General features: G+C 37.1%; 5 protein-coding genes and 1 pseudogene across 9 annotated transcripts; 2 read left to right on the forward strand and 4 right to left on the reverse strand.

Annotated features, from left to right (window-relative positions):
• Positions 1 to 17,569: 17,569 nt before the first annotated feature.
• Positions 17,570 to 18,242, forward strand: LOC115982437 (annotated as a pseudogene).
• A 6,721-nt stretch (positions 18,243 to 24,963) lies between these two features.
• Positions 24,964 to 27,903, reverse strand: LOC115979436. Of its 2 annotated transcripts, none has more exons than XM_031101481.1 (7): positions 27,409 to 27,903; positions 27,000 to 27,077; positions 26,752 to 26,894; positions 26,538 to 26,608; positions 26,064 to 26,159; positions 25,425 to 25,457; positions 24,964 to 25,237 (listed from the first exon to the last, which is right to left on the reverse strand). In XM_031101481.1, the coding sequence occupies exons 1-7, from the start codon at positions 27,895 to 27,897 to the stop codon at positions 25,155 to 25,157; spliced, it is 993 nt and encodes a 330-aa protein (XP_030957341.1). In that variant the 5' UTR covers positions 27,898 to 27,903; the 3' UTR covers positions 24,964 to 25,154. The 2 variants fall into 2 exon arrangements, with proteins under 2 accessions (XP_030957341.1, XP_030957340.1); XM_031101480.1 differs by having other exon boundaries at positions 24,969 to 25,237; positions 25,365 to 25,457; positions 27,409 to 27,902.
• Positions 27,904 to 32,852: 4,949 nt separating this feature from the next.
• Positions 32,853 to 40,981, reverse strand: LOC115981578 (ATP-dependent Clp protease proteolytic subunit-related protein 3, chloroplastic-like). Of its 4 annotated transcripts, none has more exons than XR_004089382.1 (11): positions 40,597 to 40,981; positions 39,101 to 39,199; positions 36,996 to 37,118; positions 35,993 to 36,052; positions 35,350 to 35,446; positions 35,174 to 35,247; positions 34,211 to 34,264; positions 34,036 to 34,119; positions 33,819 to 33,944; positions 33,422 to 33,505; positions 32,853 to 33,288 (listed from the first exon to the last, which is right to left on the reverse strand). XR_004089382.1 is itself a non-coding variant. In XM_031103846.1 (10 exons), exons 1-9 carry the CDS (start codon positions 40,909 to 40,911, stop codon positions 33,849 to 33,851), a joined length of 1,002 nt encoding a protein of 333 aa, XP_030959706.1. In that variant the 5' UTR covers positions 40,912 to 40,981; the 3' UTR covers positions 32,853 to 33,288; positions 33,819 to 33,848. The 4 variants fall into 4 exon arrangements, 2 of the variants coding, with proteins under 2 accessions (XP_030959706.1, XP_030959704.1); XR_004089381.1 differs by having other exon boundaries at positions 32,853 to 33,295; XM_031103846.1 differs by lacking the exon at positions 33,422 to 33,505.
• A 3,107-nt stretch (positions 40,982 to 44,088) lies between these two features.
• On the forward strand, positions 44,089 to 44,949 carry LOC115980533. The gene is made up of 2 exons (XM_031102766.1): positions 44,089 to 44,361; positions 44,470 to 44,949. Exons 1-2 carry the CDS (start codon positions 44,089 to 44,091, stop codon positions 44,947 to 44,949), a joined length of 753 nt encoding a protein of 250 aa, XP_030958626.1.
• A 10,109-nt stretch (positions 44,950 to 55,058) lies between these two features.
• LOC115978844 (REF/SRPP-like protein At3g05500) lies at positions 55,059 to 57,940 on the reverse strand. The gene is made up of 3 exons (XM_031100717.1): positions 57,609 to 57,940; positions 56,406 to 56,627; positions 55,059 to 55,856 (listed from the first exon to the last, which is right to left on the reverse strand). The coding sequence occupies exons 1-3, from the start codon at positions 57,645 to 57,647 to the stop codon at positions 55,224 to 55,226; spliced, it is 894 nt and encodes a 297-aa protein (XP_030956577.1). The 5' UTR covers positions 57,648 to 57,940; the 3' UTR covers positions 55,059 to 55,223.
• Positions 57,941 to 65,761: 7,821 nt separating this feature from the next.
• Positions 65,762 to 67,561, reverse strand: LOC115980534. The gene is made up of 3 exons (XM_031102768.1): positions 66,849 to 67,561; positions 66,375 to 66,775; positions 65,762 to 66,298 (listed from the first exon to the last, which is right to left on the reverse strand). Exons 2-3 carry the CDS (start codon positions 66,771 to 66,773, stop codon positions 65,762 to 65,764), a joined length of 936 nt encoding a protein of 311 aa, XP_030958628.1. The 5' UTR covers positions 66,774 to 66,775; positions 66,849 to 67,561.
• Positions 67,562 to 72,089: the final 4,528 nt, after the last annotated feature.

Below are 72,089 nucleotides of genomic sequence, written 5' to 3' on the forward strand. Positions count from 1 at the left end.
TCCATAATATATTTTTCTAACATATATATCTTCTCCATATTGTTAGATAATTTAGGTGAAAAATAATAAAAAAAATGAATTTAAGTTTGACGTTAGTAACGCTTACAAACAAAGAAAATGCGAGTAAAAAGTTCCCACGTTCAATGGTTGGCGTAGTCTGTAAATTGTTATTGATTTTTAAAGAAATAAAAGAAAGAGGTAAGCAGTGACAAATGCTTCAGTGAAGGTGTGTTAACTCTTTATTATAAAAGGGGATCAATGTGATCATTTCTATCTTCAAGCGGGCGTGAAAAAGAAGTCTAATGTCTTCTTCAAGCGGCAATGGTGCTGAATCTTCTAATAATCTGACTAAAAGTCTCCTAGGTAATAGAGATATTAATAATCGCGGGGGAGGCACAAACTCCGGAGGGAATTGGGCTTCTAATCTCCTAGGTCCTAGAGATATTTCTAAATCTTCAAATGATCGGGCTGCAAATCTTACAAAGTCTTCTGCCCATACGCCTTCAGGGTCAAGTGATCAGACCGGAAATGGTGCTGCAGCATCCAATAATTCCAGGAGAGACACAAACTCCCCAGGGAAAAAGTCTGCAAGTCCCCAAGTCCAAGATAATACAAAATTTTCAGACCGTCCTCCTTCAGTGTCAATTGATCAGACTGGCCATCGTAATACAGCATTCAATATTCCCGGTGAGGCACAAACTCCCGAGGGCCTAGATAATACAAAATTTTCAAACCGTCTTCCTTCAGATGAGGAAAAAATCTAGCGGAAAAAATAAACGTGATGAGTGATGACTCACATGCACGCAGTCTTCGCTCCTCGATCAACTCGCATGACGACTTGATTTGGGTTCTTATCTTTCCTACGTATGTTGTTGTAGCTGTTGTTGGTCCTCTTAGCCTTATCTTATTTTTCCTTGTTTCTGTGTCAATAATCCTACTTCTACGATTATGAATGACTTCGGGGATGAATAAGTAGGTGGAATGCTAGTTGTGTATTTTTATTTCCTATTATGTTATGAATGAAACTATATTTCCACCAAGAAAAACTATAATTTAACCCACCCAATACAAGTATCTAAGCTGCAATCTTGTTATCCTTGGCATTATGAGATATATTAATTTGATGAAGATATGGAACCAAAGGGATGAGCTATCCTTGGTTCCTGAATCGTAATCCTCTGCCACCAAGCGCTCATTGCTGTGTTGCACGCCTTTGTTAGGTGAAATACAAGAAGGAGCGAAAAGATATTTTCAGAAAATGAGGATGAATACATCAAAAGTGTATGATGTTGCAAGCATAACTCGATGACTAATACATCATTGTAGGTATAAGGGTTTAGTTTGGCATAAGGGCTAACTTAGTTTTGGAAAAGTAGTAAGGGTCGAAGTTGAAATGATGAGATACGATTATTAATAATATTCTGCTACCTTTCTCATTATTAGAAAATTAGTCCATCCCCCTTCCTTCCCCTTGTTAACCCTCTTGAGCCTGAGTAAAATTTTCTTCATAATTGGCCGAAAGATTATGTCCCCTACACTAAAGGCAAATTTTGTAATTGACAAACAAAGTGCTATTAACTTGAAAGGATTAAACTGAATTGTATCACTTGTAGATAACCAACAACCAAATAAGCCCAAAAATAGATGATCCTTTTCTACTGGCAGCTCGGCTTATAGTCACAGTATAAATCATCCATTAGTCATTACTTTCATCTCAAACATTCTCAATTCTTACTAAGAACTACCATAGTACCTACACAATACAAGTAACTAAGCTGCAATCTTGTTATCCTTGAAATTATTATGAGATAGTTTAGTAATGCTACAACTACAAATATTTTTATGACATTTTTGTAAACTCTTAATATAAAAAATTCTTACTAGTCTTCATTTAGACCAATCATTATCATCACTTTATTATTTACTAATAACTATCATCATATTAATAGTTTGTATACAGCTTTAAAATTTTGTTGGTAACTTTATCATTTTCCTTCTACAAGATTTTCTTAAAGTTATTGTAATGCTCTATTGATGTATATGCTGTTTATTATGTATGCTCCCCCGCCCCCATATCAAACTGATTATATATTTTCTGGGTTACTTTTTCGTTTGATTCTTGAGAAATATGAAGTAAAATTATTAGCAGTTTATAATGATGGAAGGAGTTGAGTTTTTGTTTTTATTTTTATTTTTTATTATTGTGTCTTCTCTTTGAATTTTAAATATCCAAAAGTAGGAATTTTTCCTATTCTATGTCTTCAGTTTCTTAGCTTCTAAACAGGTTTCATACCAAAGATTTGATCACTGAATTCTCAAAAAAATAAAAACTTGATCAATTTCAAGTAGTTACTAATATAGGCTAAAATAATTTCCCTTCTTAAAGTTTTCGTGAATTTCGTTTTCCTTCATTAAATTTAGTAAATGTTTGTTTTTTTTTTTATCTCTATACTTTTAAAAAATGAAAATTAAATTCATACAAATGGCATGTACGGAAATAATATTTTAATCTATTTTATACTCTTTCATTTGGAAGATTTTATTTTAGAGCTTCAAATGAAAATTAAATTCATACAAATGGTATATACAGCAATAATATTTTAGTCTATTTTATACTATTTCATTTGGAAGATTTTATTTTAGATCTCCTAAGAAAAATATATGCGCGAGAAACTGCATAATAGTTGATTTATAAAAAATTATTATTTTAAAAACTAAATAAGCATATAAATTCTCCTTCTTTTTTTTAGAATCAGCATATAAATTCTCCTGAAGCATATATTTTATAGCTTCTCATTCTTAACTTTTCTTTTTTAGATAACTTGATGCAATTAATGAAGACCAGAACGCTATAAAAACGAATCAAGTTTATTTGTTTTAGTTTGAAACAAACATATAAAATTATAATTTTATGCAAAAATTTTCATTGCATCACACATATTTGCGACTAATTTGATGAAGATTTGGAACCAAGGGCATGACCTAGACTTGATTCCTAAATCGTAATCCTTGCCATCAAGCCCTCCTTGCGTCAGTTTGGACGATATATTAGTTTTAGAAAGGCTAAACGACGAAGTTGAAATGATGAAAGATCATTATTAATATATATAGCTCTTCCTAAGACTATCTTCCAAACCCCAGGGCACGGTATCTGTGGGCCCCATAAGAAAATTTATCCTACAGTACTAGGGGTGGATTTTTTATGGAAAGGGTTGCTCTAACACCAAAGGCAAATTTTGTAATTGAGAAACTACAGGTTATCAGTTTGAAAGGATTAAACTGTATTGTATAACATGTTGAAAACCAGCAATAACCAGATAAGCTCAAAAATGGCAGTCCCTCTCTACAGGAAAATTTTGTAAACAACAAACAAAGGGCTGTTAGTTTGAAAAGATTATTTTGTATTGTATAACATGTTCATAGCCAGCAATAACCAGATAAGCTCAAAAATAGAAGTCCCTCTCTACAGGAAAATGTTGTAAACAACAGACAAAGAGTTGTTAGTTTGAAAAGATTATTTTGTATTGAATCACACGTAGACGTAGATAATCATTAACCAACCACCAGAAAAGCTCAAAATTAGCCGTCCCAATAATTTTGTAAACAACAAACAAAGGCGGCTCGTCAACCCAATAATTGCTTTCTCTAATAACGCCTTAACCTAGTGAAACTAACGTGTAAACTACTAAACTTAACCGTAGTGGCTCTAGGATTTTTTTTAAGGGGGTTAGTAGTGGCAAAGCTAAGCATTTGTCATGACTGCTATTAAAAAGTAAAATGATTAAAAAAATTTTGTATATACAACTTCTATATTATATACAATAATCTAAAATAAATACAATTTAGCACACAATACAACTACATTGTGTAATAGTTTAAAAATTTATTAATAATTTAAAGATTAGTAAGACAACAACCATTGAATGCATAATAACTTACTATATTTATATGTAATATTAATTACATAAAAATATTTGATAAAGAAGAATAATAACAGACCTAGGAGTGGGACTAAGAGTAAATGTGAACTAAGAAAAATAAATAAACTGTTATAAATTTTTGCTTTTGAAGTTTATGGTTTTTTAATCATACACATGGTCACTCTCTAGAATTGGAGCAAACAGAAATAAGAGCTATGAAAACTACTTGATCAAACAAAGATAAAAGCTAAAAAAACATTGATGGGAGAAAGAGAGATAGAAAGCACGAAGAAAGAAATCACAAATATAAATATAAATCAGTTAGTTGGAATGGTAGTATAATTTTTTGTTGATGAAGAAGAAAAGTGCAAGGAAAAACAATTTTATTTTGTTGTCAATGGAACAATAAGCCAAAGTCCCAAATAGAAAGTTTATTTATTTATTTATTTTTAATGAATGAGCAAAAATTTGAAACTTTTTTTTATTATAAATTTAAATATTTTAAGAGTAATGTTATTGACACAACACTTGCACAAAAATTTCACAACAAAATATAGGTGGCAAGTTGTTAAAGGTAGGTTAAAAAAAAAAGTGATATATTAGCAAAAAAGAAAGGTAAAAAAAGTGTGTCAATTGTATGTCAAAATAAAAATTAGTTACAACTTGTTACATACCCTCTATTATGAAATTATTGTGAAAATAGCATTAAAATGCTCATATTCAAGTTTATTTTAGCTAGATTTAAACAAAATTTATGATCATGGTGCTCAAATATTTATGATAGGAGAGCCAAAACAATTTCTGTAAGAGAATTTATATATATAAAAAATAAAATAAAAAAATTCTACGTCAGGGGGTTTCATTTGAACCCCCTGGCCAGCACATAACGCAGCCCCTGAAACTTAAAAGAACTAATCGATTGGTACATGAAATATACAGTGCATCACAACACAGCCGTAGGTGATACTCGAAGCTTGATCGCTACTAATGGTGATACTATCTCTTCTAAACCTTTAGTTCTTAGAATACTATGTTTGCCTTCCCTTTGCATTCTCATTTCGCTTGGCCCTTTCTCTTCCTCTCTTTTCTTTCTATCTTCGTGTAATACGTACAGTTTTCTATTATAGGGCGGCGCTACTTTATATTGAAGGGGTTCAATTTGATTTCATAATATTTTTTTCATTAGTTTAGTTTACTTTTAAATATATTTCCACATACCCTGGTTTAAATCTTACACACCCTAATCATGCATCAGCCCAACTCAAAACTAATCAACAACACAAATCAACTCATTCCAAATAGCACAAATCACATCTCTCTTTCACTCTCTTTGATATGATCTCTGACCTCATTTTCATGAATCTCATCTCATCTTTCTTCTATATTTGATTATCTAGGCATCTTTGATTCTAGGAGTAAAAAAGTTTGTAAGTTGTGAGTATCTCTCTCTTTATTATAAATTTATATTGTATGCATGTGAGTGTATATCTGATATAGATTGATTTGGAGACTTGGACAAGGGGGTGGCTCCCCCTAATTTTTTTTTTTTTTTTAATATTAATATATACATAGGTACCAATTTTAGCAATTTTGTTCTATAAAATTACACTTTGCCCCCCTTAACAATATTATTAATTCTTTTAAAAGTATTACTATAGTCACAAACTTTTCTACAACATTTTTACAAACTGCTGAGATAGTAAATTCTTATTGATTTGCATATAGGCCCATTACTTACATCATATTTTTAATTACTAATAATCACTCACTACAGTAATAATTTGTAAAAAAAAATGTATAACTTTAGCATTTACCTCCTTTTAAAGTCAAATCTAAAATCTAAAACAAAATAAACAAGCCTTAAAAAATTACCCAACAACAAAAATTACCAATAGTAAAGTTAAAATAAAATAAGCCCAATCAACTAATTTTACCCAAAACAAACAACCTGGCCCTTTAAAAAAATTTAAACAAAATAATTTTGTTCATACCTAGATGCACGCATAAAAAACACAAATAAATAAATAAATAATCATTAGCTATTAAGCAACAGAGCCGGAGACCAGAGCTGCCTTACACAACTAACAGCAAAGCTGCCCCTCTTAATTTCAAGTCATGGTGCCATCCTTGCCTTAGATAGGTAATTTTTTAAAAGAAACACCCTAAGTAATTGGTAATGCAAAATAAAGGACTACCAAACATATATACAATGACCCAATATTAAAAATATGTGGTGATCGATCACTAATAAAACTCAAACCCATCCCATTAGAGGGTACTTATTACAAAACATATATACAATAATAAAATCCATATTATTAATTATAAGGTGTGTTAGGGTCATATTTTCTATGTAATTGGCCAATCCTTCAATAAAACGAACTTTACTTGTAATTTGGTAGATCTAAGTTGGGTTCAATGTATCAAGAAGTATGTTGTTCAAACATATCAAGTGAAATCATTAAAGACATGAAGTTTGATTCAAGAAACAAGTGAAAGAAAAGTTGTTTCATTAAAACTTAACACAAGCTCAACTCAAGCTACAATCAAGGATTAATGGAGAAGTTTGACACAAGCTTGACTCAAGCTCAATCTGTCGAGAACTACTAAATTCAGAATTCTCAGATCTGAATTTCGACCCATAATGACTTGAATGATTAGGGTTTCTCTCTCTACAATTCTAGTCATTTATAAGGCTTATTTTAAAAGTCATTAAGTATGAAAACAAAGACCTAAAACTCATATACTCTGTGTGAAGCTACTGCATCTGTATGCCTTAGGGTTTTGTAACCAACTACTTCCTGATCTTCATCGTTTATGAAGTGAAGAAATTTGCAGCTAACAACAATTAATCAAGTTGCTGGAGTTAGTTACATACTAGGATCCATGCAAAGGAGTTAGTCATAAATTGGAGATTTGTGCAAAGCAAAGAAGTACACTACAAGATCAAGTTCAATTGGGTATTCAAGCGAATGTTCAATTGTAGGTTGGTATTTTGAGATAGTCTAGGGTAATGGTAAAATTCCTTATACTTGTAACTGCTTGATTATTGATTAGTGGATTTTTGAGAGTGGTAACCTTAAATTCACCGGTAGGTTTTTTCCCTTGGGATAGGTTTTCCCCATTCATCAACAAATCACCGAGATATCTATTTTCCGCTGCATATTAGTTATTTGGTGATTTGTTGGTGTCTCCACAATTTGCATGTACTTTGACCTAATTAATCAACTTGGGTAACTAAATTAATTTACCGGGGTCAATCTATTTTAACCCAACAAGTGGTATCAGAGCAAGCACACTCTGATTAGATTTTAATCTATGTTGTGTGATCCATTGTCCCCTGTTGTCATGGACACAAATTACATGAAAAAATATTTTTCTAATAATATCACTTGTGATTCTAACAATGATGTTCTTCAGTTTCTCAAGACATGTTAGTATGACAATTATTTGAAATTGATGTTTTTGTTGGTTGAAAAAGATTTGTATATGGATGATTTGATTAATTCAATTCAGGTGAAAGAACATTTGATTCTCAAAAAATGCAAAAAAAGACTAGATTGTCTCAAAAGGTGCATACACAAGGCTGTCAGTAAAAGAGAGATAAAAGCTCGATTAAAATTATCCAACAAAGGTTACAAAGAAAGAACCATACCATATGACTTGGCTAATAAACATGAAGCGTATTTCATGATGCATACTACCCTTAAAGTAATGGACACGTGTCTATGGTTCTCTCTTCAAAACATTTGAGCCAAAAAAAGGTGGTAATGTTACATTTGGTCATGGAAGCAAATCCTAGATAAAAGGAAAATAAATTATCTCCTTGCTAGGATTACCTAACATTGCAAATGTTTTATATGTAGAAGGGCTGAGGGTGAATCTATTAAGCATAAGTCAAATTTGTGATCAAGACTATATGATGTTGTTCTCCAAAGGAAAGTGTCTAGTACTTAATGAACTAGGTGAGCAACTCATTGGTAGGATTTGTACTTTGGATAATTGCTACGGTCTGGTTCTAGATGCTGAAATAGTCAATAATAGTATTCGCATGCCCAATGAAGATCTATGGCACCAAAGGATGGGACAAGTTGATAATTTTGTTTGTGGATCATGTCAACTTAGAAAATAGACAAGAGCTCATTATTATGCTACTTTGACCTACCACAGCAAGACCAATTAAGCTACTTCATATTGATTTCATGGGTCTTGCTAGAACAGAATCTCTTGGAGGTAAGAGACATTTCATAGTCGTGCTAGATGACTTTACCAAATTCACATGGGCAATTTTGCTAAGATCTAAGTCTAAAGCTCCCCAAAAAATAGAGATCTTGTGTAAAAGATTGCTGAACAAGAAAGGAGTGACTGTAAACTTCAAAGTGACCATGGAAGGGAGTTTGAAAAATCTTAACTAGAGCATTTTTGCTCTGAAGTTGGCATAGCTCAAGAATTTTTGGCTCCTATTACTCCTCAACAAAATGGAGTAGTTGAGAGGAAGAATAAAGTCATTCAGGAGAAGGCTAGAAATATGATGCATAACAAGGATATTGCTAAGAACTTGTGGGGTGAAGCTATGAACACTGTGTGTCACATTGTGAATAAAGTGTACTTCAGACTAGGAACAAAGAAAACTCCGTATGAGTTGTGGAAAGGAAGAAAACCAAATGTGAAGTATTTCAAAATATTTGGCAGCATCTGTTTTATCTTGAAAGATAGATAAAATGTGAGAAAGTTTGACACACGAAGTGATGAAGGAATTTTTCTCGGTTACTCTTCCTCTACCAAGGCTTACAGAGTATTTAACAAAAGGACAAGAAAAGTTATGGAGATTGTGAATTTTGTAATTGATGAAACATCAACTTCTATCACACAAAATGAGGTTGATCAATTGCCAAAATCTACTCTTCCTTTAACACTTGAGAGTGACTTAGTTGAAGAAGATTTCTTCTACGCCAAGTGCTACACAAACATTTGACAACTCTCCTAATGAAGAGAATATAGAACCAACCACTCGTCCTCCACCTATTGGTCACATGGAAAGAGAACCTTCATCAAGAGTTAAATTGAATCATCCTCTAGATGTGATTGTGGGGAATATGAATGAATTAAAATTGAGAAAGCAAACAGTTAACAAAATATGTGGCTAACTTTGTGTCTTATTCATGCTACTTGTCTCAAGGTGAACCTACCAAGGTCGAAGAAACACTTTAAGATAAGAGCTGGATGGAAGCCATGCATGATGAACTTCATTAGTTTTAGAGAAATGATGTTTGGACTCTTAATCCAAGACTAGAAGGTATTAACATCACCGACACAAAATAGATATTCCATAATAAAACTAATGAGGAAGGAAATGTCATTTGCAATAAAGCTAGACTTGTTGCTCAAGGTTATACTCAAGTCGAAGGGGTTGATTGATGAGACTTTTGCACCTATGGCTCGTATTGAATCCATATGGATCTTACTTGCTCTAGCTTGTCATCTTAAATTCAAGATATATCAAATGGACGTCAAGAGTGCCTTTCTGAATAGGTTTCTCAAGGAAGAAGTCTATGTATTGTTGTGAGTGCAACAGCTTTTCTCCCTCTTTGCCTTTTTACAGGAAATGAGAGGGGGGGAGTATGCCTCAGCCAAGTGAATCAGGGCGGATAAAAGATTTGGAGTTGCCACCTAGTTTTATGGCCTAGGAACCATGTATATGGTGCCCTTATGTGGAAGGACTGATTTTACTACCAGAGTATGGTTTTGGAGTTTAGATACGGTTTTGGGAAGGTGTTAGGCACCTGAAACCACCCAACCCATGGGTTAGCTTCCAGTCATTTTGTCTTATGTCTTAACCTCGTTAAAGGAATATTCAACATTGTATTCTATACACACACTAACATGCATCTAACAATTAATATGGCATCAAACGTCCCAAACCCCTAACATACATCTATCATTGCATCTCATCACATCATAAACCATAGCATACTTTAATCATACATATCATCTTATGTCATCCAAGGCAGCAAACAAATCATGGCAACGAGTATACATGGCAAAAACACAAACATGGCAAGATCCAAATAAACATGTGATTGCATCTACACATCAAGAACAACTCATCCAAACAAACATGTTCATATTCATCATTAAACATATATCTCATGCATGTTCATGTGAATGTATGACTTACCTTACTACATCACAACACCTATGCATCAATGGATGGACAAGTGAATGCATGTTCATGGTATCAAAGCAAGAAATGAAAATAAAAAACCCTAATCTAGCATGTTAAAGACAAACAAAACACTAAACAGAGGAACAAGGACTCAAAAACATAAGAAATGATCAAAACAAAGGCATATTAAATGGAAGAAACAAAGAAAAGGAAGCACAAAACTCAGATTAGGGTTTTGGGCTTGAGTATTCGTGTGCAAACATAGGCCTGCATACGTAGGCCAATTGCATGCGTACATATACTTCAACCTCCGTGCGCATACGAGAAGCATGCGTACGCAAGCTTGCTCAAAAACCTAGCCCAGAACTGAAAATAGAAAAACAGAGCAGAAACTTAAAACAAAGAAACTAACAACCTAACATGCTTTAAAACATAAAGACTAACTAAAACTAAGCTAAACAAACATATTTAAACATAAACAAAGCAAGGAAACAAGATTAAAAACAAGATTAAAATAGAAATGAAAGAAAAGAGTTTAGAACTCAATACCTCAAAACAAAAGCTCTTAGGCTTGATTTTGACCATTTCCCTCAGTTAAATCTATTCACAATCAATAAAGAAGTAATTAGCAAAATTAAAACTTAAAACTCAAAGATCAAGGCCAAAAAAAGGCCCCAATCAAAAAATATTGACTTAAGGATGTTTTGTGAAAAACTCCATCTTTGATTCACTATTTCTAGAGAATCTTATGTTTTTCCATAGGATTTTTTGTGTGTTTTTGAAATATAGCATGTAAGGCTTTATATAGTTGAAAAATGGGGGTTTGGAACAGCTCCCAGATGATGCGGAATTCACTCTAAACCTCAGTTTTAATGCAGAAAACTTGCATTTCATAACTTCTGGAACCCTAGCTGCATACACAGGTCTGTGCTTGCGTATGCATGCATCAGACTTGCGTACGCAAGTCCTTTCCCACATGCGCAGGCCGGGGGTTTCCTTGGCCTTTATTTTCCAAAAATAGATTTATTTACTCATAAAAAGTTATATTTTCCATTTTTAACATTTCTCAAGTCAATTTAGATTCTAATTGGGCCCTATACCAACCTTAGGCCTTAGAATTTCAGCATCATTGGAGAACGGGGGCCCGAGTTGTGAGGGGTACAAAAGGCAGTGTCTACAATTGCAACCCAAGGGATTTGTTGGTCCAAACTATCCCAATCATGTTCTTTATCTAAAGAAGCCACTATATGGCATGAAGCAAACACCAAGAGCATGGTATGATCGACTCACAGAATATTTGGTGGTTAATGGATTTTCAAAGAGACAAGCAGACAGAACCTTGTTCATCAAGAAGGTAGAAGGAGAGTTGGTTGTAGCTCAAGATATGTCGACGACATCATCTTTGGTTCTACAAAAGATGATCTTGCACATTCCTTCTCTAGCATAATGCAAACTGAATTCAAGATAAGCATGATCGGAGAATTGAATTACTTACTCAAATTTCAAATTTGACAAAATAACTCAAGTATCTTAATCTCTCAAACTAAATATGTTAATAATCTTGTGAAGAAATTTGGTTTAGAGTCTGCTAGCTTGGTTAGAACTCCCATGAGTCCAAATGTTAAACTCACTATTGACTTGTTAGGCAAAAGTGTAGATCCTACTCTATATATAAGCATAATAGGTAGTCTTATTTACCTTACTGCTAATAGACCTAACATTAGTTATAGTGTTGGAGTATGTGCTCAATATCAAGCCAACCCTAAAAAGTCTCATGTTACTGATGTTAAGCATATCATCAAATACGCTAAATCAACTAGTAACATTGGTGTTTGGTATGATAAGGACACTAATGATGAGTTGGCTGGGTATTCTAATGCTGACTATGTTAGTAATGTTGATGATCATAAAAGCACTTCAAGTGGGTGTTTTTATTTGGGGAATAATCTTGTCTCATGGATGATTAAGAAGCAAAATTCCATATCTCTCTCCATTGCTAAGGCAGAATACATTGCCACTGGTAGTTGTTGTACTCAACTTTTTTGGATGTAGAAACTTCTTCTTGATTATGGTTGTAGACACTTGATTTTGCACCCATGATTTAATCAAGGAAGATAACTGGAATGACCATCCATGTATTCCAAAAATCATGATTGCATTACATGCATCAATTTCTTCTTGCATTACATGCGTCAATTTGTTCTTGCATTGCACGCATCAATTTAGTCATTGCATATTGTAGGGGAGCAGTTTGGTTCCTAAGCCCAAGAGTTAAAAGGATCTAGGCCCAAAGAGCCCAATACAATGAACTTGTAGAGAGTGGGTCAGAAAACTAGGCTCTAATGAGTTGGATAACAATTATAGTGAGTCCAAATGACCAGAAAGCAAAGATAAACTAGTTTTATCCAAAGAAAATCGTCATCGGCACAATCCGAGGAGGTTAGTTCTTGTATATATTTCTTTTGAATTTGATTACAGGTTCAATTCTTGTTGCTACAGTGTTTTTCTACCAATTTTTCTGATCCCCTCAACAATGGGATTTTCCTTCTTTATATTGCCCTTCTATTCTCCATCTCAGTCATCCACGTGTTAATCAAATGGATTCCTCATTCCTCTCATCCTTGTCCCATCAGTACCTTCTTGAAATTTTCAGAGATAGCTATAAGACTGAGTATCACCATTCAGATATCACCTCCACATTAATGCGGCCAGAGAATTAGCTATAGAATATTAAAGGCGATCGTATCTGCTTTCCCTTGGATATTTCTCACTTTCTTGTCACTTTACCCCTTCCTAATGATTATCCTTGCCAATTGAACTGCCCAGAATACTGCTCTTGATGGCAAGCCAACCCTTTCGACCTCCGCTCTGACAAGCTGAGGTGTTATTTGACCTCAGACCTCCTTCCTAAACCCTCATGGTCAGACCTGTCTTTATTCACTAATATGGACTTCTGCGATGACATCTACCTGTCCTCGGACTATTAGATGTCCTCGGACAGGGCCCACGGCCCAACATACACCATTAGGCCTATCATCCCTACACATATCACAAAAATGATCTTGAGATTCTAGTGATCGCAATGGTGTGTCCGGTTTTTAAATCGAACCATCGAATTGAAAGATATTGCATGATCAAATTTGCACGATCAACATGCATTATGTCTAGGAAGAGTCAACCACGCACGATTAATTTAAATTAATTATAATTGGTTAAACAATTAAAATTAATTAAATAATGTTGTAATTGGTCGATAATTAGTGTCTAAAATCGGATTGCATACATAGGAATAAAAGGGATGATTGGATAACAATAAAATTGTGGACAATCTAGATTTTATCAAGATTTATTTTAAGGAATTTATCTACAAGATAATTGTTCCTAAAAAGTCTGAACTATCCAGAAAAGAGATAAAAAATAATTAAAAAAATCATAGATTAAGGATGAAAACACGTCTAGGTACAAGGACCGGATCAAAAAACCCTAGAAAGAGAGTCCAAAACGCACCCGAACACGAAAGTGTGTTTGGTGTCCAAAAGCACCATTCGACACTTTTGGAGTGCCGAATTAGCCTCTTTTGGGCTTTGGCCCAACGCCCTTCGGGTGACGATAAGACACCCTTTTCGATCTTTTCGCAAAAGGATGAGTCCCGTTCGCATTCTACACATTAGAGCTATTTTTTTGAGTTTTCTGGCCTCTATAAATAGGGACTGGATCTCATAATTCAGGAACTTTATTTTTTTTTTTTTTTTTTGGGTGCTCTGAGAGGCATACGTTTTTAGACTCTCCAAGTGCTTATTTGCTGATCCTCTCTGATATTTGCTGCCAAAATTAGGATTTTTAGGTTTCAAAGATAATTGAATAAATTTCTTTGAATCCTAAAACATCCTTTCAAGAACAAGAAGTGCTCCATGCAAGAGGTTGTTTTCAATCACCCTTTCCTTTTCTTTATGTTTTTCTCTTTTATGATAATGCATGTTTTTCTTCATCCATAACATGAATTGTTAATTATTGTCTTGTTTAAAGCATGATCTTGATTATTTATATATAATTGTTATGATCTCTTTCTGAATTTAAATAATTTGCATATAACCAATTATTTTTCTTCATCAAAAACAGATCTGCATCTTTCTTAGATGTAAATCTGAATTTTTTTAAATCAAAAACGGATTTGCATCTTTCTTAGATGTAGATTTGGATTTGGATTTTTCTCAATTAAAAATAGATTTGCATTTTTCTTAGATGTAGATCTGGATTTTCTTTAAACAAAAATGGATATGCATCTTTCTTAGATATAGATCTAAATTTTTCTTAATCAAAAATGGATCTGCATCTTTCTTAGATGTAGATCTAGATTTTCTTTAAACAAAAATAGATCTGCATCTTTATTAGATGCAGATCTGAATTTTTCTCAAATTAAAAATTGATTTGTATCTTTCTTAGATACAGATCTGATTTTTTAACATATACAAATTTTGAAACAAAGAAAAAGATTATGCATGATTATGTTTATGTTTGTTTTGTTTTGTTCATATAACATAAATTTATGTTATGAATGAAATTCTCTTCAAAAAATCTTTTTCTTTTTTTTTTTTTTTGGAACATATAAAAAACAGATCTGATTTTTCTGTTATCAAAAGCCATTTTTTTAATCATCACAAAACAGATTTGATCTTTTACAAAGTTAAAACCATTTTTTATTATTCTCAAAAACAAATCTAGTTTTTTTTAAACCAAAAACCAAATTTTTTATCACCAAAACAGATCTGAATTTTCTCTCCAAAAACCTTTTTTTTTTTATGACAAAACAGATCTGGCCTTTTTTTTGACAAACTAAAAACCATTTTTTTTATCAAAAACATATTTGAATTTTTAACAAAGAAGAGGATGCATTCATAAATAAACTTATGTGATTTAGTTTTTCATGTGTATACACAACATGTCATACATAACATGCATAAATGGTACATTGGTCACAAGAGTCTAGAAGACCAAACTCTGTCTGGGCAGAATGAGTGCCTAACACCTTCCCATTTTGTAACCTAATCTCCGAATTTAGGTCTTTGGATAGGTAGATCTAAGCCTTGTCTTTATTTTATTTTGGGTAGAATGAAATTAGGACAAAAAGCCATGTAATTGTTTGGTAGTTTGTAACTAGAACCCAAAGCCATGTAATTTTCAATTTTTCAAATATGTACTCTTTTTTATTCAATCAATGAGAAGAACAATTCAGTCATGTATTTTGTATTTCTTTTTTCTTTTCTTTTTTTGTATAAAAAATAAGTGACGACTCCACACCACTTACCCAAAAAGAGAGGTGCCCTAAAAAGCATTTCAAAAATCTCTCTTTTTTTTAGAGGCACTTTTGGCGAGGTCTCTCACAATGGTATTCGCCAAAAACATTTTACCATATATTGTGACAATACCAGTGCCATTAATATCTCTAAAAATCATGTTCAACATTCTCAAATTAAACATGTTGAGATCTGACATCACTTCATTCGTGAGTTAGTTAGTTAAAGATGGCATTCTCACTGAGTTCATTAACACTGATGATCAAAAGGCTAATCTTTTCACAAAACCTTTGAATGATCATCGGTTTGAATTCTTACACCAAAACCTTAATGTAATCTCTTTGACGTAATTCTCCTCTTTCTCCTTCATGCATTTGCATTGTCTAGTTTTTACTGCTTTTTAATACATTTGTTTGGTTGCTTTGTTTATTGCTTTCAATAAATAAATATATAAAAAAAAAATGTGAAAAATTGGAAATATACAAAAACAGTGTGTGTTTGTGGATACTAGTACTTGTGTACCTTTGGATGGCCTTTAAAACAAGGTTTCTTAACTTTGAATCTCTTGTAGCTTAGATGAGCATCTTCATGCATAACTAAGAAATTTAAGCTTTGTGGCTCGTTATGTGATTTGTATAATTTGATTAATCTTTTATCTTTCATATCTATATCACTCTTTTTGACAGGAAGGACCAAAAAAATCCAAAGAAAAAGTGCATAAATAACCATCTCACCACGAAAACTCATCAATCATAAAACATTGTGTGCATTCATAAAAGCCGTGCTCAGTAAAGAGTAGCACTTGCATAGCAAGAAAATGATATTTGGCTAACATAAACGGGTATCTCTTTTCTCTCTCTTATATGTCCATGCATGATATGCCTTTTTATTCTTATAAGAAAAATATACAAAGGACATAAAAAACAAAAAGAATCAAAATACTTTTACATATGGTTACAAGCGTGTTTCTAGGAGATATGAGAGTTATATGATGTACCTCAAAGATGATGGTCCTCATCAAATAGTTATGACTGTGTGTGAATAAATCTTAATTCTATTATATCATTATTCTCACATGATGAAAAAATTGTGCTTTCTTGCAAAAGTTTCACACACAACACGCAATTCTTTGTAACTCTTGATACTATTGTATAGGTACAATGTGATTTGGCCATCACAAAAAATACATGTGAAAGTATAAGATTATTAAACTGTCTTAACTTGTTTTTGAAAATAAAATTAGTTAGACTTGTTTAGTGTTTTGGATCTAGGAATACTTCACATCTAGAGTTGTTGTATTTGACTGCTTAACATGCTTCTTTGATGTTTGGTATGAGGTTTATCTTGCTTGCATTCATATCATATCTTTTCTCCCTTGAAAACTCATATTTCTGTGCTACTCAATACTAGCTCAACACAAGCTTCTTTTATCGAGTTGCAATTTCTTCTAACCCAATTGAAGAGGGGAATCAATTGTTACGAAATATCAAGTCTTATGAGTTTAATTGAAATTGACTTCTTAATAAGACTTGGTATTTCGTAATAATATTTGTTAGACAGATTAAAGCTAACAACATATTTCGTAATAATTGAAATTGACTTCTTAAGTTAAAAATAAGTAAATAAATATATCATCTAACAAATAACCAATTTTAAAATTTCTAACGACACTTTCATCTTAATATAGCAGGTCCATATTTAAAACTTAAATAATTATTAAAACAAATTAATTATGTCTTATAAATAGAAATCACAAACTACCGACATGTGTTTTAGTTCCATCACAATTTAATCCAAATTAAATTGGTAAAAAGTGTAGCTATTAAAATCTTGGAGAAATTACACTTTACCTACCTCGGGTTTGCCTAAAAAATACTTTATTTACCTGTAGTTTAAAAATTGACACCTTATTTACTTGAGGTAAACACTTTTTGTCTCCAGTTATCTACATTTGTTAAAAAATATGGGTAAATTTGTATTTTTATTACCCTTTTATGTCTCTCTTCTCTTAAAACATAAAAAAAAAAAATCAAAAATCAAAAGAAAAAAAAGATCTAAAAGCTAAATTTTGTAAAAATTAAAAACATTCAACCAAAACAATCATTTCTGATTTTTGTATTCCAATTTTTTTTTTTTTTTTGGTCTTTCTTTTATTCTTTCTGCTCTTTTCTATTATATTCTTGTATTCAATGGTGCAATTTACTGAGGCTCCTCCACAACCCTTTCACCAAATGACTTCATTTTCCAATCCCACCATGAATAAAAATCAAACTCATAGGACTCGGCCGTGGCCTGTTTTTCCTACCTCAAAGTCCTTGGCAAGTTTTGGTGATGCCAATTGCGTGGAGCAACTACTGGTCCATTGTGCCAACGCAATTGATGCCACTCTAGCCCAACAAATCCTATGGGTCTTAAACAACATTGCACTCCCAGACGGCGACTCAAATCAATGACTTACTTGCGGGTTTCTCCGAGCTCTTATTGCACGCGCAGCCAACAGTGGAAGTTGCAAAATGCTAGCAGCTATGGCAAATGCTCAAAGCAATCTTGCTATGGACGTATACAATTCTCAATTATTGAGCTTGCTAGCTGTGTGGACTTACTCCTTGGCATCGGTTTGGATTCACAGCAGCCAATGCAGCAATTCTAGATGTTTTTGAAGGGTACACAGCCATTCACATTGTTGATTTAAGCATGACACATTGCATGCAGATTCCTACACTTGTTGATGCTATAGCTAATCGTCACGAGGTCCCTCTTCTACTCAAGCTCACCGTAGTCACTTCCATAGAAGACGTCCAGCCCATCCTTGACCTTTCCTACGACAATTTGGGTTTAAATTTTTACAAAAACTAACTTTTAGATTTTCTTTTCTCTTGATTTTTTAATTTTTTATGTTTTGAGATGAGAGAAATATAAAAAAGTAACAAAAATACAAATTTATTTCTGTTTTTAACTGAGATGGGTAATTAGAGACAAACAAAACTTACCTTAAGTGGGTAAAATATCAATTTTTAAACTACGAGTAGGCAAAGTGTTTTTCGGACAAACTACATGTGAGAAAAATGTATTTTCCTTAAAATCTTTATGAGACTAATTTGTGAGTCTAAAATTTTGATCATATGTAATAATTAAAAGTATGTGAATTTAATTTTGATAACACAAAATCACATTGGCTGAATTGTAAATTCGATTATCAAAAATAAATACTCCCATTATTACTTGTGAAAAAGGTAAAAACAATTAATATCATTTTGCTGCTCTTTTCACTTCTAATAAAATGGAAGTATCGTTTTGTGCATAAATTTCAATGTAGGGCCCATGTTGTAGGGAATGGTGCAGCGTGCAGTGAAGTGGATAATGCAAAGTTTGAGAACGGCCATCTCTTTTATAAATAGTCCGATAAAAATAAATTTTTTTTTTTTGAAACATTGCTTTCTTATTTATTTATCTACAATTCTATGCTATTAATAAGAGGATTTTTTTGTTTCGTTTTTAATTTTTAGTGTACCAAAATATTTTCATGCAAATTCTGACATAACATACCCTTTAGATTAATTTTTTTCCCTACAAAAAAGTAAAAAAAAAAATTGTTAAAACAGGAATACTATCTCAATTACAAAAAATAAAATAAAATAAAAAATAAATAGTTATCCTCACCACCTATTTATATTTAAATTTCTAATTCCTATATATATTTATTATCTATTTGAATTCAAATACTTTAATTATCTTTATAAAAAAAATACAAAATTACTTCTTCCCAAAAAAAAACTCACTACCTCATGTAAAAACTACTCATTCTTATCCCGAAATTTTTATAATTTTTTTTTTAATTCTTTAAAACATTCCAAAATTTTTGTTATCCAAATTCTAAAAAATTATTACAAATCTCCATCTATCCAGAGTATTCCACACTAATGTAGATCATCTTTCTTTTGTTCAAATCTCAAATTTTTTTACTTATCACAATTCTTATCCTAATCAATAATTTCAAATGTCTCATTGGGTTTCAACTTCTTACGGTCCTCTATTTCATTTTTTAAAAATATTATTCCACGTTACCTTACCTCCTTCTTTAAAAAAAAATAAATACACACCATTATTTATATACTTATCACATTTAAGCATTATAACATTAAACTAAAAAAAACAAATAAATAAGAAAGAGTATTATTGCACTCGCAAATCGCGTGTGATGAGTCTAGTTTATCTATAAGAGGATTCCCCTCCTTGGTCTGGACTTTTATATGGTTCAAAAATACTCCTAGACCCGTGGTTTAATAAGGACAACACTTGAGGACAACCTAATGAAAATATATCTCTAACTCCACATAAAATGCCTACAAAATAGGACACTCTCCTACTAATTCATGTCTTCAAAACAAAAACTTCTCAATCCACTTTATATTCCCCTCAACACCACGTTCCTTTTTCTTTTCTTTTTTTTTTGACTTTATCACAACTCACCAGTTTCTAGGAAAAAAAAAAAAAAAAGCCTCATCGCATGCGCAAAGCGCATGTAATGAGACTAGCATATAATAAAGATTTTTTATTATCAATATATATACATATACATACATATATATATATATATATATATGTATAATAACATTTTTAAAACTTCTAAAGTTTACAAATATTGTGCATTTGAATAAGCATTGTAAATTAGGAATGACAATGCTTGACATGACCGGCAAACACAACACAAATACAACAAGAATTTTTACAATTAATGTTTACCGTAAATAGATTTATGTCAAAATAAGGTGATACACTTTAACACAATTAATAAATAAGTCAATTAAAAAACTATTTTCTTTTTATTTTTCTTAGATTATTTCTTGTTTTCTCTTTCTTAATAATTCAACATCAACAATGGAGGAGAAGGAGTTTTGAATCCTAGAGGGCTTAGACCTTTTTATCAAAAATATCAGAAGATGTCAGTTGAACTACAAAACTCTTGACCCTTTAATTATGTATATATTAAAAGCATTATAATTGATTGTGTTGGGATATAGTTCCTTAACCTCGAGGTTTTCCAATTAAATTCAAAGATATAAACACATTGTTGCACTGAATTCAATTATTCTTGAGATTGAGAATGATAATAATGTTTGTGTTGTATTAGTCAAAGGAAACATGTATCTGAATGTAATAAATTGGAAAATTAAGAAAATATATCTTACTTTTGCATACGATAGTTAACCATACCACTTTTCACCTTTCACCTTTTATAAAAAGACTAGTTAGGGCAGCACGTGTAAGGCACGTGCTTGTCATGGAATAAGAGTAATAATTAAGGTCAATTCTAGATTTTATTTGTATCACAAAACAAATGTATAAATCATTTGATTTTTAAAGTACATAGAGATTTACATTAATCAAAAGAGACATTAATTTTAAGAATTTTGATAATGATTTCATAAAAATTAATCATATTTGTTTAAGAATTTTGATCAAACCACAAAGTTAGGATAGCTATTTAACATATCAAAATACATTTTACTATAATATTTTTTTAGTACCTATTTGCTAAAAGCAATATATTCACTTACTAAAAACTTCTAAGAATGATAATGAATATCATCATATTCCAACAATAAACAACTGAGTTTTGCTAAGAAAATAAAAAAGATATTAAAAAATAACAAAAGACATGTGTCATCTAATTTTCCATTAGATAAATTATAAGTTTCGAAAATTTAAACTTAGAAAATCAATGTTCTTTAGATAACAAATAAAACACCCAATGGCGGCTCCAGGATTTTTATTTAGGGGGGTCAATAATGGCGGAGTCATGAATTTATTGGCGGGGGAGGCGTAAGTAAAAAATAAAAAATAAATAAAAATTTCTGTATATATAACTTTCACATTATATACAACACAACTATATTGTACAATAATCTTAAAAAATATTAACATTCAAAAGATCGTTAAGACAACAATCATTGGATGCGTAAACAAATAGAATTAAATAACTAATTATACAGTTTTATCTAATTAATAATAACTTATTATATAATTTATATTTATAAGTTATATCAATTGAATAAAAATTATTAAATAAATAAGAATAGTAACACACTTAGGAGTAGGGCTGGGGCCTGGGAGTAAGTGTGAAACTAAGAAAAATAATGTTTCAGTAATAAAATTTTGCTTTTGAAGTGTATGGTTTTTTAAAATATGCACGCTGTCACTCTCTTGGAATTAGAGTAAACAATAAAAGATTTCTTGGACTTGGAAATGTGTAAAGCACTTATCAAAATACTTGATAAGACATAGAGAAAAACTAAGAAAACATAAATTCAAATTAAACATAGAGAAAAACTAAGGATCATGTTCAAACTTATTTCAATTGGGTTTAACAAAAAAATTAAAATTAGGGTGTTTAGATTTTTATTGTGGCGTCAAAAAAAAATTATATATAAATTTTTTTTTTAGGACCAAGTCAGGGGGTTCATTTCCCTAGGTTTGTCTTGGAGCTGCCCCTGAAAACACCTTATGTCATATTTTAACTTTTCAAGAATTACTACCATCTAAAACTCAAAATACATGAAGAAAATTTTTGGGATGTTAAAATTTAGTGAGAGTATTTTAAACATTACACAAAAAAATATTTCAAGAATCATAATCTTTCGTTAGGGTTTAACTAAGAGAATAACAATATGACATATTTGCTATTTTCCAAAATATTAAAGGAAAAATTCCTTAATTTTAAAGTTTAAGGAGAAATTGTAAACTATCCCAAACATTAAGGATGGAAAGTGTTTTTATCCTAAATTTTTGTTTTTGTTTTTGTGTAAAACTATGTGTTTTTGGTGTGCAAAGAAAAAAAATACAAAAGTCAACCCAAGAAAATTATATGTGAAACAGTGAATTTTAGCTCAACAAAGCTAACTAAACCAACAAAAGATTTCTAAAAACACAACAAAATGACACAAAATTTTCATAATATCTTTATAATTTTGTTATATTTTAGTTTTAAACTTGTAAATAATTGACAGCCCAACAATTTTGAAAATATTGTGATGATAACAAGATATCTTAACATTTTCACAACAAATTATAAGCAATAACTTGTTACTAGTTATTATTGATGGGCAAAAAAATAATTTCATTGGTAAGTTTAAATTAAAACCAATAACAATTTACCACAGATAATTTATTATGAAAGTGTTGTGAGAAATGTTGTGGATATAACATTTCTTTTTTTCACAGTATCTTTATTTTTAGTTGTGGTTAGTTCCAATATGATATTTTATTTTAACCTATAAGAAATTAACGCCTCAACAATTGTGAAAATACAAATGTGAAAATATTGTGACAACTTAATATATATATATATATAATTTGAAAAAAAATAAAAAAAGTTGACCCAACAATATTACCGGAAAAACAGAAACAAAAAACAAAAAAACAAAAGGTAATGTAGCTTTTACACATTCACTCTTTTTATATATATATATATATATATATATATGTATGTATATATTTACACATTCACTCTTTTTATATATATATATATATATATATATATATATATATATATATATATATGTATGTATATATAATGAAGAGGAGATGGAAGTGCAAGGCCCATAAAGGAAAATACATGGGGGACAAGTTTGTGTCAGCTAACAACAATTTTGCTACTTCCAGAACTTAAGGACGTGACAAGTTATGAATAGGCGCAGCAATAAGATTTACATGGGTCTACCCTTACGTAACTTATAATTTCAAGCACATCAAAGAGTTCTAAACAAAAATGTGATAAAATGGTGTATCCACACCAAAGACATTGACTGAGAAGATGGTTTATGCTGAGACTGCTGGGTGCTGAGAATAGAGTGTGATCTTCAGTTTAATACAACCCATCCAAATATTACTTACCTAAAAGTTTAAAGGGGGTGTTAAGAAAAAGGACAAAGGAAAAACACAAGGGTAAATTATGATTGTTTGAAAAGAAACTTTACAACTTCAAAAAGAAAGCTGTCATATATAAATATATATATATATATATATGAAATTGAATATATAAACATAAATCAGTATTTAAAATAAGTAAATAGTAAGTAGAAGTGAATAAATTGTTGCTCTAGACTTCTAGTGACAAATGACAATCAATTGAAGACTTACATGTCTATGCCATCCATTCCCACAATACTGATTTTGGGTATGCACAATAACATTTTTAAAACTTTAGAAGTTTTAAAAATATTGTGCGTTTGAATGAGCATTGCAAATTAAGAGTGACAATATTTGATATAACCTACAAACACGTCATGAATATGACAAAAATTTTTACAATTAATGTTTAATGTAATTGGATTTGTATCAAAGCAGGATGATACACTCTAACACAATTAACTAATAGGTCAATTAGAAAACTATTTTCTTTTTCTTTTTCTTTTTCTTTTTCTTTTTCTTAGATTATTTCTTTTTATTTTTCTCTCTTAATTATTCAACAACAACAATGCAGGACAGGAGGAGTTTTGAATCCTAGAGGGCCTAGACATTTTTATCGAAAACACCAGAAGATGTCAGTTGAACTATAAAACTCTTGGTCCTTAGATTATGTATATATTAAAAGCATTATAATTGATTGGGTTGGGATATAGTTCCTTAACCTCAAGTATTATACTTGAGGTTTCTCAATTAAATTCAAAGATTTAAACACATTGTTGCATTGAATTCAATTATTCTTGAGAATTAAATTATTCTTGAGATTGAGAATGATAATAATGTTTGCGTTGTATTAGTCAAAGGAAACATGTATTTGAATGTAATAAACTGGAAAACTAAGAATATATATCTAACTTTTGCATAAGTTAGTTAACCATACCACTTTTCACCTTTCATCTAACTAAGAAGATAATGAAGAGGAGATGGGGGACAAGTTTGTGTCAGCTAACAACAATTTTGCTACTTCCAGAACTTAAGAACGTGACAAGTTATGAATAGGCGCAGCAATAAGATTTACATGGGTCTACTCTTACATAACTTTTAATTTCAAGCACATCAAAGAGTTCTAAACAAAAATGTGATAAAATGGTGTATCCACACCAAAGATTCATTGGCTGAGAAGATGGTTATGCTGAGACTGCTGGGTGCTGAGAATAGAGTGTGATCTTCAGTTTAAGACAACCCATCAAAATATTTTTGATAGATAACAACCCATCAAAATATTACTTACCTAAAAGTCTAAAGGAGGTGTTAAGAAAAAGGACAAAGGAAAAACACAAGGGTAAATTATGATTGGTTGAAAAGAAACTTTATAACTTCCAAAAGAAGTTATATAACATAAATCAGTATTTAAAATAAGTAAATAGTAACTAAAAGTGAAAGAAATGTTGTTCTAGACTTCTAGCGACAAATGACAATTAATTGAAGAGATACATGTCCAATTCTGACACCTATGCCATCCATTCCCACAATACTGAATTTGGAGAGGGGGTGGGGGATTTAGTACAGCCATAGTTTGAATCACAGTTTCTTTTGTTTGCATGAATTGCCAAAGCCCAGACAATGAATTGCCAAAGCCCAGACAATAAGTACAGAAAAAACAAGGCATCCCAATGTTGAGAGAAATTTCAGAGATTTTATTTTCATTTCTTTTAATTGGTAAGTTTACAGATTTTTATCAACAGAAAATAATAAATATATAAAAAAGGGTAAGTTTACACTTTACACATGGCAGATCACAAGGCGGTTGGTGGTTTTGTATAAAATCATGCCAAGGCAAACCAAACGCTATATACCTTGAGAAGAGCATCAGCAAATGAAAATTTGATAATCTGGAATTGCATCTCCTACATCCAAGTAGTTCACATCAACTGCAACATCTCCAAGATCATCTGGCAAACATCAACCAAACTTGCGTTCATTTATTCCTTCCAAACCAAACATAATCAACAAATATAGTAAAAATGTCTAAATTTTCAAAACCATTGTGGTATAGAAAAGATGAGCAGAAACTCAAACCTTCATATATGGTCCTTGCAAAATTTACATATTCAGGAATGAGATCTCTATATATGATACCTTCTGGGCGGGCATCCAGCACCACCAGGACACCTGTAAAATCAATACCAAAGCCAAATTAACTATCTTGGTGACAAAAGCAATGATCTTTGAATTCACTTGAGTTCCATGGAACATAGAAAAGGAGATCATGGTTCCTTTGAAATCTAAGAAACTGAGGATACATCTTCCTGACCCCCCACCTCCAGGAATAAAAAAAATGTATGCATATAAACTCAACGATACCTATTTATATAATCCGTGAGGACGTTTAAAAAATGAGGCTTAAACAAAAATATTACATATGGCAGTGCAGCATAAAGAACCAAGTCAACTATTCAATGATTTTGGACCAAAATAATCTATGAAATGCACATAACTACCAGAGTAACAGAGAATGAACATTTCTGTGCACATAAACATCTTGCTAATAAGCATTGGAAAAATTCATAATCTGGACATTGTTTTACTAGCATAGTTTTGGCTTCTTGGGGCTTGGATCCCTCTTGGTGGTACTTCAAACAATTGGAAAAATACATGATAAAGTTTTTATGTTTATAAGCTACAAAAGTTGTGGTTATCAAGGACTGGAAATGCATTTGTTGATCAAATGCAGACATGACAAACTTTTTTCAGCTTTGGTTAAGTTGGGAAATGTACCTGGTGCGACCCAAGCTTTAGTGGAATTGCTTGGCAATGGAGCCAGCCATAGAATATTTCGCAAGTTCATTGAGTCATCATATTTCACATTAGAACCTGAAAGATTACACTGATATTAGCACAACCTCACAAAAAGGCGGCAATTTCCAAAGTCTTATGTTTTAAAGTTTAAATATTAAAAGTTAGCAATTATTCATCTTTTGCTAGTGACATGGTCTACAAAAGTACAAATTGATTTGACTGATTGTAATTGTTTTAACATTTGAAGAAATGTTCATAAAAAGTACCAACGGAAGAATTATGATAGCTTTGTTTTAAAATTGTATTTTTAAACCTCCCTTTGCAAGAGAGAAAATTTAATGATTCTAACATTTTATACTGAGCCAATATAATAAAGTAGCAGATTTGAAAATGATGCATGTAATGAGACTCTAATAAGAACATTGATCAAATGTGTTATCCAGCAACTCTAACCTTTTTGACAAAAACCCATATTGTATGGAAACACTTCTTTATCATATGCTGGGTATTCTTTGGCATGAAACCTGACAAACATAAAGTTCTGATATTATAAGGTGTATCATCGTTTATGAAGTTTGTTTATACAAAAATTACATCTTATTTAAGCTCAACCATTTTTGGCATTAAAGTGGTAAAAGAATGGCGTGTAAGAACAATGACAACTTACAATATACCAAGTCGTCCTGTGTCTATGGCAAGAAAGAGGTGGCCATGAAAGAAATCGTAGCGGTTTAGGGATATGTTCAGCCCAATGGTAGGACCCCGGGCAGCAATCGCTTCAAATAAAAATTCAAGATACAGATTCAACTCCTGCCATTTAACAAAAAAAATTCCAGATTAAATAAAAAATTAGGGGACATTTTTTGTGCCTATGATCCTGTAAAGCAATTGAAATATTATTAATGCAATACAAACCTCACTTATGAAGCGTCTCCCATACGGTGTTCTGGTCAACTCACATCGGTTCTCTTTTGATCCTTCAACATCAGGAACCTATTACATCTAAAGGAAGTAAGGTTTACTCATCAATCTTCTACAGATTCTTTCAATTTTAGCAATAACCAAGACGAACAAAAAGAAAATGACTTTAAAAAAAAAAAAAAAAAAAAAAAAAAAAAAAAAAAAAAAAAAAAAATCCTTTACCAGTTTCTTAGATTACCATCATACACACATACACAAATTTATACATTTGACACTGACCCAATTGAGAATAAGCCGAAAACTTTATAAAACAATATCCACATTACCAAGCAGAGTCAAATTCAAAGCTACAAACAAGGTCATTCGTGTAAATAACAAACAGAACCCATGAAAAAGAACTCACAGCAATCACGGTGGGATCAAGAGCTCGTTGAATAGCAGCAGGGTCACCACCAGAATCAACAGCAAGGCGAGCAAGCTCGAGAACCGGCTCTGGGGGCCACCAAATGAGCTCATCTACCTCTCTTTTTTGATCTGATGCACCAATTCTTGCCAAACCCAAATCTTTTTTAGTTGTCAAACACTTTCTGGACCGTAGTTTGGGGATTGTAGGAGTGAAGGGAACAAGGAATTTGAGACAGGAATTGAGTTCGTGGGCAACGAGGGGTTTGATTTTGGAGGACTGGGATTTGGGTCCAAGGATTGAGAGCAAGTCTGAAGGAGTGGCTTTGGGTGTGGAAGTTGGAGGCGAAGATGGCTTGTGAAAGAATGGAAATGATGAAGCTGAGAGAGAGAGAGAAAGAAGGATGGTCAGTCTCAGAGAGAGAGAGGCCTTGCCCATCCCCTCCCTCTCTATCCCTCTGTCTGTGTGTACGTTGGGATATATATCCATATATGTTAGTAACTGAATTGCAGGGGTTACGGCTTGAAGTTTGGCACTTTTTTTTCTTTCTTTTTTTGCGTCCGAATTAGGTCACACATGGTGACACGTGTTTACCCCCAAAAAAAAAAAGTTTGGAACTTTCTTTTTTTTTTGGTCAAAAAAAGTTTGGAACTTTCTCTTTCTATTTGTTTTCTTTAAATAATAATAATAATAATAAATTTTAATTTGGAAAGCATACTTGGGAACATTTGATAATAATAACAATTTTTTAAGAAGAAAATAACAATAATAACATTAACATACAAACAACATGAATTTATCCAAGTCTAAAATGTAAGGTGTGCATTCACTAATAAACAACCAAGCATCCATCTAAAATGGTTCAAAGATTAACAAATAGCAAAAGCAAAATACAATGAAGTGCATTTCTCTATCGGCATTCAACTTTTTTCTTTCTTTTTTTTTTTTTTTTTTTTTTTGAGAAACATCTTCATTCAGCTTTGAAAGTGATTCAAAAAGCCAATAATGACTCGCATGACCATTAAAGACAATGATGACAATAAAGATCAAAAGAATCAATGAGACAATCAATAAAGAGTAAAGAGAAAATTCCAAGAAATAAAATTTTATAAGAAGTGCATTTTCCCAAAAAAATAAGATATCACAGTATTTCCTACTTACATGTCTTGTAAGCTCTATTCTTTCATTCTCACATTTCTTCTTATAACCATAAATTCTCAATCCTTCAATTCCTACTTACATCAAGCTTTATTGAAAGTGTTCCAAATTTCAATAATAATATTTACAATTCCAAATTCATTATTGTGGTTGTGGGTATGTTTTAAGATTTGACTTGCTTAAAATGTTTTATAACTCTATTTAAATTATTAACTAACCATGATTATGGACTACTTTACTTGAGGGTGACCATAATAACTCTTCTATCTACTAAGAAACCAATGCCCCCCAAAAAAATGTTCTCACTCCACAAAAATTCAACTTTCAACTTTTACGGGTTTAGTAGAGGTGATTGACAACAGTATTACACAATAATATTGAATTATATCTACATAAGGGAAGATCAAATAAAAGAAAATTAGATAACCTTCAATTATGTTTACTAAAATTTTTTGCTTTGTTGAAACGTAATGCTTGCGTTTATTACTTGTTTTGAAAACAATGGATCCCACAGTTTCAAAAAACAATGGATCCCACAGATTTGACCAAACTCTTTTATCTCTTAAATTAAGGAGTTTATCTTTATCACAAAAAGAATTCTCACCCTTCAAATTTAAAACTTATCATTATAAAAAAAAGGTACATGATGAACTCTATTCCCTTATCATTATTCCACAAAAAAAAAAGTAATCTACAAATTCTATGCGTTACTTTTTATAAAAATATATTTTTTTTAAATCTCAAAAATAATAATAATTTCTCACTCCACAAAACTTCAACTTTTACGGGTTAATAGATGTGATTGACAACAGTCTTATACAGTGATATCGAATTGTATCTACATGGGAAGATCAAATAAAAGAAAATTAGATAACCTTCAATTATGTTTACTAAAATTTTCTGCTTTGGTAAAACGTAATGCTTGCGTTTATAGTCTGTCTCAATTCAGATTGTTGTATTACTTGTTTTGAAAATAGTGAACCTTACATATTTTTCTAAACTCTTTTATCTCTTAAATTAAGGAGCTTATTTTTATCACAAAAAAAAATTCCCACCCTTCAAATTTAAAACTTATCATTATAAAATAAAATAAAATAAAATAAAAAGAGTACATAATAAACTCTATTCCCTTATTATTATCCACAAAAAAAGAGTGACCTACAGATTCTACACGTTAATTTTTGTAAATATATATATATATATATATTAAATCTCAAAAATAGAAATGGTTTCCCAAACAATTATTTTTTTGTTTTGAAGCCAAACATGTAAAATATAAAAATTATTATCTAAAATCTAGTTTCAAGTTCAATTTTTTGAAAATCGTTTTATACTGTTTTGAAAATAAAAACAAAAATCCTCCTACCAATCAAGCCCTAACAAACCAAGTGTTTGAATAATCATTAGTAGAAAACAATTCAATAAAATTATCACACTTCTTAAGAGCAGCTGTACAGATTATGAGAAAAGCAGTATTAAACTAAGCTAAGATTGCTTTGCATTCAACGTGATTAATAGTGCTACTTTTCTTGATGTTAAAACATTTTACTACCAATTCTATACAAATGTGATTATTAATAGATTTAATCCCAAGTTTGAAAAAGATGGGGGGAGGAGATTAGCCATACCCGTATGCCCCCAAAAAAATAAAAATAAAAATTTCTCACTCCACAAACTTTGACTTTCAACTTTTACGGGTTTAGTAGAGGTGATTGACAACAGTCTTACATAATGATATCGAATTATATCTACAAAGGGGAAGATCAAATAAAAGAAAATTAGATAACCTTCAACTTTGTTTACTAAAATTTTCTGCTTTGCTAAAACGTAATGCTTGCATTTATAGTCCGCTCAATTTAGATAGTTGTATTACTTGTTTTGAAAACAGTGGGCCTCATATATTTGTTCAAACTCTTTTATCTCTTAAATTAAGGAGCTTATCTTTATTACAAAAAGAATTTCCACCCTTCAAATTTTAAACTTATCATTATTAAAATAAAATAAAATAAAATAAAAGTACATGATGAACTCTATTCCCTTATCATTATCCACCAAAAAACAAAGTAATCTACAGATTCTATATGTTACTTTTTGTAAATATTTTTTTTTAAATCTAAAAAATAGAAATGGTCTCCCAAACAATTAGGTTATGTTTAGTAATAGTTTTTGTTTTCTATTTTCAAAAACTTGTTTTTGGAAATACAAAGAAAAAAAAATTTCTTGTATTTTTGAAATAAAAAACATGTTTGGTTAGTTGAAATTAAAAAGATAGTTTTTTTGAAGAAAAAAATAGAAAATACTAAAATATGTTGTTACTAAGATTTAAACTCTAATGCTAACTCATTAAATGAGATAGATTCATTAAATTAAATATGTGTTTCCATTGACTTTTAAAAATAAGAAATTGAAAACTATCTTTTTCATGTTTTCAATTTCCTTCACAAATTGAGTTTTGAGAAAAAATTTTGTTTTCTGTCTATTTTAGGTTGTCAAACAAGTTTTTTAGTTTCAAAAATAGAAAATTATTTTTGGAAACAAAAAATAAGAGGAAAAAACAGTTACCAAACATACCCTTATTTTTTTGTTTTCAGTATTTTGAAAATTAGTTGGAGCCAAACACGTAAAATATAAAAATTATTATCTGAAAACTAGTTTCAAGTTCAATTTTTAAAAAATTGTTTGATACTGTTTTGAAAATAAAAACAAAAATCCTCCTACCAATTAGGCCTAACAAACCAAGTCTTTGAATAATCATTAGTAGAAACTAATTCAATAAAATGATCACACTTCTCGAGAGCAGCTTTATAGATTATGAGCAAAGCATAATTTAACTAAGCTGAGATTGTTTTGCATTCAACGTGATTAATAGTGCTACTTTTCTTGATGTTAAAACGTTTTACTACTAGTTCTATACAAATATGATTATTACTAGGGGTGTGCGCGGTTCGGTCAGCTTGATTTTATCCCATATTTATCACCTAACTGATAGGGATCGGTTTTCTCATAATTGGAACTGATGCACACCGTCTAGGGTTGGTTTTCTGACTTATAGAGGTGCAGTTTTTAGTGGTTGGTTTAATCAGTTTATTATTTTTCAACTCAATAGAGAGGCAGAAAAAGAAAAAAGAATGTAATGCAAGTGAAATTTATGTTGATTTGAATGTAAAAAAGCAAACAAAGAAATTTTTTGACAAATAAATGCTTTACAATGAATTTATCCTACAACAAATAAACAAAAGCCAGTGTCTAATAAGAAGTACGGCAGTACCACAGTAGTTGTTGTACTCTACAACCTCTACTAACTTAGTAGCTCAAAATCCCCAAGTCAAAAAACATAAAAATAAAAATACAAAAAATCTAAACTAAGCAATATTTGGAATCATTAGTTATTGATTGGTAATTACATTTTTCCCATAAATGATTGAAGAGTCCGGATAAATGATTGAAGAGTGAGAACTCTCTTAGTCTCCCTTAAAATCTCTTTGTTGGAAAAAAAAAAAAAAAGTTTCAGTACTTGTCGACTATGAGATTTTGAGTGGGAAAAAAATAAGTTTCAGCACTTGTGGACTATGAAACAAACATTGAAACTTACCAACGGTGTTGCGACAGACTAGCAGAGGAGTGACTCACTTGGCGTGAGCTGCAGCTTCAGGTGTGAGAGTTCTGAATTTAGAGTTTGGAAAAAAAGAATTTATATGGTTACTCAATTTTGTAACCCAAGCCTTCCACGACATCATTTTACACCTTTTTTTTTTTTTTTTTAAAGCCCAGTGATCGAAACGGGCTGTTTCACTTAGTTTTAGGGGTAAAAATGTAGATTAAGTATATTAAAATATTATTACTGGAAATCAATTCCGATTGCATCACCACACCGGCATCGGAAAGACCCATGACCTCCAATCGCTGGCCTTGGCTCCAACAGTTCGACCCCAGGTGCAGTGTGGTTTCTCGGCTCCGGTTGGTTGCAGCGGTGTACATTGCTCACCCCCCTAATTATTACTAGATTTAATCCTGAGTTTCGAAGAGAAATACCCCAAGTAACACATCAGACTTTGGGAATATTCTTCTTAACAGACTCAATAGCAAAGGTTGATGTCTTTCTGATTTTCTATTTTCCCTAGTGCAATTAAGGGGTTCCTAAATTGTGAATACTGTGTTTTCAGCCAATAAAAATAAAAAATAAAATAAAATAAACTATAAATCAGACTAAAATGAGCCAAGCTAATTAGATGTAGCACAAAAGGAAAATGAAAATCCATAAAGAATGTCACTCCAGTCTAATGTACTATAAGGGAAAAACTTCATAAACAAACAAGGCCAAGAACTGTTATGGTCAATCTCAAATGTCATTTCCTCCTGCAGGTAAGAATTAAACGCAGCACATTTCATTTAGGGCCAATAATACCAAACGGAATAGTAGATGATCATGGGTCCAACCCTGGCTCCAAACAAGAAATCAAGTTGCTGTTAAGAAAATGGAAATGCTCTCTATGTTAGAATGAGAAAATTAAACATGTAAGTGAAGATTAAAAAACTTAAATATTACATATTATTAAAAACATGTACAGATTATCAATGTAAAATTTGAAGCCACCCTCCCGTCACTTCTCAGCCTGTTTGTGCACAAGAATATCGTTCACAAGGATAAAGCTTTGAGACTGCACATGAATCAGATATTCCAGCTACTAGGTCCAACAAAACTTTCTCAGAAGAAGTAGCTACCTATTTCCTGCAAAACCAGCAATGTTAGAGATTGATTGATTCCAAAAGATTTATTTATGTTTTTATTTTTTAAACATGATACTCATATATGAAGTCAGTGAAGAAGCAAAATAGACTCTGAAAATAGCCGCACCTTGCAAGAAATTAGAAATGATCCCTATATCAGTGACTAATTTTCTTTAATGGCCTTGCTTAGACGATAGTCAGATTTCAAATCCTATAAAGATAAGAGCCATTAGGGACAATCAGTTGCACACCTTGATTTCATCCCTAATGAGTATCGATGCAAATTTGTTTCCCCATAAGGACAAAACTTTCTAAAAATAAATTAAAAAAACCCTCTCACAATCTCACCCCCCTAAACCCACCCTGCCCCCCAAAAAAAAATAAGAAGAAGAAGAAGAAGAAGAAGAAAACATCTTGGTTGAGCCAAAGTGATTTTCAATCAACTTCCATGATTGTGAACATTATGGCATTATGCCACTGGATTTTTTTCCCAGACGTAAAAAGAATCAACGATAGGTACTCACACTTGCATGATGTATATTGCTAAAGAGAGACTAAATTCCATCTACAGCTTTGATGCCAGCCAGCTTGTCCCATTCCTCTGGAGAGGCAACATCGTGCATTATCTTTTCTTGACCACGCCAAAGAATCTGGATTCCAGCATTCCCACATTAGTTCAGTAGCCCCAAATGAAATAACATATAAAGACAACTTACAGAAACATTAAATGTACCAACTTACTCTGTCTATGACCCCGAAATCCTTAGCTTTTGTACAATCCATATAAAATGGTCTTCTCATCTTATTAGCTATTGTCTCCTCTGACTAAGAAAATGTGAAATTATTTGTGAGTTATTATTATTATTATTTTTTTCTCATATTGTAGTTAACAAAGCATCTAATGTGTCAGACTTACATTTCCAGTGTGCTTAGACAGGAGTTTTACAAGTGTGTCCCTGTTTGTAATTACCTGCAAAAGCAATTATGCACTATGATAATTCCTGCAAAACTATAATGTTATTCAAAAGGTTGTGAATTGAAAAGTAGCTCACACACATGATTAGTTCTTATTAATGAAGTCCAGTCCATGAGAGGATAAGTTTGAAGGTTTCCTTCTGGTTTTGGAATTCAACTTTATTTCCAAGAATAACAAGGAGGTGATTTAATCATATTATGAGTTAGTCCTGCATTGATAAGAACACTAATCCTATTAGGCATATTAGTCCCCCATATGGAAAAGAAAAATGTAAGGAGGTGTGGCAGTCCCTATAAATAGAGTGGTGGTGTAGCTTTGTTTAATGTGTGAGAGTTTGAAGACAAAGCTTTGTCAAGTGTGAGAGTTAGGAGACCAAGCTTTGTCTAGTGAGTGAGTTTAAGACTAAGCTTTGTCTAGCGTGTTAGTGAGTACAAGGGCGCCTTTGGGTGTATCAGGGTTTTGAGTCAGTTTTTGTGAGGGTTAGTGAGTGTGATCGTAATCATTTTTTTTATTGATAGTGGACTTTAGTTGATGTTTCCCATGGATGTAGCCTTGGAGTGAGCCAAACTATGTTAAATTTTGTGTGATGTTTACTATTTTATTCATTTATTGTTTTGTGCGTATATTACAACACTTATCATTGTCAAACAAATGTAGTTTGTAAAACAGTAGCTAATAGTAAGAGAAGAAAACAGACTCAACTCCTACCTGCAATCACATTATCATAGTTTTAATAAAACCTTCCTCTTTTGACTCCTCCAACCTAGGTACAGAGGAGCCATCCAACGACACAATACATTTTTCAGCTACTGGAAAGTGGAACAAACTGACAATTTCATCATGGAAACTGTATTTCCCAATCACATTGAGGTGATAGAAAGCACTGTAAAGGGTTCAGCTTACCTCTTTTGCACGGATTAGAACATCACTAGCAGGCATCAACCCAGATGATGGGATACGAGGTTGTTGGATCATGGCTGAGAAAGAATTCAAGTGAACACTTGATATGACATTGGACAAGAAAGGATAGAAGTGTAAAAAGACAAGAATACAAACTAAAAAAGCCAACTACATCATACCCTTGGCATGCGGCATCATAAACCGTTTACCCTTAGTTCCAGCCGCAAGTAGTAGACAAGCCTGACCTATAGCAGCCCCAACAGCAACGGTATGTATCTGTGTAAACAACAACAGTTATATAACAAGAAAGAACCTAAGAGCAGGGAAAGTATTGAAATCAAATCTCATAGTCCAATAAATAAGAGATGGATTTGGTTTTGATGGACTATTCAATAATATAACCATTTGGGACATCCAGCAAATACTTCTTATCCATCAGCTTTGTGTTGAAATAAAGTTTCTTGACGTGCTGCAAGGGAAGGGGGCATCCTAGGCTGACAGAAATGGATGTGAAGAGATGATCATATTTAGACTATTTATCATATTAACAACCCCAATCAAAATCACCATCTCATCCAACCACAGCTGTAACCAGTCCATTTGTGCCATATCATTACCACCTACATTGATCACCAGACATCAATACAGCAACAAACCAACTTTTCAGCCAAATTGCCACCATTTCCACAGCCACACCTTCACTGCAATTGCCACTCTACAAATTGCTAAGCAACTCCACCACCACTGTTAAACCACACTACTACAGCCGCCACCAACATAATGCATTAATTAGTAGGAAGAGGACAATTTTGATAAGTTCACCTCATTTTTTAATTGCATCATTGCATCGTAGATTGCAAAACCCTCTGTCTCCATCCCAACCTGAATGAAAAGCAATTTAACTCCACAAAATTAAAGCATTGAAAATTTAAAAATATAATAATAATAATTGCAATGACAATGGTATGGAGAGAGAGGAATTAGATTCAATAGCAAATAATTTTGAAAATTATACTTGAAGCAGCCAAAAAAAAAAAACAAATCAATGTGAATATTTAATTGGAATTCTGTTTTTAAATTGTTTCTTAATTGTGACAAATAATTTCTGGTCAAATATCACATCACCTACAATATAAACTTTAGTTGGATATATCAATTATAAATTTATGGGCAAATTACACTTTTCCACCCTAATCTTTCACCTCGATTGCACTTAACCCCCTGAACTATTAGAACACACGATTGGCCCCTCAAAGTTATAACTCTATTTCAATGTCCCCCTGCCTAACTGAATTTTGAATTGAAAGATCAATTTACCCTCTTTCCATCTGTTGGTTTTTGAGATTGAAGAGAGGCAAATTCGTCTTTCAAAGTTACATTCCATTGGAATTAAGTTAATGCCAAAATAGATGACAGGGGTTAAATGTGATGACTTTAAAATTTGGTTTTTGGGGGGGGGGGGGTTCAATCCTAGGTTTCAATAATTCATGAATTAAAGTGTAATTGGGGTGAAAGTTTAGGGTGGAAGAGTGTAATTTGCCCTAAATTTAATTTGTAATCAAATAATAAAGAAGAATGAATTGATTTGTCCAAACTCACCAATTCAAACCTCAACTTACAGCAGTAACAAATTGGGTCACCTAAAAGTGACAAACCCATATTGCAAGCAAGACTACTTCAAACTGACTGGGTTTAATCCATATTAGATTAGATCAATCAAAAATGGCTTACCCGCAAACCTATCAAATATTACACACAATACCTAGCCTACTGCATATAGATCACATTTTATAGTGTCCTACAATGAAATCAATGTGAAGCTTACTGTTTCACCATCATCACGAGTTGTTCCTGTAGAATTTAAATAAATATATACTGGTTCTTTGGGATCCAACCACTGCAGGTACATCAATTCTGCTACAATGAGCTCTGTCACAGCTGGCACCAACTGAGAGATACAAATAGTTAGATTGTCACACAGATTGCACATCAAATTGTAAGATAAAATTATTGTGAATCATCACCAGCAAATAAATTAATCAAAATGCAAGAAAATTGACGCTGTGATTGTTGAAGAGACTTCAGAACCCAATTATCACTTCAAAATACTATCATTGCTTTTATTTATTTATTATTATTATAGCAATTGTCTATCAAATGCAATGATTCTGCAGTGATTATTATATCGAGTTAAAAGGGAACATAATTCACTAAGCAGACACCATCTGTGAAGTGAACAAATGAGTATGGATGATAATTGCAAAGAAATATCTCTGCATTGAATTTAAAATGCATAGGGAAAGCATGGAACATGCAATCTTTTCTATCTGCATCAAGCAGTCATAAGTATCTAACTACAGAATGGCCTAGAGTGGAAGAATTACAATAACAAGCAAGGGCCATGAATCCAATAATAATAATAATAATAATAATAATACAAAGATAATCCTAAAGAAATCTTAGCTGACACTGACGGAATTGTTTGACAACCAATATGTATGAAACCAGCACTCCTAAATAACCACTTCATCCCAATACTAATGCCTTATGTTTTTTGCAAGCTGAAATTATTTGAAAGCTTGGACACTAAAAGGTCATGATAGCTCTTCAGTTTCTTATTATGAAAGAGAAGGTGAGTCCTTGTTTCAGCCTTGCTAAGTTACAAGAGTTATAAGCTTAGTACCTTCCCCTAAAATTATGATTTCTTCCATGTCAACACCTAGTAATCTGATGGAATTGCAATGGCGCAACCATAGCATGGTACAAAAAATAATATCCTCGTTGGAAGCCTAGGGCGAAGGCAAAGCCAAAAAATAGTGTATATGGTAGTTAATTAGGTTTTTTATATTCTATTTGGTTATTCTAGAGTCAAGGGTATTTTAGTAATTTTATAATTGTTAGGTATAGGCCATAGTTATGAGCCATGAGTTTTATTTTATTAATAAGTCTTATTTTGTTTATGGGTCTTTATGTATGGGCTTTGGTTTAATTCAATTAGGTTTTGGTTTGCTAGTCAAACTAGGAGTCAAAGTACTAGTAGAAGTATTATTACTACTAGTACAAGAAATAGTCATTATATACATAGTCATTCAAACAAGCTGGAATATGGTTCTAGATTGTTTGATGTGGTTGATTTGGCGGAAGCGTAATAATCGTACTTTTGAAGATATTGTGAGATCAATAGATCTTTTGAAGCCTATACTAGTTGGTACCTTATTTAAATGGGGTAAAATTTGGGGTTTTACACAATGTATTTCCATTTCTGAATTTCTTCTTTCTATTCGTATCTCTTCCTAAGGTACTTGTATTCATTTTAAGTTCTGAGTGTTCACCATCGTGAACATGATGTCCTTTTTATGAAATAAATCTTTGATCACCTATCAAAATATATATATATATATATATTTTTTTTTTTTTGCTCAATGTATTCAAGGGAGGTAGAGAGTTGATTAATAAAATTATTGAGTGTTTGAGAAATAGGCACATTGGCCTCCTCTCTTCTCTTTCTTTTCTTCATTTTCTCTTTCTAAAGTTACTATTCACGGGTACAGTTCATACAGCCCCTGAACAGCCTAATTTCTCTCTATTTCTTCTTCTTTCCTAACCCTAAGCCCACCACAAACACACATAGACAAACTCCTTCAAATTATCCTACATCAAATTGTATATCTTTTCAGAACATTAAAATAAATTCCCCTTTTTAAGTATCTCATCCCAAAGGACTACACATTATAAGAAAGATGAACACATGTTGCCCACTCTACCCACCCGCGAGAGGCTCACTTTAGGCTATTTTCACTGCAATAACAAATTTATTAAGAATAAAAATAAATATAAATATAAATATAAAAACCCATCCCAACCCCCCACAAAAGAATTGAACAGATTTTACAAGAAGGAAAATTTGAAATGCTAGATTGAAGCACTTACAGGCATGCCAATGTAAACAATCCTCCCATTAAGAAGCAAGGAAGGCAAGTCCGGTGGAGGCCTTCTTGGCCTTTGCTCATAGGAAACCGACCTTTCCACCTAATTCAAGCATGAGGATATTATCATTTCACCAAAAAAGTAAAAGTTTAAAAGAAAAACCAAAGGAATCAATTGATAAAAATTTAGTATACGCAAAAACTTTAAACTCGGTTCATTCAGCACAAAATGAAAATTAAATCAAAGAAATGTCTCCATACTTATAAATGAGGTATCATACAGGCTGATAATTTAGAATTAATTCTCATAATTTTCAACACAATTTTCCTACAAATGTTTTTTTTTTTTTTTTCCCACAACTTTTCTAGGAAAGGTTTTCTCGGAAAGAAAAAAATAACAATAACCTCACACACACTCAAAATCAATTTTTGAGTAGAGCTTTTCTATCAAAACCTAATCACACTTGAAACGAACCAGAAAACTCATCTACAAATCTTTTTCTACCCAAAAAACATTACTCAAACCTATCTAATCAAATATCTACCAATTAAAGCAAACCAGAATATTTATCCATAACTATTTTCCCACCAAAACTTGACCATCAAACTCAATAAAAGTTTACCCAACATGCCAATCATTTCAAAGGAAAAGTAAGCAATTTAACCCAACACATACACTCAGATACACAGTTACACAAACATGTACATACTCTATATATGATTCAATCATCTCAAAGAAACACAAAAAACCTAAAGCAAAACACACACACACACACACGCCTACTTCCATACACAAGTACACAAATTTATTCACACTTTAAATCATCTCAAAGCAAACAAAAACCAAAACAAACCCACCCACTTACATACAACAACAACACCAATCAAGCCTTAGTCCCAAAAATTTTGGGTTGGCTACTCAATCACATGTAATTTATTCCACAATTCTATTCTATCCAAAGTAAATCGACATGTCTTTTAAAAAAGAAATCTACTAATATTACTTTACACCTTCCTCAACCTTTTTTTCAGATCCTTCGACTTGAATCAACTCAGTCTTCCTCACTAGTGCACATCCACTTACATACACAAAATACACAAACATATTCAAATACAGCATATGTAATTTCAATCATTTCAAGGCAAATACAATCAACCTAGACCAGAAAACACACACCCATATACATATAAAGGTCAATCATTTCATATCATACCAAAGCAACCAAAACCAAAACAAACAGAAACCCATCACCCACTTACACACGCAAAATACACAAACAAATTCACTTACAACATATACAATTTCAATCATTCCAAGGCAAATACAATCAACCTGAGACCAAAACACACACACCCAGATACATATATAGCTCAATCATTTCATATCATGCCAAAGCAACCTAAACAAAAACAAACAGAAACCCATATGCATAAACAAACATACCACCATATACAAACACTAATACATAGTAAGGAGAGAGAGAAATAGAGAGAGCTGACTTGGGCAGGTGTAGCCATGAGCTTAGGAGAGTCGAACAAATCCAAGTAAGGAGGAGTATCAGACTTGACAGGCTTGTGAAGAAACGTTTCTGGGGAGTTGGAAGCAGCAGAAGCGAGTTGGGAAAGAAACGGGTCCTTAGGGTTGAATGGGGGAATGGGGATTTTGGATTTGTTTTGGGCATTAATGGCACAAAGGGTAGTCCTCAAATTCCTGAAACTACCCTTTGTGCTTCTTCTTCTTAGGGACTGTGATAAGGAAGTTGAAGCTGAGGGAAGTGAAGAGGCCATTGGAAAGTGCAGAGGGGTGGTGGCCATGGTGTGTTTTTTTTTTTTGGGTTTGTGTTTCTGTTTTTTGTGTGGTGAAAATCAGAGAAATTATATGGGGTTCTTTTTTATTTTTTCTGTTTTGAGAAGCAGAAAGAAATGGAGTGGTGAGGAAGATATCAAAATTTTTTTTTTTTTTTTTTTGGTGGGGGGGGGGGGGGGGGATAAGTATTTTTATGAGTATATGGTTTGATTATATTTTAGTTTTAAAAAGTGCTTAATTTTTTTTTTTTTAAAGAACCATAAATAATAAATATATCAAGTTAGTCAATTGATTTTAGGATAAAGTTTGGTTGTAGTATATAGAGGTGTACAATAAACATGTCAAAACCGACTCGACCCAATCTGACCCAACCCAACCCATCAGGTTCGATTGGTTTTTAAGAGTAGGTGGGTTGCGTTGTATCATGAATTTTTTTTTTTTTTTTTTTTTATTACAATAGGTTGGATTGGGTTCAGGTCATGAGATTTACAAATCTATCTAACCCGACCTGACCCACCTATATTTAATATATTTTAAAAATTTTAAAAATATATTATATAATTTTATTATTTACTTTTTTGCCCCTCTTCTTAAATAAAACCCAAACCCTAAATTCTTCTCATATAGTTTGTGTTTGCTTGATGTTATGATCATGATTATTTGGTTATAAATTTGCTCTTATTTGTGATAATGTTGTTTTAATGCTCAATTTAATAATAATAATAATTGTAGGGACTAGGGCCCAAAATGGTGTATTGGGCCTTGGGCCTTATCCGAGGACGTTGACAAGTCCGAGGAAGAGCAAATAGTTATTAAAGGATTTCCAGTTAAAGTCTCATAAGCGGGGGATGAATGAAAGGTGATCCAAGAAGGAATACCTCCTCGGATACAACAAATGTAGTCCAAGTGTGTACTCTAGCAATTAAAGTGACCCTCCAAAAGGCTCTAGCAATAAAAATGTGCCCCATGAACATACAAGAATGAAGGAAACTCAAAATATCTAAGGAAAAGCTGCTACCACCGTATTAAATGCATTGCAGCTACTTTTCTGACCACATTTATGTGGAGAAGACCTCTAAACAGTGCTGTCTTGGTTATCACAACTCACAGAAGGCTGAAAGGAGTGTCTAATGGGACGGACACTCAAGTAGGGACTTAGATGATCAAAAAGTGTAGGATCAAGATGATCCAAAATGAGCTATATAATGTGAGAGACCCTCCATAAGAAAGGAATCGAAAAATAGAGAGAGAGAAAATATTATAAAAATCTAAATCACTCTGATACCCAAGAGTGATCATTATATACAGGTTTAACCTCATCGGACTGAATGTCTATTGATATCAGCATCCTTTATTTATGTTTGATCATTATGTAATTCAATACTAGCTGTTGCCCAACTCATTAGGACCTAGTTCGTTGACCCATTCTTTACAAATTCATTGTATTGGGCTTATTAGGCCAAGACTCCATACATTTTGGGCTTGGGCCACAAATTGTGACCCTACAATTGACGCCATTTGTGGGGAGAACTGGTGTATCAGTGAGTGCAACGGTTAAACATGGTGGGGTTAGGTCCACACCAAACGAAGCCTACAAGTTCTCAATGACAGGACAATTTCCTTAACCTTGAACGGGAAAGGGATCGAAAGAGACATCGAGAGGGTAATATGCGTACTACCCATACAAGCAGAAGCCATTCTAGGGTGGGAAGTCACGTGTCCCAAAGGCAAGACAATAACAAAGCCCTACAGCGAGAGATTGATGACTTAAAAAAGAAACTACGTCATACGCAACGGAAGCGGTCCCCTTCCAATTCGAATGCGTCCTCTAATGATGGAGGGGATGACAATTATAGGTAAAGGTCAAAAACCCCACCAAGTGAGATTTTTTCTTATGAGGAAGAGCACCACCATAAACACAGACATTAGAGCCCGTCTCGTAAAGGCCTAGTAAACGATGCCATGAGCAAGGCATTGGATCGAATCTCTAAGTCACCCTTCTCATGTAAGATGGAAGGGGCTAAGCTCCTTCGACGATTCCATCAACCTACTTTCATCATGTACAATGGTCGAACGGACCCCGTAGAGCATGTAAGCCAGTTTAACCAGAGGATGGCCGTCTATTCCAAAGACGAGACTTTGATGTGCAAAGTATTTCCGTCCAGCTTGGGACCAGTGGCGATGAGATGGTTCAATGACCTGAAGCCAAACTCCATAGTTTCCTCTAAGTAGCTCACCCAGGCCTTTAGGTCTCACTCCATCACATGTAGCAAGGTTCCTCGACCTTTGGATTCTTTACTGTCTTTGTCCATGTGAGAAGGGGAGACCCTGAAAGCATACTCGGATAGATATTGGGAGATGTACAATGAGATAGAAGGTAACTTTGATGACGTCGCCATCAGCATCTTCAAGAGCGGTCTCCCAATTGAGCATGGTTTAAAAAAGTCCCTAACAGGAAAGCCTGTCACCAACTTGGGCTAGCTCATGGACCGGATCGACAAGTATAAAAGGGTTGAATAAGACTAGCAATTGGGTAAAGGTAAAGCAAAGATTATCCTTCAAGAGAGAAGGGACTTCAGGTTGGACCGATTTAATAACAACAATCCAAATCTGCCAACGCGCAGACAGTCAATGCTGTGTTCCGAGATCCAGTGCATCAGGTTTTAGAGAAAATCAAGAATGAGTCATTCTTCAAATGGCCAAATAAGATGGCAGGAGATCCCATGAAGCGCAACCAAAACCTATATTGCCAATACCACCAAGAACCGGGACACACCACCGAGGACTGCCGGAATCTAAGGAACCACTTGGATCGGCTGGTCCGAGAGGGAAAATTAAGGCATCTCCTGCACCATTCCAGTGGTCAACAAGGACAGGCGAATCCGGAGTCCCGGAGAGACACCTTCTTAAGTCTTCCTATAGGCACGATAAATGTCATTCTTGCTACTTCGGGAAAGACCGGTTCTTGTCCTTTCAGAGTGATGTCTGTGGCTCAGCTATCCATCTAGGACAACGATCGAGATTCCAAAAAGGCCAAGAAAAAAGCCTCGCCAATGCTGGGCTTCTCGGACAAAGATAAGATCGGAACCATCTAACCCCATAACGATGCTCTGGTAGTCACACTCAGGATTGGAAGATATGATATTAAGAGAGTGCCGGTAGATCAAGACAGTGCTGTGGAAGTAATGTACCCCGACCTGTACAAGGGGCTGAACTTAAAACCCGAGGACCTAACAGCATACAATTCCTCTCTGGTAAGTTTCGAGGGAAAGACCATTACTCCAAGAAGTCAGATTAGACTGCCCATACAAGCCAGATTGGATGTGGTGGAGGTGGATTTCATTGTAGTTGACGCTTATTCACCCTACACAGTTATTGTGGCTAGACCTTGGCTTCATGCCTTAGGGGCTGTCTCTTCTACCCTGCACCAGAAGGTGAAGTACCCGTTGGAAGGCCAGGTTAAAGAGATTGTGGGGAATCAGACCATGGCCAGACAGTGCATGATGGCTGCCATCTCACGCCAACCCAATGCTGAGTCATCGACCTCCACTGAAAGGGACTTATAGCAATCAGCCACGCCGGTATTGCCTAGTAATGAGTTAACCGAGGAGGCAAAATGCAAGGATCTAGAAAAGGTTGCTGTTGGCATTGATCCGAAAAAATTCTTTCAAGTCGGCTCGAAACTACCTCCCCAAGAGAAAGAAGAGCTAATTGGGTTTCTTAGAGAAAACGTGGACATATTTGTGTGGGATGCCTACGAGGCCCCAAGGGTTGATCCAAGCTTTATCTACCACCATCTAAATGTTAGCCCATCCGTTACTCCCAAGAAGCAACCACCTCAGCACCCGTTGAAAGAGCATGCTGACGCTATTAAGGACGAGGTGACGAAGCTTAAGAAAGCAAGGGCTATCAAGGAAGTTTTTTACCCTGAGTGGTTGGCCATTACTGTAGTGGTAAAGAAAAAGAGCAGAAAATGGCGAGTCTGTGTAGACTTCACGGATCTGAATAAAGCCTACCCGATAGATCTGTTCCCTATGCCTGGATAGGTCAATTAGTAAATGCGACCGCGGGCCATCCTCAGATGAGCTTCTTAGATGCCTTTCAAGGATATCATCAAATACCACTGGCTGCAGACAACCAAGAAAAGATAGCTTTTGTCACTCCCATTGGAAACTACCATTACTAGGTGATGCCTTTTGGTTTGAAAAACACAGGGTCCACCTACCAGAGAATGATGACCAGAATGTTTGAGCCGCAGCTGGGTAAGAGCATTGAAGTCTATATAGATGACATGGTGGTAAAAAGTAAAGTGGTGTTCGAGCACGTGAGAGGCCTCGGAGACATCTTTGAAATTCTGAGGAGACACAAGCTGCGTCTCAACGCATCCAAACGTTCATTTGGGGTAGGATCGAGAAAATTCTTGGGCTATATGGTGACCCACAGGGGGATCGAGGCCAGTCTCAATCAAATCAGGGCTATCAATAGCTTACAACAGTCTCGAAATCCCAAGGAGGTCCAAAGGCTTACCGGTATGATTGCGGCCTTAAACCATTTTATTTCTCGGTCGGCAGACAAGTGCAGACCCTTCTTCCTCTTAATGAATAAATGGAAGGGATTTTAGTGGACCGAGGAGTGTGCTTTAGCCTTCCAACAACTTAAAGAATATCTATCCCGGCTACCAATCAGGTCCAGTCCCGAGGCCGATGAAGTCTTGTTTGCCTACATCATTATGGCCCTTCATGCAGTAAGCCTAGTGCTAATACGAGTGGACGACGGCGTACAACGACCAGTTTATTACGTGAGCAAATCGTTGCATGAAGTCGAGATCCGTTACTTACCATTAGAAAAGGCTATCCTAGCAGTGGTTCAAGCTACACAAAAGCTTCCCCATTACTTCCAGGCACACATAATTATCATTCCAATCCAGCTTCCGCTCAGGTCCATACTTCGGAGTGCTGATTATACAGGGAGAATTGCTAAGTGAGGTATGATTCTAAGGGCTTTTAACATCAGGTACATGCCTCGTACCTCTGTCAAGGGCCAAGTCCTCACAGATTTGGTGGCTGAATTCGCTAGACTCTTGTTAAAAGAAGAAGCAGAGACGCAAGACATGGATGAAAAATCAGTTGGCGCAATCTCTCTACAAGGGCCCACATGCTAGAAAGTATATATTGATGGCGCAGCGAACCAAAGGGGCTTTGGAGTGGGACTAATTCTAATTTCCCCTAAAGGATTACCATCGAAAAATCACTAAAACTGGGTTTCTCAGCCACGAATAATGAGACTGAATATGAGGCCCTACTGGAGGGGATGTCCGTGGTTTAGAAATTGGGCAGAAAAGCAGTAAACATATTTTTGAACTCAAGACTGGTCGTTGGCCAAGTGAATGGGGAATTAGAAGTAAGAGACGAAAGAATGCAAGGATACTTAGACCAAATTAAACGCCTACAATCACGTTTTGATTCTTTTAGCTTATTGCATATCCCTAGAAGTGGAAACACATATGCCGACTTCTCTCTTCGGCTCAAAGTTTACCCCGAGTCATCCTTGTGGAAGATTTATACAAACCCTCAGTGACGAAGAGAGAAGTCATCTATGTCCACCAGGTCAGAGTGGGACCTAGTTGGATGGACCTTCTAGTACTATTTCTGAAGGAAGACATCTTGCCTAAAGAGAAGATTGAGGCTGACAAGATACGGAGAAAAACTCCTCGGTTTTGGTTATCCGAAGACTAGAAGCTGTATAAACGTTCCTTTTTTGGACTATACCTGCTCTGCGTATACCCTGAGGCCTCAGAACTAATCCTGGAGGAATTATACAAAGGGATTTATGGAAGCCACACAGGAGGCAGGTCCTTATCTCATAGGGCCATCACCCAAGGCTACTGGGGGCCAAACATGCAGAAAGAAGCACATGAATACGTGAAGAAGTGTGACCAATGTCAGAAGTTTGCGCCAAACATACATCAACCAGGAGGGATCCTTAATCCACTGTCGAGCCCTTGCCCATTTACTCAGTGGGGCTTGGATATCATCAAGCCCTTTCCCAAGGCAACAGGGAACAAAAGATATCTGCTCATCAGCACTGACTACTTTACTAAATGGGTTGAAGTTGAACCTTTATCGAACATCAGAGATGTGGACGCCAAAAAATTCGTCTGAAAAAATACTGTTATCCGATTTGGGGTCCCTCACTCCCTCATCTCGGACAATGGTCTTCAGTTCGATAGTAAGGCCTTTAGGAGGTACTGTTGCGAATTGGGAATCACTAATAGATATTCTACCTTAGCCTACCCCCAGGAGAATGGGCAAGCCAAGGTTGTTAATAAGGTCATAGTGAACGGACTTAAGAAAAGGTTAGATGACGTGAAGGGAAGATGAGTAGAAGAACTGCCACACGTCATGTGAACGTATCGAACCACACCTCACAGATCAACAAGAGAGACCCCATTTTCGATGACTTATGGGGCCAAGGCTATTATTCCTCTAGAAACGGGTTTTCCAATGCTAAAAACTAGCTCATTCTATCCAAGCAGCAACAATGAGCTGCTAGAGAAAAGCTTATATCTTATTGAAGAAAGAAGGGAAAGGGCAATGGTTCAATTGGCGTACTACCAACACAAACTCAAGCAAGGTTATGATGCCAAAATAAAGCTAAGGCCACTAGTACCGGGTGACTTAGTGTTGAGGAAAGTTCTGGGCTCTACAAAAAACCCAGCATGGGAAAAGCTAGAACCAAATTTGGAAAGACCATATCGCATCACCTCAGTGGCTGGTATAGGGGCATATTTTCTAGAAGATTTAGATGAGCATGTAATACCACGCTCTTAGAATGTAAACAACTTGAAAATGTACTATTATTAATGAAAATTTCCTTTCTCAAAAAGTTCTTTTGTTATATAAAGGCATCGTGCTTCTTGTCTCTCAAAGTACTCAAGTATTAAACAAAACCTAAGTCCTGCATGGCACTTCAGATCACAGGCTTAAGGGAAATTAATAACTTGTGACATCTATTCAAGTATTAAACAAAACCTAAGCCTTACATGGCACCTTGGATTACAGACTTAGGGGAAATTAATAATTTGTGACATTTATTCAAGTATTAAACAGAACCTAAGCCCTGCATGGCTTATCAGACTACAGGCTTAGGGGAAATTAATAACTTATGACATCTATTCAAGCAATAAACAAAACCTAAGCCCTGTATGGCTCCTTAGGGGAAATTAATTGCTTTTGACATCTATTCAAGTATTAAACAGAATTTAAGTCCTGCATGGCTCCTCAAACCACTGGCTTAGGGGAAATTAATAACTTGTGACATCTATTCAAGTATTAAATAGAATCTAAACCTTGCATGGCTCTTGGGACCACAGGTTTAGGGGAAATTAATTGCTTTTGACATCTATTCAAGTATTAAACAGAACCTAAATCCTGCATGGCTCATCGAACCACAGGCTTAGGGGAAATTAACTGCTTTTGACATCTATTCAAGTGTTAAACAGAACCTAAGTCCTACATAACTCCTCGGACCACAGGCTTAGGGGAAATTAACTACTTCTGATAATTGTTCAAGTATCAAACAAATCTTAAAATATGTCTGGTCTTTCGAGCCACATATTGGGGCAAAATTAATACTCAAAGGCATATACATAAATGTTTAAACAAAACCTAAAGCCAAAATAGATCTAAGGCAAATTTAAACTTATATTTATGTGCAATGTGCAGACTATCTACCTCTTTTGTTCTCTTTCACATGATATGAGTCTATGAATGTCAGTCTTCATTACCTAAGATTCAATTCACAACTTTACTCTTGACACTTAGTCAGATTATTAAGCAGCTTATTATTGTAGGCTTTAATTGAAGGCATAGTGACATTAGTTCAAAGCTATGTAATAAAAAATTTAAATTACATAAGGCAAAAGAACAAAAGATGAAATGAAGAACATTCTCATTAAGTGATAAAGATAGTACATTGTATGCACGAACATAGTGTCTTTTTTTCTTTTTCTTTTTTTTTTTAAATTACTACAAAGGGAGTTAAAAAAAAGGAATCCTAAGGGCTAAGCTGCAGCAAGAAGGGCATGAGGATCTTTCTTTTGGCTTGGCTGAGAAGTAGGAACATCCTTAGCTTGGGGATCAGCTCCCTGAGCCTCGGCCTCTACTTCCTTCTCCTTGGCAGCATCTTTAGGCTTGGCAGAGAGCTTCTTCCCTTTGCCTTTGCCTTTGCCTTTACCCTTCTTCCCTTCAGCCCCCTAGCCTTGGTCGCCAGCTTGACCGAATCCCTTCGAAATTTCAGGATGAGGGAGGGCATCTAGGATAGCCAAAGGCTGCTTGGAAGTTTCTGGGGCATGGGCAGGAGGAGAAGAGATAGGAGCCGAGACTTCGCGAATCTCCGGATGGTAGTAGACACTTTCAAGCAACCTCTAAATAGAATCTGCAAGGACTCCTACAACGCTCAAGGCCCTGTCCCATGTCACGTTGCAATAGTCCTTGCACACCTCTAATAGCTCCTTGGTAAGCCTTACTTGCATTTCCTCTACATCAAGCTGATATAAAGCTCTCTTCTCTGTCTTGGCTGCTTCCCTGGCCAACTGAGCTTCTTCCTTGGCTTTTTGCAACTCGACTTTGAGATCTAAGACCAACTGTCTCTCAGTGGCTAAATCTATCTCAATTAAGTGCAACTTCTAGCGCTGATCCTCAGCTTGCCTTTCCACAGTTTTCAGTCCGGCCTCGGCACTTGAATGAGTTGAATTCGCCTCCTTTAGCTTCTCAGTCAGTTCAAATTGTTCCTACTTAACAGCCCCCAATGTTTTCTCAATGTCGACACGAGTAAAGGCCTTAGCATCGGCCTGCTTACGAGCGTCATGGTACCACTCCTCGGCCACAAAAATTTGTTGAGTAATCTACCCAAAGATAAACAATATGAGTTAAAAACGAAAACACGATTTAGCATTTATGTTCATAAATAGATAAATTGTTTTACCATAGCAAGGTCCCTCTTCAGAGACATAAAGAGATCATTCTGTGTGAAACGCCTGTAAGCGTCCATATCCTTGGGAAGGAGTATGGGCTGCTCCAGGGCTTTAGCTATGTATCTGGCCCGGTCCCTCTGATATTCTCAGACCGAGGCATTCCAAGGAATTGGAGCCCCATCCACTTCAAGCCGAGGGCTCCATGTGCGTTGCGTCATGCGCACATCAACCCTATTTTGTTCCTCCTAACTATCCACGGATTGGGACCTCTTGTCCCGAGGCTCTTGGATCACATACTGATACTTTGTCCCCTTCCGAGGACCCACCTCGCCTTCCTCGAGCGTTTTAGCTGGCCTTTTCTTCTTCAGGTCAGGGTTAGGCTTTAGGCCGAGGTCGGTGGGGACCTGTGGAGGGGAAGGGGGAAGATTGGAGAGAACTTGGGACTTAAGGGCTGCCTTTGATGTTGACTCCTTACCCTTGGTAGCCATGAGTTCCCTTAAACTCTTATTGCCCTTGTTCAAAGCCATACTATCTTCCTTTTCGTCGGAGGAGTTGTCCGGGCAGGCGATTGCAAGAATAGGAGTGCAAATACCGGAATTCCTATCCGACTCACCCTCGGTGTCCGAGATGTTGATTAAAGGAGCCCTCGAATTATTTTCTTCTTCGAAATGGAATTTGTCTATCTCCTCCTCTAATGATAGACGAGATAAGGCAATCTCCTCTTCAGGAAATGCTGCTGCTTCAGGAAGATTTTATGAAAGTGGTTGTGTAGCTGGTGGGAGGTTTTGTGGAATTGGCAAGGCAATCGGGGGAAGATCCTTTCGAGCCAAAAATCCTGGCTTAGAGACGTCGATCTGAGCTAACCTTGAACTCCCAGTCCTTATTGCTTGGCCTACATCTTGAAAGATGCAGGACAGAGGCTCGTAATCCAAGATTAGGTGAGCGGCTCGCAATTGTTTGTCCTCGCTAACAAAAATCTCTGACCTCAGAAGGTAATTGAGAACCTGAACATTAGTTAAACTGATCCTCGGAGCAACGTGATTTTTATCTGCCAAAAAATCCTAGAAGAAAATCATGGTCAGATCGCCAAAAAAGAATATCTTTCGCCAAAAGAAAATGAAATGTCAAGTAGAAAGAGTAAAGCTAAAAAGGTTAAGTCCCCTTCCAAAGGGACTGATCCTAAAGGTACCACACCTGGATCTCCTGCCCGAGTTGGACAATGAAGACTGTCGTTCTACTCCCTTAAGACAATTAGGTAGTCATCCTTCATACCCTTATTGGACTTGGGGAGACAGGATATCAGCTTGACGTCCTCGAACTGGGATTTGAGATAGTAATCCGCACCGGCAAGCTTGTGGCACTCGTACATGTGAACCACATCGTGCCACGTGAGCCCTAAGCCCATTTGCTTGTTCAGGACATCTACGTAGCCCAAGACCCTAAATAGGTTGGGTGCACACTGGTAGGGGGTCAATCTATGGTTGATCAAATAGTCTCTGGTTATCCTACCCATGGGAAGCTTCATTCCTCCCTTTATGAAAGCAATCATGAGAATGACGACTTGACCCACACCTCTATCATTCAATACTCGGTCCGGGGGACAATATTCTAAAACCACCCCCTGTAGGATACTATACTTAGCCCTAAAACCCTTCATACCGACTGATGTGTCTACTAAATGCTTGAACCTACCCATCTAAACAAACTGAAAGGCCGAGGAGAAAGGTCGAGAGGAAAAAGGGCAATATAAAGAAATGAAGACTTACGGGAACTCGTATGTTAATCTCTGAAACTTTTAGAGATTTTTCGAAAAACTTCTTACAGGAAATGGCTATGGAGACTCAAGAGTTTAATGCGTTTTGTGAAGACTGGGCGCTAAAGTTCTCTGAAGTTCTTGAAGATTTGTAAAAAAGAGAAGAAAAGGGGTTCTCTCAAGGCTTTATATAGAAGGAAAAGATGGGTGGGAGTACTCCCGCTCAAAATACTAGAAGAAATGTCAGCCATTGGATTTGCGTTTCACCGTTGGATGCGGGGGATATAAAGCCACCTAGAGTAATTAATAACACTTTGTAGACTACGAAGCGTTAGTAACAATTATGAGGCATGTAAAGCTGCATTCTCACACGTGTAAATCAAAAAATCAGTTGATCTTATCTCTTAAAAATTAAAACCCCACTTTTTCTCCTCGGATGGGAGGGAAAAATCAGAATTTTGAGGGGCTATTGTAGGAGGGACTAGGGTCCAAAATAGTTTATTGGGCCTTGGGCCTTGTCCGAGGACGTTGACAAGTCCGAGGAGGAGCAAATAATTATTAAGAGATTCCCAGTTAAAGTCTCATAAGCGGGGGATGAATGGAAGGTGATCCGAGGAGGAATACCTCCTCGGATACGACGAATGTAGTCCAAGTGTGTACTCTAGCGATTAAAGTGACCCTCCAAAAGGCTCTAGTAATAAAAATGTGCCCTATGAACATACGAGAAGGAAGGAAACTCAAAATATCTAAGGAAAAGCTGCTACCACTGCATTAAATGCATTGCAGCTACTTTTTTGACTGCATTTATGTGGAGAAGACCTCTAAACAGTGTTGTCTTGGCTACCACAACTCACAGAAGGCTGAAAAGAGTGTCTGATAGGACGGGCACTCAAGTAGGGACTCAGATAATCAACAAGTGTAGGATCAAGATGATCCAAAAGGAGTTATATAATGTGAGAGACCCTCCATGAGAAGGGGATTGAAAATAGAGAGAGAAAATATTATTGCAATTTAAATCACTCTGATACCCAAGAGTGATCATTATATATAGGTTTAACCTCTTCGGACTGAAAGTCTATTGATATCAGCATCCTTTATTTGTGTTTGATTGTTATGTAATTCAATACTAGCCGTTGCCCAACTCATTGGGTCCTAATTCTTTGACTCATTCTCTACAAATTTATTGTATTGGACTCATTGGGCCAAGACTCCATACATTTTAGGCATGGGCCGCAAATTGTGACCCTATAATAATAATAATAATTAAAAAAAAAAATGTCCAACCCATAAATCCAACCTTACCCAACCCAGTTCACATGGATTAGGTTGGATTTTTTTTAACCCATCATGATGGGTTGAGTTTAAAAAACTCCTCAACCCGACCCATGCACACCACTATACTAGCATAAGGCTACAACTCCCAATAAAAAAAATTTAAAATTGTTACATATTTTGAAAATCTAAATGTTAAATTACATATTCTTTTTACTAAAAAAAAAATTGTATATTCTTTATGTTTTTAACTCACATTTCAAATTTCATGCCAATTGGATGTTATTTACTATTCAATTCATAAATTTATTTTTTATATATAATTTAAAACTACAAAACTTGAAATTTAAACTTGATATGTGATCTTTTGAAAATTTCACAAGCATAGAGAATGTAAGAAGAAAATATAATTGAATTGTGAATTTATCAAAAATGCACATCTAATAAAAAGATATTAAATGGTGTTGTAGACTTAAGTTACAGCCAAGTTTGTTCTTTTGTTTCATATCTATCAATTTAAAAAAAAAAAATTATTTCATAGATTTATAATTATAATGGCACATCCAATTGCTCCCTCTCTTTGCAAAAATTAACATCTAAACACCATTTTAATATTACAATTTAGGTACATTTTATTTTCAATAATTTATTGGCATCATGTAAGACAAAAAACTAAAAGCTAGTTTATTTATAAAAAGCTAAAAGTTAAATGTTTGAAATAAAGTTAAAATAAAAAACAAAAAGCTCAAAATTGTAGTCAATAGGAATATATTCATGGGATTTCTATATACCAATTACATGAAAAAAAGTGTTGGGGATATTACACAAAGTAATAATGGAAGAATAAGGTTAACACAAAAAACAAGCAGAAAATAGATAACTTGGAAGCACAATATTGTTTTCCTTAGACAATATTTACCACAATATCGTTTTTCTTAGACAATATTTGCCCCCACAATATTGTTACTAAAGAGTTATCGCAAATTTGTCTCTATGATGCAACTAAGATATTAGGTTCTATAGATAAAAATTATGGAGAATAACAACAGGATTTCTTGTATTTCTCTCTAACATAAGTCTCTATTTATACTCATAGGGTTATATTTCATCAAAAAGTATGTATGGAGAGTCAAAATGTTTCATAAAACCGTTCACAAAACTTGATACCTCTTCAAACATTCGGAACAGTTACTAGAGAATTCTGCAGAAAATCCTATTTTACAACTTTCGATCAATCGAGTGTGCTTTTCGATCGATCGAACAAGAATCGAATAGCGATTGATTCATCCAAAAGCTCTAGGATTATTTTCTTACCATTTCGATCGATCGAGCCAAAACTTTGATCGATTGAATTTCGAATTTTCACTTAGAAAATTTCAGAACTTGTATTTTCACTTTATGAAACAATATTCTCCAAACTCAAACATCATTATTACAACCTATCCATATATATACCTATATATACAAAAAATAAAAAAAAGGCTCCTTCTTTAAGCATTAGGTTTAGGTATGCTGATTTTGGTTCTACAAGGAATGTGAGCTTATTCTACCAACTTGGCCGAAATATAGATTTCGATACCATTTTGTTTGCCTAGCTTGTAAGCAAATTTTAAGTTGTTAAAGTTTTTTTTTTTTTTTTTTTGGGTAAAAGTTGTTAATTCGTTTAGTTCGGCTAAAAAACTATTTATACCTTTCAACTTTTCTAGATATATCCACTTTACTATAAAAACTTGCAATTTACACCCATTCCATTAACATCGGTCATAATTTTGCTATTTACTAACCATGGCAGGCCTCTCTCTCAGTAGAGGGACAAAAAAAGAAATGAAAGGTAGTTTAAATAAATTACTTTAACTTCATAAGTTTGACACCATGTTGTTATCTCTTGGATTGACATCCCCACTTAATTAAGGAAAATTGCAAAAAAGACTAGGGAATTGTAAATCTCAAGTATTGTTCAATGAAAACCAAAATGTTGTGAGAGGCTAATCATGAATTAAGATACAATTATTATTATCATCATTTTTATTTTTTTGGTGAGTTGCAAGAGGGACACATTGAGACCGTGATATATTGATAATATTTTCAAAGATTGGGATAACTGAGGCCATGTAATCGAAAACTGAAGGAAGATTGTGCAAGAGAGAGCAGAACTATACATCAGTAATGTAAACTCGTATTATTATCAGAAAGCCCAACAAATATTACTCAAAAAAAGAAAAAGAAAAAGAAAAAAAAAAAAGGAGTAAAACAAATATTTTCTCCACAGGTATTACCATGTCATCAAAATTTTCATCAAAATAACATCACACTGCACAACCTTAACGAGCTGACGCAGCAGCAGCCTCTTTTTCACTGGAAATCAATAGCTCTGATTCAACTCCATCAGCCCTGAAAACATTATTAGCAATCTTTGGCTCTGATTCAGCTCCATCAGCCCTGAAAGCCTTAGCAATCTTTGGCTCTGATTCAGCTCCATCAGCCCTGGAAACCTTAGCAATCTTTGGCTCTGATTCAGCTCCATCAGCCCTGAAAACCTTAGCAATCTTTTCTGTAGGGACCAAGGGAAGGTATGAGGAAACCCTGTACCCCTTCTCTGCAGTGCTACGCACTGTTTGGTTATACTTCTCAGTGCAATAAGCTGCTCCTGGTACAACAACTTGAGCCACTTGGGGGAAGAGAGGGAGCTGATTGAGTTTGTGCCAAGCTGACTTTGCGCATTGCTCAGCCTTTGGTTCATACTTGAAGTATAGTTCCTTGGCAGTTGGCTCGTACTTGGTGTACACAGATTTTGCAAGTCCAGAGGCAGTGTCTACCACCCCAGCACGCTTAACTTCAGAGGCAACAGCTTGAGCAACCACTGGGGCTTTTTGAGCAGCTGAGACGGCCTGGCAAGAAACCTGCTTGATGGTTGGGGGTACACGGCGGTCCAACTGAATCACAGACTCATCAACCTGCAATTAAGTGAGCAAGCAACAAATTACAAACGGTAAACTCATCAAAGTTATGTTAAATATCAACCAAAAAAGAATTCTTAAGTAGGCAGCTGCTAATTTATGATAAAGGCTATTCCAGAACCAGTATAAATCATATAGTATCACATCCATGAACATTAAAGATGAGATACATCTCCTAAAATTTAACTGTTATGGGGCAAACTAAGAACTTTGATATCGCTCACCATTACTCTCTGCAAATTATTTAATAAATAGAAGTATATATTTGAGATAACAGCATTCTAAATTCAAATTGAGGGTGTATAAGTGTGAACATCATGTCTTTCACTAAAAACAATCAGCATGGCCATTTCAGCACTGGGGCTCATATGAACAGTACATGATAAGCAAATAAGCAAATTTGTCAGTACCCATTACAATCCTAATCACACTACATGATAGTAAGACGATAAATGATTCAGTAACCAATGATAATCCTAATTGCAGTCCATGCTATAATAAGATAACAACTGATTCAATGAGAATGGACTAAGGACTAAGACTCACCTTGCGGTCCACATACTTTAGGACCTCAATAGGGACATCATGGAACTTGTCATACACGGGTCCAACAACACTCTTCACCGTGCCCTCCACGGTCTCAACCCCAGTCTTCAGAGGACCAGACTTGTCCTTGGCATAAACATAAAGGTTGGTGAAGCACATTATGGTATGAATTGCAGCCACCTGCACGAACTGCAGGTACTTCAGCCTTTGCTCCTCCTCAGTCTTCCACCCAAAACAAACAAAACAAAAAAAATCCCATGTCAGCCTTGCAATTCATCATTGTTATTCAATAACAAAAAGGGGCAAATTATATAAATATTGGAGTTTCTTATTTCATCAAAAACCCACACCATGTTCAAAAATTGTTGCAATTTAACGCCTCAACAAGTCTCTAATTTTTAGTATATTCTTGCCACCTTCCCCCATCTTCATCCATCTAAACATGATAAAAAATAAGCCAAAATTCAATAAACTGTATTTGACTTTCACAGTTGCCTACATCGTAAGCTGTGTGTGACTTTCACACGGACCCAATATTGATACCACTTTTATTAACACCAATCACACAACACTAACTCACTAACTCAGCAATCGTGAAAGAAATTGTGAAACTTATATGGCTTGACAATAGTTGGGGCACAAAATCCTTCATGTAAAAACAGCACCTTTGATTTTTTTCAAAGCACAAATTTTCAAAACCTCAAAGGTATTATAAAATAAAAGTAAACCAATATTCAATAAACTGTGTTTTACTTTCACAATTGCCAACATCATAAGCTGTGTTTGATTTTGACATGCACCCACTACTGTTACCACTGTTATTAACACAAATCACGACCTGCTAACTCACCAACTCATGCAATCGTGAAAGAAATCCTTAATGTAAAAACTCCACCTTTTTTTCAAAGTACAAATTTTCAAAACCTCAATTCTTCTGGGTACAAGTTACAATATTTTCAAACACTCCCTATTCTTAATAACTCTTAATTTGAATCAATTGCAAACTAAACCGGTATTCATGCAATACACAATAATCTAAAACTTGATAATTTGCATAATCAAATTATTGTTTTTCCATTATTCTCAATTACAAATTCAATTCTAAACCAAAAAAACATGAAAATTCAAAATCAAAATCCCAATTTCACAATTCTCAACCCCAAATAAATAAATAAACAAAAATTTAGAATCAGAGGACCGTACCATCTCTTGCTGCTGCGGTTTCAAATCTCCTTCAGCCATGATCACAGTGATTGAATCAAAAGAACAAATAGAAACACTGAATCAAAGAAATTATCAAACAAACTGTATTTTTGTAATAGAACAAGATTGTGTGCCTTTGTTTGTTAGTTTGTTAGAGAGATAGAGATACGAGGTTGTTATTTATACGGAGAGAAGAGGCACGAATCTTGGTGCGAAACGAACGAATCAGACGGCTGAGATGGTTGGCGGTGACGCGACGCGGTCTGTGTTGGCTTAAGCGAGGTTTGTGAACAAGTTAGCGTTGACCCTTAACTTCGGGTTTTTCGTTCTCCCGAATATTACTTTGGGGTTAAGTAATGCACATGCAGACATGCACATTGCACACGCTCGGAATTGTTCTAGAATTTTAATTTTTAAAGAGGAACGGAGAGGGGATGTCTGCCTATAAATTGGCAAATTACAGCTTTAAAGTTTAAAAGTGTTTAAATTTTACATTCTAAAATTTCAAAATTTAGATTTAAAGTTTCAAGATTTAGATTTTATACTCTAAAATTTGGAAGTATTTATACCTCTAAAATTTGAGAGTATTTGAATTTTACATCCTGAAATTTCAGAATTTAGATATGAAATTTCAAGGTTTGGATTTTACACCCTAAAATTTGAAGATGCTTAAATTTTATATCATGAAATTTTAGAATTTGGATTTTACCTCTTGAAATTCTATTATGTTTGCATTAATAGCCTCCATATTTTCTATTAAGAGAGTAAAATTCAAATTCTGAAAGTTTAGAGTGTAGAATCTAAACATCCCTAAACTTTAGAGGGTAAAATCCAAATTTTAAAACTTTAGGATATAAAATCTAAATATTCTCAAATTTCAAGATGTAAAATCCAAATTTCATCTAAATTTTGAAATTTCATGGTGTAAAATTCAAATACTCCCAAATTTTAGGGTATAGTTTGTAATTTAGCCTCAACAAAATTTGTATGAATTAATTGAAAATGACAAAGATATTTCCAATTTTGTAATTAAAATAACTTGCACTATGATGGCTCCCATATATAACAATTTTTATTTAAAATTTAATGACACACATCTTTTACTTTTTGGGACTTAAAGTCGGTAGAAATTTGTATTAATAATAAGCAGTATACAAATAGGTTGTTTCTACCCAAAAAAAAAAATTCTTGAAATACATGGTGAAGATGATAAAATATAGCCTGTTGGGCCTACCTTAATGGGCCTGACGGATCAGGGCTGTTGGAGTTGTGTAAAGATGGTCCCACGCGCTGTGAAAGCCCATCGCCGACAGACTCGGTAGGGGCCCATGATCCGGAATCTCTATCGCCTATAAAAGCCCTAAGATCCAGAAGGGGAAATCCTGGCCCACTACGTTTTGGAAAATTGGTATCAGAGTCCCACATTGGAAAGATCTGGAAATCTAGAAGAGAAGCCTACTCCCCACCACTACAGTCCCACATTGGAAAGATCTAGAGGTAAAGAGCCCTCTCTCCACCACTATAAAAGGGCCGACATTCTCGCAAATCGAGGTAAGATGATTTGACCCTCTCTAACGCCTCAAAATAACTCAAGGGACGAATTCTGACTTGACCGTCGGAGAGTTTTAGGCCGGCCCCACACCGGTGCTCTCTAAAGGTTTTCTCTCGATCGTTTTTGCTGTGCAGGTTCGCTCAGAGTCGCGAGTACGGTGTGACCCATTGGTGACAGATAACTAACATCATCAGTTGGCGCCGTCTGTGGGGAGCGAACGTGTGGCACTTCATCGCTTCCTAGACAAAAGAGTTACATGGTACTCACGCGCTCGATGGCAACCACACATGACGTTCAAGAAGAAGCCCCTACGACTGCACTTGAGAAACAGGTCAGGACGCTCGCAGCGGCCGTGGAGCGCCTCACCAAGCAAAACCACGACCTACAAGAGCAGCTGAACCAAAAGAATGCCGCGGTCAATAACCAGGGAGCGGATCAAGAGGGGAACAGCGCCGAAAGGGGAAATCAGGACGGACCACAGGGGAGTAACGCCCCGAGCAGACCAGTAAGACGGGACGTAAGCAACCCTTCCCCGACGGACACTGGTCCACATTCCATCATCGCGGAGATGCAGGCGATGAAGGAGCAGATGGATGTGATGATGAGCGCTCTCAAGGGGCGAGTGTCAAGTGATCTTGACGACCTTGTCAACCGGACTGACTCGCCATTCACGGCAGCCGTCAACTCCTTCCCCCTGCCAAATAAGTTCCGTATGCCAAGTATGGATAGTTACGACGGAGTCAAGGACCCTCTAGACCACCTAGAGACCTTCAAGACCCTGATGCACCTTCAGGGAGTGGCAGACGCGATTATGTGCAGGGCCTTTCCAACAACTCTGAAGGGCGCAGCGAGGATTTGGTTCAGCCGGATAGCGCCCAACTCCATCAACACCTTCAAGGAGCTGAGCGCTCAATTTACTACGCATTTCATCGGAGGACATCGGTATAAGAAATCCACGGCTTGTTTAATGAATATCAAGCAACGGGAAGAGGAGACGTTAAGGGCCTACATATCACGCTTCAACAAAGAAGCACTTTCGATCGACGAAGCCGACGACAAGATATTGGTAGCAGCATTCACAAACGGGCTGAAGGGGGGTAAGTTTTTGTTCTCCCTATACAAAAACGACCCCAAGACCATGTCGGAGGTCCTTTACAGGGCCACCAAATATATGAACGCTGAAGACGCACTATTATCGAGAGAAGATAGGCCCAAGAAAAGAGACCGACAGGAGGATTCTCGACAAGACCAGGGACGGAAGAAAGGAAGGATGGGAGATCGGAGGGAGGACAGACGTCCAAAACCCGTGGGCGGAAGGTTCGCGAGTTTCACTCCTCTGAACGCGCCGATTGACCAAGTCCTAATGCAGATTAAGGACGAAGGGTCCTTGACGTTCCCAGGAAAGCTGAAGAGTGACCCCAGCAAAAGGTCTAGAGACAAATATTGCCGCTTTCATCGTGACCACGGCCACGACACGGCCGATTGCTACGACTTGAAGCAGCAAATCGAAGCACTTATCCGACAAGGGAAGCTACAGAAATTCGTCAACAAGGGGAGAACGGATCAACCCCCAAAAGAACAACACCTCCGCCGAGAAAACGAGCGACCAAGACCCCCAATTGGAGACATAAGAATGATAGTCGGAGGGACTGCTGCGGCCGGATCGTCAAAGAAGGCTCGCAAAACATACCTTCGGACGGTACAGAATGTCCAGTTGACGAGCAGAGTGCCAAGGATAGCAAACGGAGAAGAACCTATTGTTGGATTCACGGAAGAGGATGCACGGCGCCTACACCATCCACACGACGATGCCCTCGTCGTCAGCGTGCGGACAGGAGACTACAACGTGCACCGAGTGTTGATCGACAACGGCAGCTCGGCCGACATACTGTACTATCCGGCATTCCAGCAGATGAGGATTGACAGGGACCTGCTAATACCGACAGACGCCCCACTCGTTGGTTTCGGAGGAAGTAAGGTATTCCCTCTGGGCTCGGTAACGTTACGGGTGACGGTAGGAGATTACCCCCAACAAATCACCAGGAACGTGACATTCTTGGTGGTCGATTGCTCGTCCGCCTACAATGCTATTCTTGGACGACCTACGCTCAACTCGTGGAAGGCGTCAACATCAACTTACGCCCTAATGGTCAGGTTCCCAACGGAGTATGGGATAGGAGAGCTACGCGGAAGCCAAGTTGCCGCACGAGAATGCTACGTCGCTATGATGGAGATGCAAGACCAAATCCAGGCCTTGAACATAGAAGAGCACCGAACGGTGGCGGAACCAACAGAGAAGCTGGAGGAGATAACTCTTGACAGTTCCAATCCGGACAAAACTACCAAGATCGGAACGCTTGCCAAACCAGAAATCCGTCAAGAGCTCGTAGCTTTTCTGAGGAGCAATAAAGATGTGTTCGCCTGGAGTCATGACGATATGCCGGGAATCGATCCCTCCGTCATGGTACACAAATTGAATGTACTACCCTCATTTCCACCCGTCCGACAAAAGAAGAGAGTGTTCGCGACGGAACGCGACCAAGCCATAGCGGAGGAGGTCCGTAAACTCCAAGAGGCAAGCTTCATCAGGGAAGTCTACTATCCCGATTGGCTGGCGAATGTGGTAATGGTAAAGAAAGCGAGCGGCAAGTGGCGTATATGCGTGGATTTCACCGATCTTAACAAAGCGTGCCCTAAAGATAGCTATCCCCTTCCAAGAGTCGACGTCCTAGTAGACTCGACGGCTCAACACCAGTTATTAAGCTTCATGGACGCTTTCTCGGGTTATAATCAGATCCGCATGCACGAGGCCGATCAGGAAAAGACTTCGTTCGTAACCAGCCAAGGACTATTCTGCTACAAAGTAATGCCATTCGGCCTGAAGAATGCGGGGGCAACATACCAAAGGCTGATGAACAAGATGTTCGCGCAGCAGATCGGGAGGAATGTTCAAGTCTATGTCGACGACATGCTGGTGAAGAGCCGGAAGGAGGAAGCCCACCTCGAAGATCTTAAGGAGACGTTCGGTACGCTACGATCCTACAACATGAAACTCAATCCGGGAAAATGCGCATTCGGCGTAACGGCAGGCAAATTCCTAGGCTTCATGGTATCCCAGAGAGGGATTGAGGCTAACCCGGACAAAATCCGAGCCATACTAGAAATGGCACCCCCGCGAAATGTGAAGGAGATACAAAGCCTTAACGGCAAGATAGCGGCGTTAAATAGATTCGTGTCGAGAGCCACGGACAAGTGCCTGCCCTTTTTCCGCACACTAAAGAAATCATTCGAGTGGACGGACGAATGTCAGCGAGCGTTCGAGGAACTAAAGGCATACCTATCCTCACCACCCCTATTGAGTCCCTCGCAACCTGGCGAAGAACTTTTCCTCTACCTGGCTGTCTCCTCTGTAGCCGTCAGCGCTGCTTTAATTAGAGAAGAGGATAATACACAGAAACCGGTATACTACGCCAGCAGGGCGCTCCGCGGCGCCGAAGAAAGATACCAACCTATGGAAAAACTCGCTTTCGCATTGATAACGGCGGCTCGCAAGCTGAAACCTTACTTTCAAGCCCATACCGTGAACGTAATGACCGACAAGCCCTTGCGAAGGGCACTGAGCAATCCCGAAGCCGCGGGTCGACTGACGTTGTGGGCAATAGAATTGAGTGAGTTTGATATCAAGTACCGTCCGCGTGTAGCCATCAAAGGACAAGCTGTAGCCGACTTCATAGCAGAGTTTACGCGAGACGAGGACAAGGGGGCAGGAGAACCCCCCAAATGGAGCATCTACACCGACGGGTCCTCCAATCGGCGAATTGGAGGGGCCGGCATAGTGTTGCTATCACCAGAAGGAGACAAGATCGAATGTATGGTCCGTCTCGACTTTCCCATTACCAACAATGAAGCAGAGTACGAAGCAGTGGCGGCAGGACTCGACCTGGCCAAAGCCGCCGGAGCGGAAAGTGTAGCCGTTCATTGCGACTCTCAGGTCGTGACCAATCAAGTAAACGGAGAGTATGAATGTAAGGGGGAAAGGCTGAAGAGATATCTTGATCAAGTGAAAGCGAGAATCAACGGGCTAAAAGCAACGGTCGTACAAATCCCCAGAGGAGAGAATGAGCTCGCCGATCGCCTAGCCAAAGCCGCTTCAGCAGAACATGTGACGACACCGGGTAATGTACTTTCCTTTGTTCAAGTCTTCCCACTAATAGACCCCGACAATATGCAGGAGATACGCTCCGAAAGAAACTGGACTACGCAGATAACTTCATACTTGAAGGACGGGTTACTGCCCCAAGAGAAGCAGGCAGCGAGGAAATTAAAAGTCCAAGCGGCGAGATTCGTCTTGATAAAAGATATTCTTTACAAGAGGGGTTTCTCCCGTCCTTACCTAAGATGCCTCGGGGTTGAAGAGGCCGACTACGTAATGAGAGAAGTACATGAAGGAATATGCGGGAACCACTCTGGATCGCGGTCGTTGGTGCACAAACTGGTACGGGCTGGGTATTACTGGCCAACCATGCAGAAGGATGCCGAGTCTTACGTTAAAAGCTGCGACAAATGCCAGAGGTTCAGCAATTTTATCGGCCAGCCAGCTGAGGAGCTGACCCCTATGACGGCTCCATGGCCGTTCGCCCAGTGGGGACTGGACATCATGGGACCTTTCCCAACGGCTGTAAGGCAGCTGAAATTCTTGGTGGTGGGTATTGACTACTTCACGAAATGGGTAGAAGCGGAAGCCTTGGCCACCATTACAGAAAAGAACATTAGAAGTTTTGTTTGGCGGTGCATTGTATGCAGGTTTGGTATTCCCAGAGTCCTTGTCTCGGATAACGGGAGGCAGTTCGACAACGGCCACTTCCGGGATTTCTGCGCACAGCTAGGAATAAAAAACCACTACTCATCACCCGCCCATCCTCAGGCCAATGGCCAAGTTGAAGTCACGAACCGATCCCTGCTAAAGATTATCAAGACTCGGCTCGAGGGGGCAAAGGGAATATGGCCCGAAGAATTACCAAGCATACTATGGGCATACAGGACAACGGCGAGGACTCCAACAGGAGAGACGCCATTCCGACTGACATACGGGAGTGAGGCGGTCATCCCCGCAGAAGTTGGCCTCACAAGTTACAGGGTTCACAACCATGACGAATGCAGGAACGACGAATATATGAGGCTACAGCTGGACCTGATAGATGAGGTAAGGTCGACGGCGGAGCAAAGGATCGCAAGATACCAGGATCGCATGGCCAGAAATTACAACTCCCGGGTCCGACACAGAGACTTCCAAGTAGGAGACCTGGTACTCAGGAGGGTCCTGGGTGCAGCTAGAGACCCTACACAGGGAAAACTCGGCCCCAACTGGGAAGGACCTTACAGAGTCACGGCATGGAAAAGAAAAGGAACATACCACCTGGAGACTACGGAGGGGGAGAAGCTACCGCATCCATGGAATGCTGAGCATTTGAGGAAATACTACCAGTAATAGTAACACGGCGAGCGGCAACCAATTTTCCATTTAGCTTTTATGAACTTTTTATAAGTTTTTTCTGTAAACTGTGTTTCTCTTGCTACAATCTTGTCGTGCCTTTCTTTTTTAAGCCCAAGGGGGGCAGGCACTTTTCCTTCACGCATCTCTATAATTAGATACAATTATGATCTTCTTCTACTTGGATGTCATTACAATTGTCCTCAAAGTTCACGAATGCTAGTTAAAAGTCCACAAAGTGGACGAATCAGCACAACAGTGAGTAACTCTACAAGTCCATGAAGTGGACGGTACAGCCGCCACAAAGTGGACGGATCACCCAAAACGGTGTAAAAATTTACAAGTCCACAAAGTGGACGGATCATCCCTAAGGGGTACAAATTTACAAGTCCACAAAGTGGACGGATCACACCTAACGGTGTATAAATTTACAAGTCCACAAAGTGGACGGATCATCCCTAAGGGGAAAAAAATTTACAAGTCCACAAAGTGGACGGATCATCCCTAAGGGGTACAAATTTAGTCCACAAAGTGGACGGATCACACCTAACGGTGTATAAATTTACAACAAAGTGGACCACAAACGGTGGTCCACAAAGTGGACGGATCATCCCTAAGGGGTACAAATTTACAAGTCCACAAAGTGGACGGATCACACCTAACGGTGTATAAATTTACACACAAAGTGGACGGATCATCCCTAAGGGGGAAAATTTACAAATCCACAAAGTGGACGGATCACACCTAATGGTGTATAAATTCACAAGTCCACAAAGTGGACGGATCACCCCTAATGGTCAATAATCCTACAAGTCCTTAAAATAGACGGTATAGTATTTCCTATCAATAAGGTGGAAGGGTCCGATTAGAAGTTCGAAATGCTTTAAAGTGAACGGATCAACAGACCGGCTTGTCCAAATTAATACACAAATAGACGGAGAGAAAAACCCTTAGCGGATACAAATACTTTACCAGCAACAAAAATATGCGTAAACATATATATTGAAAGAAAAATATTGTTCGGTGCAAAAGCTAAATTAAAACAAACCGTCTTCAAAATACAGAAAACATAAAAAAAGGGGACGGATCCTCCTCAACATTTACTACAAATTAATCTACTTTTTTCGGCTCTTCAGCTGGAACGTCCTTCGACGGAGCAGACTCTCCTTCGCCCTGAACAGCATCTTCACCAAACAGGTCTTCCGTGTTTTCTGAAGCGACGGGCAGAGCGGATGTCTGATCTTGGTCATTGACGGTTATCATGGACACGTCAAGATCCGGGTAGGTCTTCTTTATCTGACGGAGGGCATCGTCAAAGCCTTGAAGGAACGAACCCCCCAGCTCCTTCAATAAATCCAAAGAGTTGCGATACTCGGTGACGGCATCCTCTCCGGCTTGACGGAGTTTCTTCTTTAACTCTTTCACCTCCTCGTCTTTACCCTTCAAGGCCTTCCCAGCTTCTTCCGTCCTCTGTTCGAACTCTTTTCTGGTCTGCTCAGACAGTTCAAACTTCTGCTCCATTGTGGACTTCCACTTGTACAGTTGACTAAGCTCCTCCTCCGTCCGCCCAGCCTTTGTCCGTATACGTTCAAGAGCCGCTTCACGGTTGAGGCAGCGATCCATCAAGCCCTTCATCATGACCAAGGACTGAAATTGACAAAGTTAAAGTGTTAAATAGAAAACAAAGAAGTGGACGGGCATACACTGACAAAAAAAAGGGTACCTGCCCAACGGCGAATAAACCCGTCTCCCCCATTGCTTCCGTCGAATGATTCCCCAGATCCTCGTAGTCCTCTGCCGAAATTATTGACTTGAGTTTCTCCAAGGCATACTTCGAATCGTCACGGAGAAGGGAAGGAGGTTTCTCCTCGTTGACGGGAGGGGCACGCATTAGGCCCTTGCCGGTTCCATGTTTGGCTTGGGTGACGGTCTTAACGCCCTCAGCCATCAAGCCCACCACGGGCTCCAATGAAACTTTCGGTTGCTTGTATGGACGGTCAGACTTTGGCGGCTGCTTCCTCTTAGCCGACGACCCCGGCACCTTAGGAATGACAACTTCACCCGTCTTCTTTTGCTCGACGGCTAGTGATTTTATCATTGCCCTTCTCTTAGCGTCGTCCATTTCTACAAATACAGGACGGATTAAGATCATCCTTCGTTAAATGCTAAATTCAAGAGTAAGAGTTGACGGACTTACGTTTGTGTATTCTTTCGTCGTATGCAAGGGCTTCGCGAGTGGGTTCTGGACCGTCACAATACCAATGTATTGTTCTTGGGTTCACTAACTTGGCCCAAGTCCTTTCCTCCGGCTTAGTTTTCCTGCAAATCTCTTCAAGGAAACTGAATTCCTCAAGGCTAACTTGCGGGCGCCGTCTACCTACAGAGAAAGACGGTCAGAATATACACATAGACGGATATGAAAAACAGAAGCAAGCTAGGACGGGTGCATACGCAGTTGATTTATCACCGCCCAGGTTGTGTCAACGGGTAGGTACTCCGTCTCCCCTGGATGGTTCATCCATCTGTTACCCTCCAGGAAGAAGTAGCGACTCTTCCAGTCTCTATTTGAGTCTGGGGTCTCAAAGATCACCTTCAACAAGGGGCTCCGACTAGCAAAACTATACATCCCCCTTGACCCAGAAATCTCGTCTGGACGGTAGCAGTGAAGAAATTCACGGACCGTCAGTCTCCTCTCTCCGTCCGACCATGCACCATAGAGAATCTCCATGGCTATGAAGACTCTCCAGGCGTTAGGAGATATCTGTGTGACGGACAACCCTAGGTAGTGCAAAAGTTCCCTATGAAGTGTTGAGAGCGGGAACCGAAGTCCTGCCTTCAACGCCTGCTCATATATTCCAACACCGTCTACCCCTTCATAGTAACACTTCTCTGACACATAAGGAAGACGGATGGAAATGTAGTCCGGTATTTGGAAGTTTGTTCTGAATGTGCTGAAATGTTTCTCCCTGATGACGGATGTGAACTTATGGAATGTCCACTCCGGCAACATGATGAACTTCCTCAGTCCATCAGCACCTACAACGGACTCCAGTGCCTGATTCCCATCGTCATCAGAACCCTCTATTTCAACTATCTCCACATCCTCATCTGTAGAGGACGAAGAGGAGGACGACGGACTCCTATCTTCGCCGGGGCTCTCTTGGTCTTTATGACCGGACGGGTATACATTCTCGTATTCCGCCTCGTCACGAACCACCGACTGGTTACTTGACGCACTAGACATTTCCTACAATTGACGATAAAACCTAAGACTGACGGGTTTGAAATCATTGACGGGTATAGTAAGCCTAAGAACAATGCATGGACGGAAATGTAACTTGATTATGTATTTAAACAAATACTTACCACACTTGGCGGATTAGAGGTGACGGTTGTTACAATCGGTAATTCTCGTCCACGACGAGCTCTACAAGTGACGGCTCGTTTCTGACAGTATTTTTTTTAAAATGGGAAAATGGAGGGAGGCGCCTATATATATATAGGATGCACGGAAGACGAAGCGACGCCTCGATCCTATACAACGGCCACTCAGAGATTGACACGTGGCATTCTCAATCAATGTTGACAACCTGTCAGGATACATCAACAAAATTGTACTCTTCACGTAACCGTCAACTTGATGGGTTTTATTCTGACGGGTTGATCCACAGGAGACCGTCATCTTATATGCATGAACCCGTCGATCAAATTATTCTTTCTTTTTCTCACGGATATGTTTCCGTCACATAATACCCGTATGCCCCTTACGTAGGATCGTCCACCCCATTGACCTTTTTGGCCAAAAAAAAAAAAAAAAAAAAAAAAAAAAAAACAGACGGATCATTGGGGTGAAGGGGGCAACTGAAGATGATAAAATATAGCCTGTTGGGCCTACCTTAATGGGCCTGACGGATCAGGGCTGTTGGAGTTGTGTAAAGATGGTCCCACGCGCTGTGAAAGCCCATCGCCGACAGACTCGGTAGGGGCCCATGATCCGGAATCTCTATCGCCTATAAAAGCCCTAAGATCCAGAAGGGGAAATCCTGACCCACTACGTTTTGGAAAATTGGTATCAGAGTCCCACATTGGAAAGATCTGGAAATCTAGAAGAGAAGCCTACTCCCCACCACTACAGTCCCACATTGGAAAGATCTAGAGGTAAAGAGCCCTCTCTCCACCACTATAAAAGGGCCGACATTCTCGCAAATCGAGGTAAGATGATTTGACCCTCTCTAACCCCTCAAAATAACTCAAGGGACGAATTCTGACTTGACCGTCGGAGAGTTTTAGGCCGGCCCCACACCGGTGCTCTCTAAAGGTTTTCTCTCGATCGTTTTTGCTGTGCAGGTTCGCTCAGAGTCGCGAGTACGGTGTGACCCATTGGTGACAGATAACGAACATCATCAGTTGGCGCCGTCTGTGGGAAGCGAACGTGTGGCACTTCATCGCTTCCTAGACAAAAGAGTTACATGGTACTCACGCGCTCGATGGCAACCACACATGACGTTCAAGAAGAAGCCCCTACGACTGCACTTGAGAAACAGGTCAGGACGCTCGCAGCGGCCGTGGAGCGCCTCACCAAGCAAAACCACGACCTACAAGAGCAGCTGAACCAAAAGAATGCCGCGGTCAATAACCAGGGAGCGGATCAAGAGGGGAACAGCGCCGAAAGGGGAAATCAGGACGGACCACAGGGGAGTAACGCCCCGAGCAGACCAGTAAGACGGGACGTAAACAACCCTTCCCCGACGGACACTGGTCCACATTCCATCATCGCGGAGATGCAGGCGATGAAGGAGCAGATGGATGTGATGATGAGCGCTCTCAAGGGGCGAGTGTCAAGTGATCTTGACGACCTTGTCAACCGGACTGACTCGCCATTCACGGCAGCCGTCAACTCCTTCCCCCTGCCAAATAAGTTCCGTATGCCAAGTATGGATAGTTACGACGGAGTCAAGGACCCTCTAGACCACCTAGAGACCTTCAAGACCCTGATGCACCTTCAGGGAGTGGCAGACGCGATTATGTGCCGGGCCTTTCCAACAACTCTGAAGGGCGCAGCGAGGATTTGGTTCAGCCGGATAGCGCCCAACTCCATCAACACCTTCAAGGAGCTGAGCGCTCAATTTACTACGCATTTCATCGGAGGACATCGGTATAAGAAATCCACGGCTTGTTTAATGAATATCAAGCAACGGGAAGAGGAGACGTTAAGGGCCTACATATCACGCTTCAACAAAGAAGCACTTTCGATCGACGAAGCCGACGACAAGATATTGGTAGCAGCATTCACAAACGGGCTGAAGGGGGGTAAGTTTTTGTTCTCCTTATACAAAAACGACCCCAAGACCATGTCGGAGGTCCTTTACAGGGCCACCAAATATATGAACGCTGAAGACGCACTATTATCGAGAGAAGATAGGCCCAAGAAAAGAGACCGACAGGAGGATTCTCGACAAGACCAGGGACGGAAGAAAGGAAGGATGGGAGACCGGAGGGAGGACAGACGTCCAAAACCCGAGGGCGGAAGGTTCGCGAGTTTCACTCCTCTGAACGCGCCGATTGACCAAGTCCTAATGCAGATTAAGGACGAAGGGTCCTTGACGTTCCCAGGAAAGCTGAAGAGTGACCCCAGCAAAAGGTCTAGAGACAAATATTGCCGCTTTCATCGTGACCACGGCCACGACACGGCCGATTGCTACGACTTGAAGCAGCAAATCGAAGCACTTATCCGACAAGGGAAGCTACAGAAGTTCGTCAACAAGGGGAGAACGGATCAACCCCCAAAAGAACAACACCTCCGCCGAGAAAACGAGCGACCAAGACCCCCAATTGGAGATATAAGAATGATAGTCGGAGGGACTGCTGCGGCCGGATCGTCAAAGAAGGCTCGCAAAACATACCTTCGGACGGTACAGAATGTCCAGTTGACGAGCAGAGTGCCAAGGATAGCAAACGGAGAAGAACCTATTGTTGGATTCACGGAAGAGGATGCACGGCGCCTACACCATCCACACGACGATGCCCTCGTCGTCAGCGTGCGGACAGGAGACTACAACGTACACCGAGTGTTGGTCGACAACGGCAGCTCGGCCGACATACTGTACTATCCGGCATTCCAGCAGATGAGGATTGACAGGGACCTGCTAATACCGACAGACGCCCCACTCGTTGGTTTCGGAGGAAGTAAGGTATTCCCTCTGGGCTCGGTAACGTTACGGGTGACGGTAGGAGATTACCCCCAACAAATCACCAGGAACGTGACATTCTTGGTGGTCGATTGCTCGTCCGCCTACAATGCTATTCTTGGACGACCTACGCTCAACTCGTGGAAGGCGTTAACATCAACTTACGCCCTAATGGTCAGGTTCCCAACGGAGTATGGGATAGGAGAGCTACGCGGAAGCCAAGTTGCCGCACGAGAATGCTACGTCGCTATGATGGAGATGCAAGACCAAATCCAGGCCTTGAACATAGAAGAGCACCGAACGGTGGCGGAACCAACAGAGAAGCTGGAGGAAATAACTCTTGACAGTTCCAATCCGGACAGAACTACCAAGATCGGAACGCTTGCCAAACCAGAAATCCGTCAAGAGCTCGTAGCTTTTCTGAGGAGCAATAAAGATGTGTTCGCCTGGAGTCATGACGATATGCCGGGAATCGATCCCTCCGTCATGGTACACAAATTGAATGTACTACCCTCATTTCCACCCGTCCGACAAAAGAAGAGAGTGTTCGCGACGGAACGCGACCAAGCCATAGCGGAGGAGGTCCGTAAACTCCAAGAGGCAAGCTTCATCAGGGAAGTCTACTATCCCGATTGGCTGGCGAATGTGGTAATGGTAAAGAAAGCGAGCGGCAAGTGGCGTATGTGCGTGGATTTCACCGATCTTAACAAAGCGTGCCCTAAAGATAGCTATCCCCTTCCAAGAGTCGACGTCCTAGTAGACTCGACGGCTCAACACCAGTTATTAAGCTTCATGGACGCTTTCTCGGGTTATAATCAGATCCGCATGCACGAGGCCGATCAGGAAAAGACTTCGTTCGTAACCAGCCAAGGACTATTCTGCTACAAAGTAATGCCATTCGGCCTGAAGAATGCGGGGGCAACATACCAAAGGCTGATGAACAAGATGTTCGCGCAGCAGATCGGGAGGAATGTTCAAGTCTATGTCGACGACATGCTGGTGAAGAGCCGGAAGGAGGAAGCCCACCTCGAAGATCTTAAGGAGACGTTCGGTACGCTACGATCCTACAACATGAAACTCAATCCGGGAAAATGCGCATTCGGCGTAACGGCAGGCAAATTCCTAGGCTTCATGGTATCCCAGAGAGGGATTGAGGCTAACCCGGACAAAATCCGAGCCATACTAGAAATGGCACCCCCGCGAAATGTGAAGGAGATACAAAGCCTTAACGGCAAGATAGCGGCGTTAAA

This window comes from Quercus lobata, chromosome 3, assembly GCF_001633185.2.
Source record: "Quercus lobata isolate SW786 chromosome 3, ValleyOak3.0 Primary Assembly, whole genome shotgun sequence".
NCBI classification, from domain to species: domain Eukaryota; kingdom Viridiplantae; phylum Streptophyta; class Magnoliopsida; order Fagales; family Fagaceae; genus Quercus; species Quercus lobata.

Coding starts and splice junctions, on each gene's coding strand:
- LOC115979436 (XM_031101480.1), bottom strand. CDS start 27,897: ATGGATATATATCCCAACGTACACACAGACAGAGGGATAGAGAGGGAG. Junction 27,078..27,408: donor TTGATCCCACCGTGATTGCT/GTGAGTTCTTTT, acceptor TAGATGTAATAG/GTTCCTGATGTTGAAGGATC. Junction 26,160..26,537: donor TATGGGTTTTTGTCAAAAAG/GTTAGAGTTGCT, acceptor GTAATCTTTCAG/GTTCTAATGTGAAATATGAT.
- LOC115980534 (XM_031102768.1), bottom strand. CDS start 66,773: ATGGACGACGCTAAGAGAAGGGCAATGATAAAATCACTAGCCGTCGAG. Junction 66,299..66,374: donor GTTTATTCGCCGTTGGGCAG/GTACCCTTTTTT, acceptor TGTCAATTTCAG/TCCTTGGTCATGATGAAGGG.
- LOC115980533 (XM_031102766.1), top strand. CDS start 44,089: ATGTACCCCGACCTGTACAAGGGGCTGAACTTAAAACCCGAGGACCTA. Junction 44,362..44,469: donor AGTACCCGTTGGAAGGCCAG/GTTAAAGAGATT, acceptor AGGGACTTATAG/CAATCAGCCACGCCGGTATT.
- LOC115981578 (XM_031103846.1), bottom strand. CDS start 40,911: ATGGCCACCACCCCTCTGCACTTTCCAATGGCCTCTTCACTTCCCTCA. Junction 39,200..40,596: donor TCATGGCTACACCTGCCCAA/GTCAGCTCTCTC, acceptor TGCTTGAATTAG/GTGGAAAGGTCGGTTTCCTA. Junction 34,120..34,210: donor TGTCTAAGCACACTGGAAAT/GTAAGTCTGACA, acceptor ACATTTTCTTAG/TCAGAGGAGACAATAGCTAA.
- LOC115978844 (XM_031100717.1), bottom strand. CDS start 57,647: ATGGCTGAAGGAGATTTGAAACCGCAGCAGCAAGAGATG. Junction 56,628..57,608: donor AACCGCAGCAGCAAGAGATG/GTACGGTCCTCT, acceptor TTTGGGTGGAAG/ACTGAGGAGGAGCAAAGGCT. Junction 55,857..56,405: donor TAAAGTATGTGGACCGCAAG/GTGAGTCTTAGT, acceptor ACTTAATTGCAG/GTTGATGAGTCTGTGATTCA.